Consider the following 72,089-nt stretch of genomic DNA (forward strand, 5'->3'; position numbering starts at 1 on the left):
ATTATTCATTCACTAGAGGCAGTGGGGCCTTTCGTTTTCAAAAAAGAGAAAAAATTATATTTGGCTGCAGTCTTGCGCCAATTTATTTCCTGCCTGTGAAATCAAATCACTGGTAATACAGCATGCTGAGGGGTAGGGGTAGGCCTAGAGGACGTGGACGCGGCCGAGGACGCGGAGGGCCAAGTCAGGGTGTGGGCACAGGCCGAGCTCCTGATCCAGGTGTGTCGCAGCCGACTGCTGCGCGATTAGGAGAGAGGCACGTTTCTGGCGTCCCCACATTCATCGCCCAATTAATGGGTCCACGCGGGAGACCTTTATTAGAAAATGAGCAGTGTGAGCAGGTCCTGTCCTGGATGGCAGAAAGTGCTTCGAGCAACCTATCGTCAACACGCAGTTCTGCGCCGTCCACTGCTGCAAATCCGAATCCTCTGTCTGCTGCTCCTCCTTCCTCCCAGCCTCCTCACTCCACTACAATGACACCTGCTCAGGAGCGGGAACACTCCCAGGAACTGTTCTCGGGCCCCTGCTTAGATTGGGCAGCAGCGGTTCCTCTCCCACCAGAGGAGTTTATCGTCACTGATGCCCAACCATTCGAAAGTTCCCGGGGTCCGGGGGAAGAGGCTGGGGACTTCCGCCAACTGTCTCAACAACTTTCTGTGGGTGAGGAGGACGATGATGATCAGACACAGTTGTCTTGCAGTGAGGTAGTAGTAAGGGCAGTAAGTCCGAGGGAGCAGCGCACAGAGGATTCAGAGGAAGAGCAGCAGGACGATGAGGTGACTGACCCCACCTGGTGTGCAACGCTTACTCAGGAGGACAGGTCTTCAGAGGGGGAGTCAAGGGCATCAGCAGGGCAGGTTGCAAGAGGCAGTGCGGTGGCCAGGGGTAGAGGCAGGGCCAGACCGAATAATCCACCAACTGTTTCCCAAAGCGCCCCCTCGCGCCATGCCACCCTGCAGAGGCCGAGGTGCTCTAAGGTCTGGCAGTTTTTCACAGAGACGCCTGACGACCGACGAACAGTGGTGTGCAACCTTTGTCGCGCAAAGCTCAGCCGGGGAGCCAACACCAACAGCCTCACCACCACCACCATGCGCAGACATATGATGGCCAAGCACCCCACAAGGTGGGACAAAGGCCGTTCAGCGCCTCCGGTTTGCACCCCTGCCTCTCCCCCTGTGCCCCAACCTGCCACTGAGATGCAACTCCCCTCTCAGGACACAGGCACTACCGTCTCCTGGCCTGCACCCACACCCTCACCTCCGCTGTCCTCGGCCCCATCCAGCAGTGTAGTTCAGCGCACCGTCCAGCCGTCGCTTGCGCAACTGTTGGAGCGCAAGCGCAAGTACGCCGCCACGCACCCGCACGCTCAAACGTTAACCGTCCGCATAGCAAAATTCATCAGCCTTGAGATGCTGCCGTATAGGGTTGTGGAAACGGAGTCCTTCAAAAGTATCATGGAGGCGGCGGCCCCGCGCTACTCAGTTCCCAGTCGCCACTACTTTTCCCGATGTGCCGTCCCAGCCCTGCACGACCACGTCTCCCGCAACATTGTACGTGCCCTCACCAACGCAGTTACTGCCATGGTCCACTTAACAACGGACACGTGGACAAGCACAGGCGGGCAGGGCCACTATATCTCCCTGACGGCACATTGGGTGAATTTAGTGGAGGCTGGGACAGAGTCAGAGCCTGGGACCGCTCACGTCCTACCCACCCCCAGAATTGCGGGCCCCAGCTCGGTGGTGGTATCTGCGGAGGTGTATGCTTCCTCCACTAAAGCACCCTCCTCCTCCTCCTCCTCCTCTGTCTCACAATCAAGATGTGTTAGCAGCAGCATGTCGCCAGCAGTCGGTGTCGCGCGGTGTGGCAGCACAGCGGTGGGCAAGCGTCAGCAGGCCGTGCTGAAACTACTCAGCTTAGGCGATAAGAGGCACACGGCCCACGAACTGCTGCAGGGTCTGACACAGCAGACCGATCGCTGGCTTGCGCCGCTGAGCCTCCAACCGGGCATGGTCGTGTGTGACAACGGCCATAACCTGGTGGCGGCTCTGCAGCTCGGCAGCCTCACGCACGTGCCATGCCTGGCCCACGTCTTTAATTTGGTGGTTCAGCGCTTTCTGAAAAGCTACCCACGCTTGTCAGACCTGCTCGTAAAGGCGCGCCGGCTCTGCGCACATTTCCGCAAGTCCCACACGGACGCTGCCACCCTGCGCACCCTGCAACATCACTTTAAGCTGCCAGTGCACCGACTGCTGTGCGACGTGCCCACACGGTGGAACTCTACGCTCCACATGTTGGCCAGGCTCTATGAACAGCGTAGAGCTATAGTCGAATACCAACTCCAACATGGGCGGCGCAGTGGGAGTCAGCCTTCTCAATTCCTTTCAGAAGAGTGGGCCTGGTTGGCAGACATCTGCCATGTCCTTGGTAATTTTGAGGAGTCTACCCAGGTGGTGAGCGGCGATGCTACAATCATTAGCGTCACCATTCCTCTGCTATGAATCTTGAGAAATTCCCTGCAAACCATAAAGGCAGCTGCTTTGCGCTCGGAAACGGGGGCGGGGGAAGACAGTATGGCCTGAGGAGGAGGAGGAGGAGGAGGAGAAGGATCCTGAAAGTGATCTTCCTAGTGAAGATAGCCATGTGTTGCGTACAGGTACCCTGGCACACATGGCTGACTTCATGTTAAGATGCCTTTCTCGTGACCCTCGCGTTGCACGCATTCTGGCCACGACGGATTACTGGGTGTACACACTGCTCGATCCACGGTATAAGGAGAACCTGCCCACTCTGATTCCCGAAGAGGAAAGGGGTTCGAGAGTGTTGCTATACCACAGGACCCTTGCGGACAAGCTGATGGTAAAATTCCCAGCCGACAGCGCTAGTGGCAGAAGGCGCAGTACCGAGGGCCAGGTAGCAGGGGATGTGCGTAGATCGAGCAGCATGTACATCCCAGGCAGTGCAACAGTCTTTAAGGGCCTGGCCAGCTTTATGGCTCCCCACCAAGACTGTGTCACCGCTCCCCAGTCAAGGCTGAGTCGGCGGGAGCACTGTAAAAGGATGGTGAGGGAGTACGTAGCCGATCGCACGACCATCCTCGGTGACGCCTCTGCCCCCTACAACTACTGGGTGTCGAAGCTGGACACGTGGCCTGAACTAGCGCTGTATGCCCTGGAGGTGCTTGCTTGTCCTGCGGCTAGCGTCTTGTCGGAGAGGGTGTTTAGTGCGGCTGGGGGAATCATCACAGATAAGCGTAGCCGCTTGTCAACCGACAGTGCCGACAGGCTAACACTCATCAAGATGAACAAAGGCTGGATTTCCCCAGACTTCTGTTCTCCACCAGCGGACAGCAGCGATACGTAAGCAATACGTAGGCTGCACCCGCGGATGGAAGCTACGTTCTCTCTCACCATCCAAAACGGGGACATTTCTGCTTCATCAATCTGTGTCTAATATTCCTCCTCCTCCTCCTCCTGCTCCTCCTCCTGAAACCTCACGTAATCACGCTGAACGGGCAATTTTTCTTAGGGCCACAAGGCTCACTCAAATAATTTTTCTGAACAATTTTTATAAGTTTCAATGCGCTTAAAAGCGTTGGAACTTTAACTTGAACCAATTTTTCGTTACACTGGGCTGCCTCCAGGCCTAGTTACCACTTAAGCCACATTAACCAAAGCGATTCACCTGCCATCTTGGTTGGGCTTGGCCAATTTTTACTGAGGTACATTAGTACTGTTGGTACACCAAATTTTTGGGGCCCTCACCTACAGTGTAATCATAGCAATTTGTATGTTCTTCGCCTGCACTCATGGTACAGAAAGGTGTGTGGGGTTGGCCTACACTTTAGCTACATAAATGTAACTTGGGCCTTGGCTATACTAAGGCTACTGAAATGGAACTAAGACTGCGCTCCCGCTATACTGCTGCTTCGGAATTGTTACTGGGGCCTGTCTTGAGTGCTACTATTGCTGACATGGAACAAAAAATGCGCTCCCGCTATACTGCTGCTTCGGAATTGTTACTGGGGCCTGTCTTGAGTGCTACTATTGCTGACATGGAACGAAGACTGCGCTCCCGCTATACTGCTGCTTCGGAATTGTTACTGGGGCCTGTCTTGAGTGCTACTATTGCTGACATGGAACGAAGACTGCGCTCCCGCTATAATGCTGCTAGTGATATGTTAGTGGGGCCTGTCCTAATGCTACGGCTGAAATGTTACGAATTCTGGGCTCTGCCTATACCGCTGCTAATGGTATGTCTCTGGGGTGTGGAAACAGAGGCTTCCCAAAGACATGATGGCGGCGAGGCCATTTCCCACCAACGCGGTTACTGTTAAGGTGCATATAACCACGGACACGTGGAGAGGACACGTAGTGCCTCAAAAACATCCCCCTCCTCCTCCAACAGGGAAAACATTCTTGGCAAATGCCTTTGCATTGGTTCGTCTGGTGCCAGTCCAAGAATTTCACCTTTACCGACACAACAAGAGAGCCCCCACACCATCCCCCCGCCACGGCCCACTTAATCCTGGCCGCATTCCGAAAACCAACAAAATACAACCGTGCTACTAGGTCCGCAGTCACCACCACATTACCACCAACGCGGTTACTGTTAAGGTACATATTACCACTCTGACTGGGGCATGCAGACACCTTGACAGAATGAATAGTGTGTGGCACATAGGTTCCCCATTGCTATGCCTACGTGTGCAGCTCCTGATGGCGGTGGCACAGGATTCTATTTCTCATTGCTTCTGTACAGCATTGTGGGCTATCGCCCCGCCACTTTTAAAGAGGGTCGCTGCCTAGCCATGCCAACCCTCTGCAGTGTGTGCCTGCGGTTCCTCCTCATGGCAGACGCACTTCTAAATAGACATGAGTGTGGCGTGGCATGAGGGCAGCTGAAGGCTGCGCAGGGACACTTTGGTGTGCGCTGTGGGGGGGAGGGGGGGCGGTTGGTCAGCATGTAACCCAGGAGAAGTGGCAGCGGAGTGTCATCCAGGCAGTGATTGTGCTTTGTTGTAGCTAGTGTGGTGCTTAGCAAAGGTATGCCATGCTAATGAGGGCTTTTCAGAAGTAAAAGTTGTTGGGAGGGGGGGGGCCCACTCTTGCCGGTATTGTGGCTTATAAGTGGGACCTGTGAACTTGAGATGCAGCCCAACATGTAGCCCCTCGCCTGCCCTATCCGTTTCTGTGTCATTCCCATCACTTTCTTGAATTGCCCAGATTTTCACACATGAAAACCTTAGCGAGCATCGGCGAAATACAAAAATGCTCTGGTCGCCCATTGACTTCAATGGGGTTCGTTGTTCGAAACGAACCCTCGAACATCGCGGGAAGTTCGTTCCGAATAACGAACACCCGAACATTTTGGTGTTCGCTCATCTCTAATGATGAACCATAAAGAAGAGCATCCATCTCAACTGATTGGCCGAGAGGGATTACCTGACATGTGCTACAATTCCTTTATTCAAAAAGTCAATGTCGTATGTCCTATAAGGGAATATGAATGCTAGAGAAAAATCCCCCACTTGGGGGGGATTTAAAAAAAGTCACTCCCAGTCAGGCAGAATTGAGTCTGGCATAAACTATGTTATGGGGCTCAATGGTGATGGATCGGGGTGTTCCGAAGATGTCAGTGCATGGTAGCAGCATCTCCCATTCATCTCTATAGAAGGTGCATGCTGACATCGCAGGGGTACAGCGCTGGAACGTGGCACCCAGTCAATATGAAACACAGCTTCCCAGACACTCCGTTCCACCACCTTTGAGTAGCAGTTTATGAGGGCTCTAAAGTGATAACAGTGACCCTTCAAGTCATCTAATAAATGCCCTGATTTTAAAAGAGGTCTAATCGAATTAATAAAAATGCCTAACCCTGATGCTAGCTCTCCCAAAGTCCTTCCTTCATCTATTCCTGACACTGGCTCTAACACCAGACACCGCTGTCCCCGAGTAATTCTCACATATCCCTAATGACAACCCTATCCAAAACACTGTCCCTGACAAGCAATAGGAAAACACTAGGACTGAGAGACAAGAAAACCAAACAAAGGAAAGCTGAATTATGAAACAAGGTTAGACAGATACAAATGGGGAAAGAGCAAAATGAAGGACTGGACTAGGAATAACTATAGGAACAAGCTAGTAGAACACATTTAGAAATAAATACTGGTTGTAAATGCACACTGTTTCCACAAACACCAGCAACACACTGCAGAAGCCAGAAAATACTAACAACCCAGTTCTTCCTCAACAGTGTGGATGTAAGGAGCATCTGTGGGACAGTTACAAAGAATTCCTGCTGATCATAACAAAAAGGGCATCTTTTTAGCAATTGAATCCTATTGGCATGTCTGTATTTTCCCAGCGATAAAACAAAAGATTCCATGTAAAGTTCCTAGATTAAAGTGACCCTCCAGGCCTGGAGAAACAAAGATGGACGAACCTCTTCTCTGACTACTATGTATTAGCATGTATTGGTAGTCTAAGGCAAGGGTCGCCAACTCCAGTCCTCAGGGACCCCAACAGGTCATGCTTTCAGGATATCCTATGGTAAGAACCCCTGTGGCAATGTCTGAGACACCGACAATAATTACGCACCTGTGCAACACTGAGGAAATCCTGAAAACATGACCTGTTGGGGGGGTACTACATGCTGCTGTGACTGGGCAGCACTGGTTAATCAAAGCAGGTGTAGTGTCTCAGACTGATTATGCATACTAATACACAGTGTGACTTAGGTATTCAGAGAAGCTTGTGTGGCCATCTTTGTTTTCCCAGGTCCAGAGGGTCGGTTTAAAGGCCTGTTGTATGTGGGAAGAAAAACCTATTTGTTCTTACAACTGGACTGCAGATTGGACAGCACTGATCTATGGCATATCTTTCGAAGCTTAACCCCTTAGGGCGCCTGCACATGGGCGGGATTTCCGCCGCTGGAAGCCTGCATAGGATTGCGTTAACAAACGCAATCCTATGCAGATGGCCGCGGTTTGGCCGCGCGAAATCTCACGCGGCGAACAAACCGCGGCATGTTCTATTTCAGAAACTTCACCCGCCGCCGGCTCCGGTCTGCGCATGTGTCGACAAGCCCTGCAAGCCATCATATCAAACAGCCGGAGCCACGGGCGCGGGAAAGTACACGCTGCTCTCTGCAGGCGCTCGGGTCCCACGGCGAGAATCCTCGCCGCCGGATCTGACCCGCCCATCTGCAGGCGGCCTTAGTGACCAAGCTTTTTTTTTTTGTTTTGTTTTTTCCTCCCCCTTCTAAAAAATCGTAACTTTATTTAACCATCGATCTACCTGTATGAGGGCTTTGTTTTTTGCGGAACGAGTTGTATTTTTCAATGGTGCTATTTAATGTACCATATAACGTACTGAAAAACTTTTAAAAAAATTCTAAGTGGAGAGAAATTGAAAAAAAAACCCCCACATTCTGCTAATTTTCAGTGCATCTTGTTTCTAGCACGCACAAATTGTAACGAAAATGACATGGTAACTTTATTCTATGGGACAGTACGATTACTACGATACCAAACTTGTATAGGTTTTTTCCCCACTATACAACTTTTTTTCAAAGATATTTAATTTTTTTAAATTACCGTATATACTCGAGTATTAGCCGACCCGAGTATAAGCCAAGAAAATAAGTTTCACCACAAAAAACTGGGAAAACGTATTGACTCGAGTATATACTAGGTAAAAAAAAAACCCTCCATACTCACCTCCCTGCCAGCATCTGTGTCTGTGCGACAAGCTGCTTGAATTCTCCCCGCTGTCATCCCTCGCCGTTCTCTCTGCTTGGCTCTGTCAGCGCTGTGTAAGTAAGCGCTCTGATTGGATTGAGTGCCAGCCAATCACAGCTGGCGCTCGGTCTAATTACAGTGCTTACTTACACAGCGCTGACAGAGGAGGGGGGGGGGGGGGGGATTTGAAAGCCGAGCAGGGAGATGACAGCAGGAAGAATTCTAAAGCAGCTTGAGTGTCTGTGAATGATCGAACACCGGCTATGATTGGCTGACGCTCGATCCAGTCATAGCTCTTACTTACACAGCGCTGACTGCGGGGTATGACAGAGCCGAGCAAAGAGGACGGCGGAGGATGACAGTGGAGAGAATTCAAGCAGCCTGCCGCACCGCCGCCGGAGACACAGACGCCTGCTCGGAGGTGAGTATGGAGGTTTTTGGTTTTTTTTAAAGCCTTCCCTGACTCGAGTATAAGCCGAGGGGGGCTTTTTCAGCACAAAAAAATATGCTGAAAAACTAGGCTTATACTCGAGTATATACAGTATTTTCTGCCACCATAGTTTTTTTTTTTTTTCCGTTGACATAGTTGAGCGAAGGCTCATTTTTTGCGAAACGTCCTGTAGTTTCCGTTGGTACCATTTTGGAATACATATGACTTTTTATTGCATTTTTTTGGAGACAGGGTGACCAAAAAAGCGTTTTCTAACATTCTTTATTTTTCTGACGATGTTCATCATGCGGGGTAAATAATGCGTAACTTTAATAGATCGGACTTTTACGGATGCAGTGATACCAAATATGCATTTTTGTTTTATTTAGATTTCATTATAAATATGGAAAAAGTATAAAATAATTAGTAAAACTTTATTCTTTTTACTTTTTTTTTTTTTTTTTAGTCCCCACAGGGTACAAGAACTTGCAATGCTTTGATCGCTCCTTCAGTATGATGTAATGCCACAGTATTACATCATACTGCGATCAGGCAGACACAGTCTATCAATTCCCCGACTGCCATCACGGGGGCGTCCAAGACCCCGGAACATCGTTTGGGGGATTTAAATGTTGCTGTCAGAATTGACAGCGGCATTTAAAGGGTTAACAGGTCTGATCAGCCGCGCTATTGCTGCCAGGTGTCGGCTGTAAGAAACAGCCAGCAGCCGCGATGTATGGAGGAAGATTGCCGCGTGATCCCCCTCTATACATAGACCACTGATACAGGCCGTCAAAAGGCGTATCGGCAGTTACTAAGGGGTTAAAGAGATTATTGGCTAAACCTATGGGCTCAAAGTAGCTGACACTCTTAGTTTGGGGATGTAAGGGTGGTTTCACATCTGCGCCAGGGATTCCGATTTCCTGCTACATTTGGGGGGCAGGAAAGGGGAATCCCCAGGGGCTGAATGGTTCCCTCTCTAGATGAAACCAAACAGTATCAGGCAAAAACTATTAATTATGATTCTGCCCGCTTTCCACCCAGCTTTTGGGCGTAAGAATAAGAGTGCATGCACCGATATTTTCAGCCAGAACTGTGACAGTTCCTCCGGCTGGAGGTTCCAACGCACATATGAAACCACCCTAAGTTTTAACCTTACCGTCCCTGCATGGTCAGCGCCCAAACCCACCGCTAAATGTATTGAGGATATTTAGTCGCACACATAGAATGGGAGGACTGCTTAGCACCCGCCTATGTGGTCCGTTCAATGCATTTAGGAGTGGGTCTGAGCGCTGATAACAGGCGAAGAACAGGTAAGGAGAGTATAGAACTCACAGCCCCGGACTGAAAGTAGCTGATAGATCCCCTTTAAACACCATGCAATCATTTGCTATAACTAGGGGAAGCTACTCATATACACACGGTGCGTGCGTGCGTGCGTGCGTGCGTGAATGGGGGGGGGGGGGGGGTTAGGACAGCCATATAGTGTCATAAGATATATGGAAAAGTTGTCCTAATGGCATATTCCTTTAATGTGGCCATAGGCGGGATCATTGTTGCTGAATGATCCTCTGGCCAATAGTTCCCCCAATTACATGCACATTTGGCACAATGATCACAGTAGGCAATAAGAGGCTGCCACACACTTTGGAACCACCTCTTGTTAGGGAAACTAAAGGACTGGAAGAATACCTTTTGTTGGAGCCCTAGTCCTTGCACGTTACATAGTACATTGCACGGTCTCTGGGTGGGTGAAGGTACAGTCCTCAGCGATCTGTTCTGCAGATGGTCCCTTCTTCTTGTCTTCGCTCCTGTTCACACACCAGCTTGCCTCGCACTGTGCCCCCCCTGTGCATACATTAGCATGCTTTGGTGTGTTACTACACCGCCTGAGCTCTCCAACACTCAGCATCTTGTCGCCTTCACCAATATGGCACATTGTGGCATTCCACAAATGCTTGCCAGCTTGTACAAAAACCAAGTGATGACAGGTCGTAGCGCAGCATATGTCCCCGCGCTGTGGAGCAGCCATGTTTATGAGGCAGCGCCGCTTGTTACGAGCAGAACACTAAATATATTGTACTATATACACTGCATGGAGGGTTCTGTCCCTCATTCGGAAACACAAAAGCATTTGGCATGTAAGCCCAAAATGGGCCGTCTCATCATTGTGAGGCCATTGCAGCAATAAAGCAGCAGAGTCCATTACAGCGCGTGCGTAATGTAATATACCGGTATATTTCATATTCAGGTGGCAAATTTAAGACCCCCAGAGCGAGTGCCTCTTGCAGGCTGTATTCGTGCGGTGCGGTCAAAACCACCAAGTTTTCATCACTAAGGGCTCCTTCACACCAGCAAATGCAATATGGGACCATGATTCGCAGCCAGCTATCGCCCTCGCCACCATGTCAAAGCCCCGTGGATGCGAGGCGTTTGCTGTGAAAACAGCAGTGATGTGAGGCTGATTTCACAGCAGACGATCACAAAGTTCTGCCATTGCGGTGCTGCTACCGCCGATCCAACCGAGAACAATGGGGCTGTGATGGGAGCTCTCGCTGCTCGATAGAACATCCTGTAATAGGTTTCCCACATCACATTGTGGTGCGATGCAGGAAACCATCGCTCATGTGTATGACCCCCCCATTTAAAATAATGGGGTTTATATTTGTGCACCTCCCAACACACAGCTCTCACACGATTTTCCCGCCAGTGTGAAGGCAGCCTAACATCAGAGACCATAGCAAATATGCATGTTTTTCTATATATTTTTTGACAGCACTGTGGGAATAGTCTTAGGGCTCCTTCAGACGGACGCATGCGTTTTTGCACGTATTGATGCACACAGAGCACGATCACATGGTTGCAGTAAGCCCGACCTCTTGTCCCGCTCCCCAGCAGGTTTTCATCTGTACATGGAAGAGCTCATAAGGAAGTTAACATCTGCACTTGTTAAGGGGTGGGATATATTAGGCACCGAGGACCACAGTCAGAGCATCTCCAAAACAGCAGGTCTTGTAGGTGGCGATTAGTACCTACCAAAAAATGGTCCAAGGAAAGACGACCACTGAATTTTTGACAGTGATGGATGCTCAAGGATAACTAATTTGCAAAGGTTAGCTCGGGCGGTCCAATGCTGAAACCGGTAATGCTGACTACGACAGAAAGGCCATAGGAAGAACACAATAGATTGCAACCTGCCGTGTATGGGTCAGCGTAGTCACAGAGCAGTCGGAGTACCTATTATAATGACTTTAAAAGTCTATTTGGGCAGAAGAGGACTCACATCAAAATTAGTTTGTTCTCCAAATTTCCACGCTGAGGAGCAGTACATTTATTGCCATTAAGAGAAGAGGATCCCATCAAACCTTTGGGTAAGATTTTCCAAGGTTCACTTATGGGATCTGCTCCTAGGTCTGACCGGCAATATACGGATTGTAACATGGTAGGAACACACAGCGGAGCGTACTCCGATATTACATAGTTGTTTGTCTAGTCCCCCCCGCCTCTGTCGCGGCCGGATCTTCTTTCTTCGGCTCGTCGGATGCGCAGGGCACGTCCGTTACGTGCCCCGCGCCGGCCCGAAGAAAGCCGCGACGGAGAGAAGATGAAGCCGTGGCGAAGGGAAGTTCCGGAGCAGGTGAGTAAATTCTTATTTTGGTCTCCCGCGGATCCGGACGGCTTCGATAGGCTTCAATAGAAGCCCGCGGGAGACCCGAACGAAAATGAAGCATGGTCCAGATTTTTTCATGCTCCATTTTTAAAAAAAATCACTTTTATTGACCATCCGCGGGTATTTATCTACCTGCGGGTGGTCAATGCATCCCTATGGGGTGCAGATCCGCGGGCAAAAGAATTAAAATCCGCAGCGGATTTTAACTCTTCTCCCGCCCGCGGCTCCGCACCCCATAGGGATGCATTGACCACCCGCGGGTAGATAAATACCCGCGGATGGTCAATAAAAGTGAAAAAAAAAAAATGGAGCATGTAAAAAAACGCGACATGCTCCATTTTCGTATTGGTCTCCCGCAGGCTTCTATTGAAGCCTATGGAAGCCGTCCGGATCCGCGGGAGACCTAAAATAAGAATAACTTACCCGCAGCGGGCCGGGCACGTCTTCTCTTCTCCACGGCCGGATCTTTCTTGCTTCGGCTCGGCGGAAGTGCCCGGCCCGCCGCCGACGTGCTGAGTTCATTCTGCCCCGGAGTCCGCGCGGATTGTCAACATTGCTATCACATTGATAGCAATGTGTGCAGATATCTGCATGCAAAAAAATACCATTTAAAGCAAATCCGCGGCAGAGGATGGAGCATGCCGCGTTTTTTCTCCCGCGCGTGAAAAACGCAGTTCTTTTAAAATGCCATCCACGGGTGCAAAAATCAATTTAATGGACCTGCGGATGGCCAATGATTCCCTATGGGCAAAATCCGCTGCGGATTCCGCAATTCCATTTAGCTAGTGGACATGAGGCCTAAGGTCCAATGTCCACTGGCACACACAGATTTCATCTGCTGAATCCCACAGCGGAATCCAGAATACATTTTCTTACCTGTCCAAACCCAGCACGGGTCTCCTCCGTAACGGCCAGGTCTTCTTTCTTCAGCATGGCAGATGCGTCCTGACATGCCAGCCAAATGCACAGATTAACACGTATAATCGGACAGCTTCCATTAATTTCAATGGAAGCCGTCCCTGTGGGATTCGCAGAAATATGGAGCAAAGAAAAAAAAAAAAAAAGAAACACCTTTGGATGCTTTAAATTGTTTTGCTAATGCATCCCTATGGGCGGCCACGCGGGTTCCACAAATCAAATCCGCCCGTGGACATTGGGCCTTAGGCTAGGCTCACACGAATGTATTTGCATTGTATATTATGCAGTAAGTGGCATCAAAGAAAATAGTCGATTTTCATCGTTCCCCCTTGTGTAAAAAACAATGCAGCATTTTCTATTTTACTACGTATTACGCACGCAAGAGCCGGAGAGTCACTAACTCATCCAAATCCTAAATCTACTTGATGAACTACTTAAAGGAATGAAAGCAATGCAAGTCTGTGGGCACCTTGGTCAAGTGCTTTTATTTTATTTAAGTAAATCCTAATCACAAATATATAAAATAAGAAAGAAAATATACAAATAGGAAAAAAATTCATCTGTTTCTAAATACGACACAAACAAAATTATATAATGTATATGTGAGGCAGGTGTATCAAAAATCCTACCTCTAAGCAGATGTGTGCTATAAAGGGCCCAAATCTTAGAAAAACCTTACTTCAAATAGACAGTCCTTGAAAGCTATGCGGCAGCGGCCAGCATGAACTTCCCATCATGGAGCAGGTGTAAGTGCTAGTTTTTATATAAGCAGCACCCAAACAATACTGTATTTAGGGTTAGCATCTCTGTGCACAATAGACCAAACATGAATGTCCCTCTTGGTAAAAAATTCTCACTCCGCAAGAAGTCTTTTGGCTCAAAACCACCAGGCAGAACAATGCTGCTTTTATTGGGCAGTGATGATCTTTCCTTAACTTGTCCCAGAAGAGACAAAGACGTCTTAGTGAAAGTATGGAAGGAGATCGTCAGGTTGGAGGAATGCTGCTCGACCATAAAGGTAAGTGGCAGTGTCTCAGGTGAGTGAAGGAAAAATAGGAATGGCGGTAACAAAGGACGGTAGTCAGGGCAGACTCGCACAAGAGATAATCTATTCCCCTCAGTCATGATAGATGCACCAAATGTTATAATCGCTGCCAAGAAAGTCTGACGCTGCTGAACAATGGACATAGGCTGCGGTAGGGGATAACAATGGGATGCTAGAGCCAAGGCAGAAGCCAGTCTCCTAAGAAGGGGGCAGTGTGAGACTAAAAAGAAGTATATACAGAGGACGTGTCCACCACCACAGGACGAGGCGGTGTGTTCTTTCTATTGGCAGTATTTGCTCCTGGAGTCTGAGGACATCATGTACAATTCTAATGGCCGTGGTCAGATAGACTGGAGCCTGAGGAGAGAGGTTGGTGCTGTACTTTCTTCAGGTTTTGGACAATGAGCGGTACTTCGAAGACTGGTGCATTCAAATGCAGTCCATAGAGTTCTCTGGGATTGTGGTAAGTGCTCCGGACAGGCCCTTGGTAGGGACACAAGACGGGGGAAGCATCGAGTGGCAGGCAGGGTCCACGTTCTCAATGTCTTCCATCTTTGATTCGTTAGCGCTATCCCAGTTGATATGGAAGCGTGTCACACGAGGATTTGAAGCCAGGATGTTCCTCTGGAGCTGAAAGACAGAGGAGGATAACGTATTGTATGCTAGAACACAAAATGCAGCACGCTATGGCGGAAAGGACAGGCGATACAGCAGGATGGACAGGGGTGGTCAGCATGTGGGGTTCCTTTTAGCAGGCGGGAAAGAACAACTCTTCTAGAAATCACAAGGCTCGTTAGGCACAAGCAGCAAGTTTCTAGAAACAATGGAGACTGATCAAAAATGGAAGCCCTTCTCCAGCAACCCTATTCAACTTTTCATTCTCTAGCAAAGCCCTTTAGAAATGATTTGCTGTGGCCCCCGACGCCACTTCCTGTTCAGACAGTTTACAGAAGTTACTCTAATTGGCTAGTCAGCTCCTGGAGATAAAGCAACTTTAGGCTGGATTCACATGAACGTATATCGGCTCAGTTTTTACGCTGAGCCGATATGTCGTCTCTCTCTGCAAGGGGAAGGGGGACCCGGAAGAGCCAGGAGCAGTGCTGAGCTCCCGCCCCCTCTCTGCCCCTCTGCACTATTTGCAATGGGGAGAGGCGGGGCGGGGCTAATTCTCAGAACTTATCCCTACCCCTGTCCTGCCTCCTTACATTGCAAATAGTGCAGAGGGGCGGAGAGGGGGTTGAGAGGAGGCAGAGAGGGGGCGGGAGCTCAGTTCCTGCTCCTGGCTCTTCCATCCCCCCCCCCCCCCCCCTGCAGATGAGGACGACGTATATAGGCTCGCCGTGAAAACCGAGCCCATTCTATTTAACTCTGTATTTGCGCCCCATGGAAGTCTATGGGAGGTGCACAAATGCAGGATACGCTGTGCATGTATGTGGAACACCCACATCTGGACCCAATTAGGCTAAAAAGCCTTTTAAATCAGTGCAGGGTGTCACATGTACATGTGAACAGGCCCTGTATGAGCAAAAAGTGCAGTACTATGGGTCGATGTGCACACGAGTCAACCTCGTTCACTGTGCAAATACGTTGCACTGAGGCGTGTGTATTTGGGCATGCGCTCGCATGAAGCCGCTCTAACTTCTGCTTAGTGTTCAGTGGTCTGCTATTATACTTTAGCTTGTCTATATGGCTTAAGATATATGGATACTATAGAGGGAGTTCCAATTTAGTAGGGTCATCCCAAAATTGACTTATCACCTATCCCCAAGGTGGGAGATACAGATGTCACTATGTGTTAAAATGTCAAGTTAACATTTGCTACAATACTGTAAACGGAGTTATGATGATGCAGTCATGTCAACATCTGCAAGCCTGATTGGAGGGGTCTCACTGCTGAGTGGTAGTACTAACTTCACATGGATAGTTTATTTTCGTTGCATATGAACGCAGCATAATGTACTTTTTTTTTTTAAACGATAAAAAAAAAAAAAAAAAAAGCAAAGTTGAAGCCGGGCCTTTGTCCACCACGGGGTGATGGTAATTTTCATATAGGACATGCCCTTGTACAGGTCACTGGATTCGGGTCAGATGCGTTGGCTGCTTTTCTGAAATGCCAGAAAAAACAAACAAAAAAAAAACAAAACAAAACACAACACCATTAAGCCCTCTAGAACAAAACCCATCAATGACCACTATGAAAAAGGTGCATCAACAGCCACCAGCCAATAAAGGGGTTTTCGAGGCAGGGCCCACTGTCCAACGGGATAAACCCGCTGCTCTGACCCATGCGTAGTGGTCAGCACTAGTAATTGCTGGCTCGGTTCTCACCAAAATTAATGGGAGCTGCACCTGCAATTACAGTGGGTCATAAAAGCGGCTTCTGCTCCAACCCCGGTTTATCCCGGCTGTGACAGCGGACACTGCCTGTAAAATACCTTTTATGGAGATAAACTGAGTGGAAGTGCACTTACCAGTAAAAATCATTGCATATCAACACATTATTGCAGAAAAAAATAAATTACATTCCAAATATTCAATATCACAAAAGCAGCCAGGAAACTCATGGCCGCATCACGGTATGTGAATAAGTTACACACATGCATATGGGAAGCAGGCTGGAAATGTACCTGACTGAAGTCTGGTTTCAGAGGAGGATTCTCCCTCAATTCGGGGTCAGAATACTCGTTGTTGACGTAGTAGCCGACTCGGATGAACTCCTGCCCCCTGTAGGTGCAAGTGATGAGGACGACCGTTACTCCCACAGCATCGGACTCTGGGATGAGGCTTGAATTTGGAGCGTCTGCCTGCAATTTTCAACATGTAAGGTTATCACTTGAGAATCAGACAGATACCAACAACCTAAGCGGAGGACTAATTAGAAGTCACTTATCTAAAGGACCTAACTTCTGAATGGCTGAAAGTAAATTCTTGTGATTGGATGAGTATTCCCATTGGAAGTTATTCCAAAGTTTGGGGACTTCTGCAATACATTCCTGTCCTTTTCAAATGAAGGAACTTGTGGAGGATTTTAAAGTTGTTGAAATTTTAACTACATGACCAAGAAAAACCAAACCACCTTATCCATGAGCGATATTTCGGCCTGTGTAAATAATGCTCCCAACAATTCGTTCAGCGAATGGGAAAGTAAATCGCACTGCGCCAGAGCACACGGCGCTCGTATGTTTTAAGGTTCTTTTAGACGGACCGATCATTAAAAAAAAAAAAAAAAAAAAAAGTTTATGTGAAAGTGAACAATATTCTTTCAGAATAAATGTGCCTTAACGACCAGATGACAAACGATATCCAGTATAAAAATAATCGCTGGCTCGTTCAATTATGGCTCGGTTTAACCAGCGCTCAATTATCCCTCTCAGTCACTTATACAGTGAATGTGAAAGACTGAACGATTCTCATTTGGAAGAGCCAAACAGTCGGCATTAGAGCGAAGGGCGCCCTCACTTCCTTGTTCAAATGATAAAAAAGACCCTTGGCAACTACTTGGAGCAACTACGCAGATGCTAGTAGTCCAGCGGATCTGGCCTGTCTGTACTACATGGAAGTGACCAGAAATTAACCACTTCTCCATGCGCTCCTTACTTGCAGACATGTAAATAATGGAGCACGTGACGCGATAGCAAGAGGCAGCAGGAGGGGGGGGGGGGGGGGAATTAGACTTGGCTATCACTAACAGCAAAGGGAGCTGCCAGGAGATAAGCTGTTCAGTTCCCAGCACTTAGCGCTCAATAGGAACAGGAAATTCTGTGATGTGGAATGATTTTCCCAGCAGGAGGCATCTCCCGGCGTGGAGAAGTACATCAGACCCAACGCATATACAGACTCAACCCAACAGGAGCCCATTAAGTCAGCCAATGCTTCTGCATTGAGTTCTGTGGCAAATAATCAATGGCAGCTGATCCTTGTATTGGACACCATGAAAGCACTCTCCCTGCAGACGGCGTTATCACATGAGGAGTCTGATCAGAGACGTTTATACGAGTTCACTGAGGTGATAAATGTGAAGATCCTAGATTTCTGTGCAACGGGAGAAACCCCAACTATCCGGGTTCAGGATCCCGAAGTAGCTTAAATGAGCAGGTCTCCATGATAGAAGCGCTGTGTAGACAGAAATCACGCAGTAATTGCTAGTCGCTGCATTTTAGTACACCGAAACAAAAAGACTAAGGCCTCATGTCCACGGGGAAAATCAGATCCGCTGCAGATTCTCCATGGAGAATCTGCAGCGGGTCCCTCCTGCCCCGCAGACATGAGCGCTGAAAATAACAATAAATAAGAATAAACTCACCTCCCATCCGCTCCGTTTCTTCTCTTCGCTGCAGCGTCATCTTCTCTCGTCGCGGCCGGATCTTCTTTCTTCGGCTCAGCGGATGTGCATGATGACGTCGGTGACGTGCCCCGCGCATGCGCCGGGCCGAAGCAAAATGATCCGGCCGCGACTGAGAGAAGATGGCGCCGCGCCGAAGAGAAGAACCGGAGCGTGTGAGTAAAATATGATTTGTCTCCCGCGGATCCGGACGGCTTCCATAGGCTTCAATAGAAGCCCGCGGGAGCCGTCCCCGCGGGAGACCCGCACGAAAATGGAGCATGGTCCAGATTTTTTCATGCTCCATTTTTTTTTAAAATCCCTTTTATTGACCATCCGCGGGTATTTATCTACCCCGCGGGTGGTCAATGCATCCCTATGGGGTGCGGATCCGCGCGCGGGAGAAGAGTTAAAATCCGCTGCGGATTTTAATTCTTATTTTCCCCGTGGACATGAGGCCTAACAAGTGACTTATCGCTCTGTGTAAACAGGCTGCTGTTCATGTGCCAATATCCCCGTCTGCCTCTCCGCTTCCTCCCAAGGCCCATCCCAGATTACCATGCTAAAACGCCTTGTATCACTTCTGTGAGATTGCGATCCTCAGGCGGTGCTTCACGTGTGCTAGAGGATCACAGTCTAGAGAACATGAATTATCCCTCTTAACTCTTCCTTAGTCAGACCTCATCTAGAATACTGTATTCAGTTCTGGGCACCACACTTAAAAAAAACACACAAACTGGAGCAAGTTCAGAAAAGTTACCAGGATGGTGAGCGGTCTGCAAACCATGTCCTATGAGGAATGGTTAAAGGATCTGGGAATGTTTAGCTTGCAAAAAAGAAAACTGAGAGGAGACTTAGTAGATATCTACAAATATCTGAAGGGCTGTCACAGTGCAGAGGGATCAGCCCTATTCTCATTTGTACAAGGAAAGACTAGAAGCAATGGGATGAAACTGAAAGGGAGGAGACACAGATTAGATATTAGACAGTTAGGGTGATCAATGAGTGGAACAGGTTACCACAGGAGGTGGTGAGTTTTCCTTCCATGGAAGTGTTCAAACAGAGGCTGGACAGACATCTGTCTGGGATGATATAGTGAATCCTGCATTGAGCAAGGGGTTGGACCCGATGACCCTGCAGGTCCCTTCCAACTCTACCATTCTATGATACTACTACAACTTGTTACCGATTATCCTTCCCTCTACTAAACTTTCTCCTCTCCAACCAATCCTGAATGCAGCAGCCAGGCTTATCTTTTTGTCAAGCTGCTACCCCGGCGCCTCCACCCTGCGACAGTCGTTATTCTGGCTGCCTGCCAAATATAGAACACAACTTAAACCCATCGCTATTATTCGAGATGTGAACCAGTTTATTACTGGATTACTTGTTTCTACAGCGTACACACTGCAACAAAAATGACATAATATTCTATGGCTCAGTGCAATTACTACGACACCAAATTCATCCTTTTTTTGCTGTACTTTTTTCCTCCAGAGACATTTCATTTTTTATAAATTTCTGCCGCCATGGCTGCGCGAGAGCTCATTTTTTGCAAGACGTCCTGTAGTTTCTATCAGTACCATTTTGGAGTACGTATGACTTTTTGATCATTCTGACAGGCGATCTATTAAGCCACATCACAGGCATGGCTTGATAGGAACTCTGCCAATGGCAGCCCTGGGGGCTTTCCGAAGGCCCCCAGCTGCCTTGAGAACCATACACTACCCCCAAACATCGGTTGGAGCTTTTAAATGGTTAACAGCTCTGTTAAAGGGGTTGTCCCGCGAAAGCAAGTGGGGTTCAGCACTTCTGTATGGCCATATTAATGCACTTTGTAATGTACATCGTGCATTAAATATGAGCCATACAGAAGTTATTCACTTACCTGTTCCGTTGCTAGCGTCCTCGTCTCCATGGTGCCGTCTAATTTCAGCGTTTAATCTCCTGATTAGACGCGCTTGCGCAGTCCGGTCTTCTCCCTTTTGAATGGGGCCGCTCGTGCCAGAGAGCTGCTCCTCGTAGCTCCGCTTTGTCACGTGTGCCGATTCCAGCCAATCAGGAGGCTGGAATCGGCAATGGAACGCACAGAGCCCACGGTGCACCATGGGAGAAAACCTGCGGTCCACCATGGGTGAAGATCCCGGCGGCCATCTTCGCAAGGTAAGTAAGAAGTCACCGGAGCTCGGGGATTCGGGTAAGTACTATCCGTTTTTGTTTTTTTTTTTAAACCCCTGCATCGGGTTTGTCTCGCGACGAACGGGGGGGCTATTGAAAAAAAAAAAAACCCGTTTCGGCGCGGGACAACCCCTTTAAGCTGAGCCATTTATTGAAGCTGTTGTGGGTGGGTGCCGGCTGTAAGAAACAGCCGGCAGCTGCATTGTATTGAGCTGGATCGACCTGTGATCCCTCTGCATACATACCCCGAACCTCCAGGACATAATGCTACGTCCTGTGTCGTTAAGGGGTTAAAAATATTCATCCCTCTGTCTCATATTATATATAAAATAAAAGTATTTTTAAGGCACAACTCAAAACCCACTTCAGAAAGTGCTCGTTACCCGACTGAGCATAGTGAAAGACTAAGGAGTTAAAACCTAGAATTTCTCATTGAACATTCCGACTGCAGGTGGCAGCAATTACAAACAAGTCTGCTTCATCTGCTTCACCCACTGTCAGCGCTGGCGGCAATGCCAACAATCATTCATTACCACAAAAAAAATAAGACAAACCCAGCAGGAAAGAAAAACAAAACCAACCCTTTTTGATGGGAAGTAAACTTTTTGCGCAGAACAATTACCCAAAAATCGCTTGAGTGAAAATGAACAATAATCCTTCAGTGTAAACACGGCCGACGATCGAGCGATAAGCTCACTTGTTCATTCCATGCAAGCTTTAAAGGCATCAGCTCGTTCGCAAATTTTTAGGTTTAAACATCGATCGCTCAGCCGCTCTTTCACTTACACAGCGATTGTGAACAAGTGAATGATTTAGGCCGGGCGCACACGAACGATCTAGATTCCGCATTCCGGGTTCCCGCAGCGGAATCAGGCTGTGATCCTGTGTACGTTCAACCCCCCCCCCCCCCCCCCCCTTACTGCGGATTTGTGAACGGGCTGCGGGGGGACTTCAATGGAGGCCATCTGTGCAGAGGCCGCAGCAAAATAGAGCAGGCTGTGATTTTTCCTCCGCTTGCAGAAATTGCAATTAGTTTATACAAGCGTGAACAGAAAAAAAAAAAAGGTGGGGGAGAGAGGGGATTTTTACATAACATTCAATGCTTGCCATTTGTTGTGGATCCTCCATGCGGACAGACCATGGATTCCGCAAGTCAAATCTGCCTGTGTGAGACCGGCCTTTATGAGTTAGCTGGCTGCACGAGTGAACAAAAAACAGACATCATTCCCTCGACCGATAGAGGATTTGGTGTAAAAGCACCTTTACATGGAGCAACTATCGTTCAGATAGGTGCAGAGAAAGGTCACTGAAGGGTATAATGAAAAGTTGTTGGAAAGCTTTTACACAGCGCAGATCATTCATTAGTTGTTTGAGTTTACACCAAGCGACTTTTGATCTGGCAGCGACTATTTTTTAGGCAAGCTGAAACTGAATGATGAGCAACTAGGGAGCAAATTGTCACTCCGCACCATTTGTGGCCGTGTTTTTACAGAATAACTGTTTGCATTTGCTTTTTCAAGACATTTGGCCAATGGTCGTCCTGTGTAAAGCCACCCAAGGGCTCTTTGTCATGGCCGCATGCGTAGCTCAGGCCGTCGGAGCCAGCTATCAGAGTATGACAGTGAATGGGTGTATGACACTATCTCACGCACGCTGTCATGCAGCGAGACTTTTCCTGTCTCATAGCGGTGTTGCCGATGGAAAGCAGCACATATGCAATGTATTGTGTATGTACAGCGTTGAATATGCAACCCATAGAGAATAAGGCTGTACGCGGCGAAATAGACGCCGCACTCTTTTTCAAGCGCTTATTACACGGAAGTGTATATACGCTAATGTGAATGAATCAACGTTCCTTCATTGACTCCATTCAATGAATATTCCGCACGTGTAACGGTGAAATCACGCTCGTGGGAATGAGCCCTAAATCTTTGCCTCCACGCAGGGGATGCACATATACCACAAGGACCTTCTATTTGCACCACTGAAGTACCCAATGGACGGTTAGGGTGCCCATACAAGATCTGTGGTGATCGAACGTTGTTGTGCATGAAACGAAGCAGTTTCAGAGCAAAAACAGGTAAAGTAATAAACATAATGTACTTCATTCACCTGTTATCACAAATCCACAGCAATTTGGGGTAAACCACATGTAGTTTTTGACCACACAGCAATTACCACAGCTCGGTCGCATTGTGTACGGACAACTCTGAAGGCCCCTTTACATGGGCCGTTTATCACTCTGGTTGTTCAGGCTCCTGCAGGCTATTGAATGATAATCCTCCCGTGTAAAAGCATGCAGAAACTGAATGACTGGATGAGAAAAGTCCAGTTTTAAGCAGCTTAAAATCCTGAACTACCATCGTACCGTGTAAACAGCAGCCAGTCAGTATTGAACGGCCGCTGCTTACCGTAAATGGAGAGGAGCGGGTAAGAGCGAGGAGTGAAATCTCCTCCAGCCACTGCGCCTCCCTGCCGTGCTGTGAGCGATCCACCAATAGTCGCTCCTGTGTAACCGTACGGGAGAGAGGACACACGGGGAGGAGTGTTGGGCATCGTTTGGCCGACACTCGTCCCGTGTAAAAGAACATTTAAATTGTGTTTTACAAAAGTATCTAAATACATACAATAGAGTTGAATAAAAGCTAACCCTTTGGAATTACCCAGACTTTTGAACTAATTACGAAAGGCCCTTTTACACGGGAGGATTATCATTCGGTTTATCACTGGATTGCGGTAATATGGATAATTGTTCAGTGTAAATGCTGCCAGCGACTGGACGATGAACGATAAAAGTTCATTATTCAGTTTAGGCAGGCATAAAAACCAAATCACAATCGGCCCAATAAACAGGCAGACGTTCATCTATAAACGACTGCCTGTCTACTGTGAATTGAGGCGGGTGTCTAGAAGAGATCTCTGGCTCGTTCTGCCTCCATTCACTGAGTGATCATTGCTCCTGTGTATGGAGGTGGGTGTCTGGAAGAGATCTCTGGCTCGTTCTGCCTCCATTCACTGAGTGATCATCGCTCCTGTGTGAAATCACAGGAGTGAATGACTGTCAGGCTCTCCAGTGCCCAGAAATAGTCTTGTGTTAAAGGGCCCTAATAAAATGTGGTCTGATTGCCTAGAATCGTGACTTAGACAATTCACAAATCTTTTGAGCACGCCGACTAATCATCCGCAGTGCAGAAGAGAAAGTGAACACTTGTATTTAATAACCTGCAACGCCTCTTTAGCAGTAATCGCCTCCACCAAATATTTCCTGTAGCTGCAAATAAGATCGGCACAAGGTGGAAGCAGGAGTTTTGGACCATTGCTCTTACAAAGCAAGTTTGAGCAAGAGTACATCATTAGATGTATCCTTTAGGCCATTAGCTTTTATGGTACAGTGATTCGTACAGGTTAGAACAGAGCAATAAATTGTCACCAAGTTCAAGAGAATGTAAAGGGGTATTCCCATCTCAGGAATCCTATTTCAAGGTGTTCAAAAATTGCAAAACTACATACTCGCCCATTAGATATTAATTTCTAAAATGCTCTGTTCTTCAGATAGCGATTCCTCTCTGGTTGTTTGCCGCATGTTGCCAGGAAAAAATGGATTATACCTACCTGATAATCAGGTTTCCAGTAGTCTCCACGACAGCACCAATTGAGATGTCCTATCAGGAGGAGGCAATCTCAATTGGTGCTGTCGTGGAGACTACTGGAAACCTGATCATCAGGTGGGTATAATCCATTTTTTCCCCCAGTCGTCTCCACGACAGCACCAATTGAGACGTACCAACTAAAGTTTCCCTAGGGTGGGATTGCTGCCGAGAGGACTTTGCGGCCGAAGGCCATGTCCTCATCCTGCTGCACTTTTACCCTATAGTGTTTAATGAACGTGTGGGGTTTCTTCCAGACTGCGGCTTTGCATATCTGCTCGACCGAGGCTGAGCTATGTTCGGCCCATGAGGATGCTACTGCCCTTGTGGAATGGGCTTTAAGAGCTAAGGGGATTTCCTTCCTGAGGGCCTTATAGGACTCTATGATGGCTAGGCGGATCCACCTGGCTATGGAGCTTTTCGCTGCTTGTTTCCTTTATTTGGGCCACTGAACTGGACGAACAAGTTGTCGTCCCGCCTCCAGTGGCTCGTTGTATCTATGTAGGTTAGGACTGCTCTCCTAACGTCCAGGCAGCTTAGGGATTTTTCTTCCTCGTTTTTAGGTTTACTAAAAAAATGAGGGGATTATTATGTCTTGGGACCTATGAAAATGTGATCCTACTTTTGGCATGAAGGCAGGGTCCGTTTTAAATACTAATTTGGTGTCCGAGGTTTTCAGGAACGGGTGGCGAATGGACAAGGCCTGCAGCTTGCTAACCCGTCTTGCGGAGGTGATGGCTACTAAGAAAATGGTCTTGATAGTAAGCATTTTTATGGGTAGTGCTTCGATCGGCTCGAATGGTACCACTATCATGGCCCTTAGGGCCCAATTAAGGTTCCAGTCTGGAAAAAGATTTATGGGTCTAGGCCGTAATCTAGTTGCTGCTGCTAGGAACCTGTTGACCCATCTGTTGTCTGCGAACTTTGTGTCACATATGGCGCTAAGGGCTGCGACCTGGACCTTCAGGGTGCTTGGAGAGAGGCCCATCTCTAGGCCCTCCTGCAAGAACTCTAAGATTAGAGGGATGTCCGGGATAGAATCCCCACGATCCCTTCCCTGTCTCCATGAGGAAAACCTTCTCCAAACTTTCTGGTAGATAAGGTGGGTAGTCTTTTTTCTGCTGGACATTAACGTTTCTACTCCTCTCTCTGAGAATCCCTTCTCTTTTAGTGAGGATTCCTCAAGAGCCATGCTGTTAAGTGGAGCTTGTCTAGGCTCGGATGGCTCAGTGGCCCCTGCGATAGAAGATCTGTCCAGGTAGGGAAGATGACTGGGTCCTGGACGCTCAATGTTGCTACGAGACCGAACCAGCTTCTTTTGGGCCAGAAGGGGGTCACCAGGATTAGTGTGCATACCTGGGTTCTGAAATGTTGTAAGACTGGGGATCAATGGTATAGGAGGAAAGGCGTACACCAGCCCCTCTCCCCAGTCTTGGCCTAGGGCGTCTACTGCTGTCGGACGATCTCCTGGCCAGAGGGAGAAGAAATTGCTTACTTTGGCATTTTCCCTGGTGTCGAACAGGTCCAATTGTGGGGTCCCCCACTGGTTGGTCAGGATTCTGAATGCCTTCAGGAAAAGAGACCATTCTCCTGGGTCTATTTGCCTCCTGCTGAGAAAGCCCGATTTTTGGTTTAGCGTCCCCTTCAAATGGGTTGCCGTGAGCGAGAGGACCGGCCCTCTGCCCAGTGGAAAATTTTCTGTGCGATGTTTTGCAGAGCGGGAGATCTTGTGCCCCCCTGGTGTCGTATATGGGCGACCGCGGTGATATTGTCTGACAGTATCTTTATATGCTGGTCCCGTAGCGAGTTCCCTAACTGCTGTAGGACCTGCCATACGGCCTGTAGTTCCCTGTAATTTGAGGACTGTTCTTTTGTCCTTTGAGGCCATGGGCCCTGAAAGAACTGGTTCCCCACATGCGCTCCCCATCCCCAGGCGCTTGCATCCGTTGTGATGTGAGTGGCTGGGTTTTGTAGCCAATGAACCCCTCTCCGCAGATTCTCTGGGGATGTCCACCAACGCGGGGATGTTTTCACCATGCTTGGGATGTACATTCTTGTCCCTAGGGAGGACTGCCTTTTGTCCCACGTGGATAGGACTGAGGCTTGCAGGGCTCTGGTGTGAGCCTGGGCCCATGCCACTCCTGGAATGCATGACATCAAGCTTCTCAGGAGAGACATGGCTTCCCAACTGTGCATAATCGTCTCCGTAAAAAGGTTTTGACTAGCCGTCGGATTTTTTGTATTTTCTCCTCGGGTAGGCAGGAGCATTGCGATTATACCCGAGTCGAGCGTTATACCCAGAAACGTTTTCTGTTTGTCGGGATCTAGGCTGGATTTTTCCCAGTTTATGATCCATCCTAAGGATTGGAGAAGTTCTAGCACTATCCCCAGGTGTTCCGTTAGGAGTTCTCTGGACTCTGCTATTATTAAAATATCGTCCAGGTAGGCTATTATTCGGACCGACTTCTTCCTCAGGTAGGCGGCTACCTCTGCCATAATTTTGGTGAAGATTCTGGGTGCTGAGGAGATCCTGAAGGGCAGGCATCTGAATTGATGGTGCTCTATTCCTTTGCCTATATCCACTGTGAACCTTCGGTATTTCCGGGACCCCTTGTGGATCGGTACGTGGAAATAAGCATCCTTTAAATCAGTGTTCCCCAACTCCAGTCCTCAGGGACCACCAACAGGTCATGTTTTCAGGATTTCCTCAGTGTTGCACAGGTGATGTAATTATTCTCAGTGCCTTGGACGTTGCCACAGGTGTTCTTACCATAGGATATCCTGAAAACATGACCTGTTGGTGGTCCCTGAGGACTGGAGTTGGGGACCCCTGCTTTAAATCGATGGATGCCATGTAGGCTCCTTTGGGAATCAACTTTATCGTTGAGGAGATGGACTCCATCTTGAATTTTCTGTATCTGATGCGGGTGTTCAGAGGTTTCAGGTTTACTATCATCCGCTGTTTCCCGCAGGGTTTCCTTACTAGGAAGAGCCTGGAATAATGGCCCTGGGTTTCCTCGTTTTGCGGTACGGGGGATATTGCATTTAGTTGTTGCAGGTCCCCAACGCTTTGCCTTAGTAGGTGTAACTGTTGTTTGGAGCCTCCCGTGATAATGAATTTTCTTCTGGGGAGGGACACCAGCTCTATCCGGTATCCCTGCTGTAAGATCTTTGGGATCCATGGGCCTTCGGAAATCGCGGCCCCTTGATCCACAAAGCCCCCCAGCCTTGCCCCTACGGGGATGGCATCAGGGTCTCTGCTTTGGCTCCCCCTGGTGGGGGTTAAAGAGGATGTTCCTTCCTCTGCCCCCCTTGGGGTAACTCCAGCGGCCTGTCTTACCCTTGCCTCGGTAGGCCTCTGGCTGTTGCCTTGGGGCCCGGAAGAAGGTCTTCCCTCTCTGTGGCTTTTCTTCCGGGAATCCCTTCTTTTTGTCGGCCGCCTTCTCTAGAATCTTGTCAAGGTCCGGTCCGAACAAAAACTGGCCGTAGAACGGGAGGGCGCATAGCTTATTTTTTGAGGCTAGGTCGCCTGACCACGATTTCAGCCATAACACTCTTCTGGCTGAGTTAGACCGGGCTGTAGCGGTCGCTGAGAGTTTGACAGTTTCGGCCACGGCGTCCGCTAGGAAATTTGTTGCCATACGCAGGATCAGAAGGGAATTTAGGATCTGTTCCCTCGGCATCTTATTGGTTAGGTGTAGCTGTTCTAGCCATACCCCCAGGGTTCGCGCCACACAAGTGGCTGCGATCCCTGGCCTAAGTATGTTTGCCGCTGCCTCCCCTGATTTCTTAAGGCGGCTCTCAGCTTTGCGATCCATGGGATCTTTTAACTGTGCGGCGTCCTCAAAGGGCAGGGTCGTTTTCCTGGCTACTTTGGCCACTGGGACGTCTACCTTACTCTTTCTGGATTATTTTGGTGATATTCTTGTGGACAGGGAAGGTATGCTTGCGCCTCTCCCCTAGTCCCCCAAATATCTCATCTTGTAGGGTACGTGGTTCTCTGGGCTCTTCCATTTTTAGTGTAGCCCTGACTGACTTAATCAATTCCATTAAATCGTCCTGATGGAATAAGTATTTTTTGTAGTCCTCCTAATCTGAGGACTCCTCGGCCGCCTGTTCCTCTTGCTCTGACCCGATAGAACTCTCGGAGTCGGAAGGCTCGTCAGGAACATACGCCCTTTTCTGGCGTTTCGCTGGCAGCGCCAGCTGTGACGTTAGGGCTGATCTAACCTCTTCTTTCTCCAGCTTTCTAACGTCCTCCCGATTCCTCTTTAACTAGCCTAGCTACGCATGCCTTGCATAGAGGCCGCTGGTACGTAGCTGGCAGTTTTATCCCGCCTTCCACGCATTTTCTGAGTTTTGTTCTGAGAGGGGGGGGGGGGGGTGTGTCTTTTTAACCCCCTGACAAATAAAGCATTTTTGCGTGTAAATATGCAATTTTTCCATATACAATACATTGGATTTTGCATTTTGTATTTTTTGCCGCACTGGCTACTTACGGCCGCTGAGGCTGAGGTTTCAGCTGTCTCTGGGGCTGGAGCACTCATTACTATACCGGTGCTGCAGACACCCTGCGACCTGTAGTGGTTTGTTCTGGCTTCTCTCAGGTTCCTATTTTTTTTTAAATTTTCTCGCTAAGCCCCGCCCCCTCCGCTCCTGATGCAGACGTGATGACGTCATCGCGCTGGACACGTGACGCGGCGCCCTGCCGTCGAAGGGCTTCCTGGAGCACCGCGCTCTAACTTCTGCAGGGAGGACGAGGGGGACTGAGACTCCCGCTTTGTACCCCCCATGGGCCGCCGCGGGAGGAACCTGGCCCGGGGGTTACCACCCCATGTGGCGTCCCGGGAGTCGTCTGGCTGGGAAGGGAGGACAGGCTGACTCACTGCCCTCCGATCCGCCCGTGAGTAGGCTTCCGGCTGGCTTCTCCACCAGCCCCTCTCAGAGATCCTGCCTCCTGGCAGGACAGGAAGACACTGAGGAAAGTGGGGAAGGGGGGGGAGCTTTTAACCTCTCAGTGTGTTCCTGTCCTATCAGGAGGAGGCAATCTCAATTGGTGCTGCCGTGGAGACGACTGGGGGAAAAACAGACCACCTCTGCTACGGAAAGTGATAAAAGTGTGCAAGCACCGACCTATCTATATCTGTGGCGGGGATCTCAGGAGCACATGCGCACTAGCTTTTGGCCTAGGCAGCGTTGTCCTCTACATTTTTACACAGAACAGGTGGTCTGTTTCCTTTGCAACAAGTAGAAACCAAAAGGAATCAATCTCTGGAGAATGGAGCATTATGGAAATAACATCTTATGGGTGAAAACATTGCAATTTTGAACAAAAAAATAATAATTTTAAAATAGCAATAATAACCCTTTCTCAGAATTTGTTTTTTTTTAGAGGAATAACCCTCTAATACATCTGCATTTACTAAAGTGAAAGACAGTAATGGAAGTCACTGAAATATTAGAAGTGGCAGTTTGCTTCCATCACACAGAAGACTAGTGATATACGGAGCGAAGAGAGAAACAGACACGTGCATCATTTCACCCGACCCGTCCACCGATTGAATAGATTTGTCCATTGTAGTCTCTCACTGAATGTCAAAATACAAAAACCCAGTATTTTTAGAAAACGTATCAAAGAGATCTCTTTTCTGACTTACATGTTTTGATCGAGATTAATACATTAGGTGCTCTTTTTAAGACCTCAGCGAGTGCCCCATAAAGGATCTCTGCATTGGATAACCCCTACTTTGTAGGAAGGATCCCCAGAAAATATGATCAACATAAAGTGCCCTGATATCTGGAACCTGCAGAGATCAGCGGTCATATGTGAAGAAACCACCCGATTTGTAATATACTGCGGAATAGGTAGGCGCTATATAAGCTTATTATTTAACCTGACGGAAAGTGTGTAATTTCCCTGTAGCACTACATAGTACTCATTCATATCAATGTGAGGTCTATGTAATGTAGGACAGAACAGGCCCTCCAGAGCAAGAGATAGAGATAGAGATGCTCTTTGGAGCTGCTCACCAATCTGGACAAGTGATGAGAATCCAGAAAGAGAGGATCTCCCCCCCCCCCCCCTGCATGTATATAGCTTGTCCGCTATATCGGGCTACTGGCTTAGTAACTGCAGGGACCCTTAAGGTGTTTAAAATGACAAAGGCACTGTTAGGACATATTCACATGCAGCAGTTTTGTTGCATAAGTTTAATACTGTCCCATTCATCTGGATGGGGATTGCAAAATCCTTGTGCTTGCTGATCAACTCACCCCATTAAGATTAACTGATTTTCAGTGGCAGAACCTGCTACAACAAGTGCGGCCTGCATGAATATAATACTAGATGCACTGATGACAAACGCCCTTTACATAGTGTATGACTAAATCAGATGACTCGTTTCCATCTTCCTTTACACGAGACATGTTCTTACCTGAAAAACAAACATGTGACGCCCCGCAGGGACCGGACCCACCAACACCGAATCCAGAACCTGGTCATATTCTTCACTTTCGGCTGAGCCCACATATATTATTTTCCACTCCAGATCTGTGGAAACAAAAGGCAGCTCGTTAGTGACAGGAAACAAAGAATTATACACTTCAGGGATGACAATAATAGCCTTCCCCCCATTTTGATGAGGATTTTCACTGACCGCAGACACCAAGTAGTTTTCATATTATATAGTCCTGTTCGCACAGATCACCTGTCTCTTGTTGGCAGATTCAGCAGGCTGCTCCGCAAATTTGCATCCCTCCATGGATGACATCTAGTACGTCATCCACATCACAGCAGCAAAGATGGGCGGGTTGATGGGAAACGCTGCAGCCAGCGTAGAGCGTCTGCCCTCCATCATTTGCATGCGACACAGGAAGCTTATAGGGTGCGTTCACACGAGTGTTTTTGTGCGTACATACGTGCGCACCTAGATACGAGCAAAAACACACGTGAACATAGCTGCGTGCTTGTCGTCAATGGAGCCGCAGCTGCTGCTCCATTGAAAACAATGCTCTGCCAGCCCCCTGCATTCTTTTTCAAGGAAGGGCTTTATATAAGCCCTTCCCTGAAAAAAAACATTTTAGTGCAAAAAAAAAAAAAACCAAACAAACTTACCTTTCCGCCACTGCCATGATGCCCGCGGGCGTGAAGAACACATCTGCCGCATGCGGCAGATGTTTTCTTCACCCTCGCTAGTTAAAAGAATTCCCTGCTGCTACATCTGTGGCAAATGCTGCAGGGGAATTCTTTAATTCTCAACTGCAGCTGTCACACATGACAGCTGCGGTAGAGAAGCCTGCTGCCGGCATCCCGTCTATGGCTTTTCAGGGAAGGGCTTCATAAGCCCTTCCCTGAAAAGCCATTTTAAAAAAATGAAGGGGAAAAAAAAACAAAAAAACAAATCTCCACCTCCCTTGGTTCAGCAGCGACTTCTGCCGCTGTCCCCGACTCTTAGTTCTGAGCTATCAGCAGACGGGAATTTAAAATCCCCGCTGCGGGTAGCTCTGATTGTGATTGGCTGAGCGCTACAGAGCTGGGGACAGCGGCAGAAGTCGCTGCTGAGCCCTGGCAGCTGTTAATGGCTTTTCAGGGAAGGGCTCCATTGAAAACAATGCGTGCATTCCCAATGGTGCACGCATCTCCTATCTTTGCAGGCATGCACCTGCAAGTACGGACATGTGAACACACCATAGGGAATGCATTGTTGCAAATAGAAGTGTGTTATTGTGTGTGCGTATGTATGCAAAAAAACACACTCGTGTGAACGCACCCATAAACATGATTTCTTCAGGTACGCCTTCATAAGAGGCTATGGAAAAAAAACTAAAGTATCTACGCTCTAAGCCACTATATAGAAAGGGATGGGGAGTGGTATGGGGTGGTGTGATGCTGCCCAAGCAGAGGTAGGTTACACGTGCACCAGTAAGGAGTCTTCTGTTGGCAGCATTTAATCAGAAAACTTATTTTAGAAGGAAACTAGAACTTTGTTTTAAGAGAAAAGTCAACATTTTATTTTCTGTTTTTCTTGTTAAAAAAAAAACAAAAAACAAGATAACGGACCTTTAACCCCTTAAGGACACAGCCCATTTTTGCCATGAGGATGCAACGATTTTTGGGGGGTTTTCATCTCTATTTTCCGCTGACATGGCCGTGTGAGGGCTTATCTGTGTGGTGAGCTGTAGTTTTTGTTTGTATCGTTTTTGTGTACATATAATTGTGTACTTTTTTTTTAGAGCAGGGAGAGAAAACACATCAACTCTGCATTTTTTTTACAGTATTAATCATCCTGCATAACTGACTGGATATAAATATAATTTTTTTAGGTTTTTTAACAATACCCCCCCCCCCCCTTTTTTTAAATAGTATTTTTTACATTGCTGCATTCAAAGTCCCATAACTTTATTTTTCCATGCTCGAAGCTCTGTGAGGGCTTGATTTTTGCGTGTACCTGTAGTTTTAATTTGTGCCATTTTGGGGTACATAAAGCTTTTTCCCTTTGTTTTGCCTCCAGGAAAAAAATAAAATGAAAATAATCTTTTTGCCCCTTTTTAGGGTTGTATCTTTAATGATTTTTGCCGCTCCCTCCTGGTCCCCGGCAGAGCATTGCTTTTTTGGACGCGGGGCTTGAAATCCTCGCCTCCAGAAAGCTAATACTGTGATTGGCTAACACACGCCGTCAGCCAATCACAGCCATTCAATGACATCATTGAATGGCTGAAGGCGCACGTGTGTTAGCCAATCACAGCCATTCAATGATGTCATTGAATGGCTGTGATTGGCTGAAGGCATGTGTGTTAGCTAATCACAGTATTAGCTTTCTGGAGGCGGGGATTTCAAGCCCCGCATCCAGAAAGCAATGCTCTGCCGGGGACCAGGAGGGAGCGACATCCTGCAGCAGCGCCACAGAACGCCGGGGGAGGTGAGTAATGATTTTTTTTTTTGCTCCGCTGTATTCCCGGCGTATAAGGTGACAGTTTGGGGGGGGGGGGGGGTCGTCTTATATGCCCCGCCGCCTTATACGCCGGAATATACGGTATACCAAATGTGAGATTTTTTTTAAAATGCTTTTTATACAAATAGGGGTAAATGCGCAAAAAAGGGGATTTTTGCAATTTTTTTTTTTCCATGTGTATTTTTTTTTTATATACCTGCAGTGGACTTGAACCATGACAGCTATGATAATGCATTGCAGGACTCCAGTACTGCTATGCATTATCACTTACAATACAGACGATGGCAAGCTAATGGCGTCCCGTTGCCATGGCAACTCGCCAGCCCCCCCCGCGATGTATGTATGACATCACAGATAATCTACATACATTGCAGCGTGTAGAAGGGTTAACAGTGGGAATCGCTGTTCTTATGTAACCCTGCTGTTGCAGCGAGGGGCCAGCTACCGGTAACAGATGACTCCCGCTGCGGGCTCAGCTTCTGAAATGTGCGCCGTATAGATTACGCCATGGACTCCCATTCACAGCTCATAAGTTTAGTTTACGTCGCTCATAGGACATATCAGGTTCCCTTTAATGCTATTTGGTTAGGCAGAAATTAGATGTTTTCAATCAGCAACATAGCCCCTGTTTACGTCAAGGGCTCCAATGGGAGCTTCAGATACGGCGGCAGAAGCTAATGGACCACATTGTAAGTCAATAAGGCCCATAAGCATACAGTGATGTGCGGAGCAGAGAACACAAACACTCACCATCCGGCAGATCTTCTATGCATTCAAAAGTGATCTCAAACTGGAAAGGATTGCGGAAGGGGCACGGGTTATCCAGCACCACCATGTTCAGTATCTGGACCTTCGCCATGATGCCGACCAGATTCTTCACACGCTACCTAGAGAGACTGGCGGAAACGGAACAGAATCAGAAAAGTGCCGCAACACATTTCTATCTAGGCGACTCCTCGCCAAGAGGAGGATAAGCTGTGGACCGAGGAACCCTCATCAGTCATGTAGTTCGGTTCTCATCCACCTTGCTGTCAGGCTACCCTTGCAAGCGCTTCCTGTTAATTTCAATGAGAAATATCACGGCATGAGAGGTCTTAACCCTTTCCAATCCAATGTCGGGCCTGCCCCGACATAATTTCCCTCCACAGCTCCGTTGTCGGGGCAGGCCCGACACTGCAGTACAGGAGTGCATCTGCACCCGATCGGCAGACACATCGGGTGCAGATACACTCCTGCACTGATCCTCATCGAGGACCCCTGAGGAGAAGGCAGAAAGGGTTTTTAACCCTTTCTGCCCTCTCCTTTACACATTACATAGCACTCAATTAGCGCTATGTAATGCACGGAGATTCCGGCTGGCGATCATGTGACTGCCGGTGTCACCTGACCCCCAGTGGTCACATGAACGCTGAGCCTGGAGCCTACACCGTGGGAGGGCCTGCTTACCTGTCCGGCGTCTTCCGCATTCTCCCTTCTGTCTCCTGGCTCAGCGATCATGTGACCGCTGGGTGCCACCTGACCCCAGCGGTCACATGATCGCCGAGCCGGGAGGCAGAAGGGAGAATACGGAAGACACCGGACAGGTAAGCAAATCCCTCCACGGTGCAGTGAGCACCTGTACCCTCCTGAACTCGGTCAGTTCAGGAGGGTGCAGGGAAATGTATTTTTTCTCATCCATTCTCACCAGCTACAATTCATTTGGAGCTGGGGAGAATGGCTGAGAAAAAAATAATTGGATTGGAAAGGGTTAAAGGTCCATAAGCTTTAAAGGGGTTGTCTGGTTACTGGCCACTGTGATCGAACAAAAAAAAAAGCAGTCATTACCAGTCCTCTGGCACCACGATCCAGACCCATTGTGGCAGCTGTTCTTACCGGAAGTCACCTGACCACTGCAGCCAATCAGCGGCGTCACCATTCCAAATTCCTGGCACCGTGGCGCCCAGGATGTGAGTGCTGACAACAGGAGAATGGGTGGTGCCGCTGCAGGGGTCACGTGACATCTGCCACAACATACAGTGATGATAGCAGGGCTGCGGCGCTGGATCACGGCGGCAGGAGACGGGCAAGGACAGCTCCTTTAGTTGTTCCAGTAGAGGGCGCTCTAAGGGGGATAAGCAGACAATACGTTTATTAAGTTTAGCTAGAAAAGTTACAGTAAGTTCTGTTCACCCCTGTGCTTAGGATTTCTCCAAGTGCCAAGATCTGTCGGATCGCGGACACGAACAGCGCCCGGCAGACCCCATGATGGAAGTTCTGCCACGCTGCACTACTTTGGATTGAAAACAGAGGCGACAAGCAAAGATGTGAACAGACGTAGGACGTCACATCCACATGGAGCCTCTGTAACACCTCTGGGCAGTACAGCGCTGAACGGACACCGCGACAAAAACCTCATTATAGACAGTGGAGTCCATTGGGCGCCGTTCACGCCCGTCGCGTCAGATCCTGCGCTCCCGCCATTTTCATCGTCCTATAAAGCAGCAGAACAGAATTGACGAACAAAGAGGGGTCGTTCCATCCACCACGGAAAACGGCCCGGTGAACGCCCCCTCTAAAATCCACCTCTTTTTGACCTCGTTTCCGCCTCTAGAAGGGACTCGCTTCTTTATATAGTTTCCGCATCGAAATTCTGCACACGGATTATGAGCAATGCAGATTCGGCATGCGGATCTGCGCAAGAGAAATAAAAGGAGGCGGACTTTAGAAGCGGAACTCAGGTGAAGTTTCTCCACGGTGAACCCCGCCATGTGCCCATTGGCACGGATCCACAGCCGATTCCATCCTTTCAATAGAAGAGCGTGATATGAGCTGCAGGTTTGGACACTGAAAGGATACATATTTTCTATGTGGCAACAGACCCTTAAAGGGGTGGTCTCGCGAAAGCAAGTGGGTCTATACACTTCTGTATGGCCATATTAATGCACTTTGTAATATACATCGTGCATTAAATATGAGCCATACAGAAGTTATTCACTTACCTGCTCCGTTGCTAGCGTCCCCGTTGCCATGGTTCCGTCTAACTTCGGTGTCTTCTTGCCTTTTTAGACGCGCTTGCGCAGATCCGTCTTCTCCCTTCTTCTCCCTTCGGCTCCGCTCGGCAGCATCGGCATTTTGGCTCCGCCCCCTTGTACGCATCATCGCGTAGCTCCGCCCCATGACGTGTGCCGGTTCCAGCCTCCTGATTGGCTGGAATCGGCACATGACGGGGGCGGAGCTACGCGATGACGCGAAAAGGGGGCGGAGCCAAAACTCCGATGCTTCCAAGACCAGCCGAAGGGAGAAGATGCATCTGCGCAAGCGCGTCTAAAAAAGCAAGAAGACACCGAAGTTAGACGGAACCATGGCAACGGGGACGCTAGCAACGGAGCAGGTAAGTGAATAACTTCTGTATGGCTCATATTTAATGCACGATGTATATTACAAAGTGCATTAATATGGCCATACAGAAGTGTATAGACCCACTTGCTTTCGCGAGACCACCCCTTTAATGGGATATTCCAGCCAGTTTTCCCTTGTGGTGTGATAGATCAGCCGCAGGGGGCTTCGGACCCCCATTCTTGCAATGGCCGATCTATCAGTTTACATCAATCCAGTGAAAACATAGACAAATCAGCTAAATACCCAACAGCTCCTGGGGAACTACAACTCCCAGCATGCACAGCCACTGTACGCTTGTTGAGGCATGCTGGGAGTTGTAGTTCCCCAGCGGCTGGAGGGATACAGGTCAGTGCTATCAGGGTCCAGCAGCCCTCATCACCTCACTGAGGCACACACATCCCTCCAGGCGTGGACTATCACACGGTACACCGGCGCTAGTCCTCACAGCAGCTCCCGCCAACTACTTCAACCTGCTCTGACCACACAGGACAATGGGGAAGAGGGGGCGGGGACATTACCGGGATAACGGTCCTTCGTTTTGCTCTGCCGGTGATTCCTTCCGCCGCTCCGTCCCCCAGCTCCGGCGCGCTCTCTTTCCCGCCCTCCGTTTGTCTCCCGCGCACAAACCTCTTCCTCCTGCGCCAACCTTACCTCACACAGCCCGGCCCCGCCCACTGTCCCAGCACTGCGTCATCAACCCCACCCCTCACCCACCGGCAGCGTCAAAAGTGCCGCCAGCACGTGATACAGTCACTCCCCGCCCCCAAACCACGCCCACTTTCTCCGAGCGGCAAACGAAGAAAAACTGATCCTCCCACATAACGCCGCTCAGCGGTTACGTCATGCTGTCAGCTGCCTTCTCCCGACCAATCACGTGTGGAAGCTTGTCCTTCTAGGCAGAATGGTATTAGGTGAACAGGTTGATTGTTGCTGCGAAATAGCCGATGAGGAGTGAAATGCCCAGATCAAAAATGGCTGCCAATGCCTCTGTGAAATAGAACGCAGGTGACGGTTTTTTTTCTTCCCGCGCTGAAGTTGGCAAGACAGACGTGTGGAGTGTGACCTTTATGTAACGTGCTCTGCGATTGGATGGGAAAAGTGACTCATGCATGGGTGCCGGCAGACATGTGTTTGGTGGGCTATATTTTTTGGCGGTTATTTTTTTTTTTGACCCAAACGACTTGTGTGGTAATAGCGCCTGTGTGTCGGGCTGTGGAGGGGCTCGCTGACGGCTACAGCCTGGCCCACTGTGAGGTGTCATGGAGGACAGCCTAATAACCTGCTTAGGCTTTTCTATAGAACTAACAATTCACCTTGGTAAGCACTATGGACGCCATTACACCTCCTAGCAGCTCCACTCTAGATACAACCTCCACATTGTAGCAGCCATTCAAGTCATCCTTTGGTTTCAGGACAAAATTATTTCCCAGGGGGTTTAATGACCTGCAGTTGTTCTTCTCTGCCGCCTGTTAGTTCGTTCAGCTGATATTACGCCCCATTTCCAGATATCCCAGATGGCCGGCACAATGCCCGCACTGTATTAGTACTGTTAGACCACCTGATTGGCCAGGGCAGCTCATGTGATCAGCGGTGGCCAATCAGAGCGAGGACAGTGCACATTAGGTGGTTAAAATATTGCTGCGGCCGTTTTTTAATCCCCGGCCAGAAGATGATCCGGGCCGGGACCCCACACACAGCGCGGGAGAGGTGATGGATACTCCCCCCCCCCCCCCCCTCAGTTACAGCTTATTTTCGGGGTAGGGCTTATATTTCAAGTTGTCAACGAAGCCGAACTTACACATTTATTTTCTTGTCGTTGTACTTTTAACCCTTTCCAATCCACTGTCTGACCTCTGAAGACATTATGATTTAAGGCTGTACAGCTCCGATGTTGGAAGTCGTCCGTTGGGGTTCTCTTACTGTATATTGCCAGCCTCTCTGCTGTCGGAGCCTATCCAATGTGTCACCTCATGCAGTACTGGCTTTAGCCAGCAGATGGCGCCGTTGTATAACGGCAGAAAAAGAGTAAGCCCCCCAGGAAAACCTGGATACAAATTGGATTGGAAAGGGTTAAAAGCCGAAATATCTTCAAAAACAACTATATCTGCTGACCGCTATAATGGTTTTCTCTTCCCAGCCATGCAGTTCGGTTAGAGCCGGCCGACCTGTGGCTTCTGTCAGTCCCGGCTTTCTTGAAGGTGGGGTGACCAAAAAGCGTAATTCTGACATTGTGTCTTTCCTGGGGACCTTCAGAAGACCTCTGCTACCATGACACCTGGATGGCCCCTTGTGATGTCATTGCAGGGGGCTCAGCGGGACCTCCGATCAGGTCACTGACAATGTTGCTGTCACAATTGATAGCGGCACTTAAGGGGGTCTTCTGGTTCTTAGTGGGGATTACAAGTTTTCATCCAAGACGGGTGAAAACTGATAGAACGGTGGGGGTGAGCGCTGGGACTCTCACTGACCTCGAAAATGGGGGACTTGTGTTTCCTTATTTCACAATGCAGGATCCCTTTATCGCTCTGCGTGGCTGTAAGCTCTATTGAAATAAATGGCGCCACGGCCGCACTCCATTCACTCTTCCACTACGGAAATACGGCGAAGGGATCCTGCATTGTGAAATATGGGTCCTCTGTTTTCAGGATTGGTGGGGGTCCCAGCGGTCGGGCCCCATAGATCTATCAGTTTTCAGGGCAGATTGACTTTTTTTTTAAAATTAATGTGAATGTGTCGAAACAGTAAAAGCAGCCATTTGTTCACCCCCTCCCCCCACGTTTGACGGCTGCGGCCTCTGATTGGCTGCAGCCGTCAAGGGGAGCTGCAGCGTCCAATCGCCGTGGGAACTAAAGGCTGATTGCAGCTGGTTTGATTGTTTTAACGCATTTGCAGTAATTTTTTTTTATTGTTGTGTACCCGGACAGTCCCTTTAAGTCTTAACCCTTTCCAATCCACTTTTAGATTCAGGGTTTCCTAAAAAGCTTTCTCTTTTTGCTGTTATACAACGGTGCCATCTGCTGGCTAAAGCCAGTGTGTGCGACAGTGAGGCTCCGGCAGCAGAGTGGCTGGCAATAGATGGTAAGAATACCCTGTCGGACGTCTTCTGACATTGGAGCTGTACAAGCTTCAATGAGAATGTAGGAAGATGTCAGATAGTGGATTGGAAAGGGTTAAAAAGTCTGAAATGCGAGAATTCAATGAATTTGAACATAATCAGTCATTCTGCATTGAACCTAGTTGCTATTCCTTTAAAAATGTAAAAAAAAACCTGTCAATGAAAAAATAAAAAAAAAAGTTATGGGACTTTGAATGCAATGATGTGGAAAAAAAAGAGTTAAAAAAAAGGCTTTTATTGTGCGAAAGCAGGCAAACCTAAAAAAAAAAAGAATAATTTTGGTATCGTCATATCCGCAGGAAAAAAAAAGGGTCCTGTGGCTTCTGGTGTTTGATGATAACCCCGTAAAAAATGATGTGTTTTCTCTCTCTGTTCTCAAACAAATATTTATGAAAAGCTTTACAATATATTACATGTAGACAGAAATGGAAACCAACACAACCTCCAGTCCGCACGCACGAAAACCAGGCCCCCACATGGCCATGATGAAGAATTAACCATAAACAGGTGTGGCCTCTCAAAAAGGGGAGAGGAAAATTCCCCAAAAATCGTTGCGTCCTTATGGCCAAAATCGGCCGTGACTTTAAAGGGTTAAATTCACAATTTGCAGCAATCTTTTCCATTACCGTTTATATAACGCAAAACAAAGGTAAGACCCCCAACAGGGGAGTCAGGGGGTAACAAGGGGAGAACACAAGAAACCGGAGAAGGAGTAGGATTGCAGCCAGCAGGCACAGGTACACAGTTCAGCCGGCAGCGGTTGGGAGGACACTTCTACCGCTGCTGCAGGACAGTTCATCCAACGACCCCAGATATTGTCAAACTTTACAAGGCAACCCCTGGCCAAACAGGTAAGTTTATACAGGGGTAGTAGGCTATTAACCCCCAGGATCCTGGCAGCTCCAGTCAGCCTATTAAAGGGGTTGTCCCGCGCCGAAACGGGTTTTTTTTTTTTCAATAGCCCCCCCGTTCGGCGCGAGACAAACCCGATGCAGGGGTTTAAAAAAAAAAAAACGGATAGTACTTACCCGAATCCCCGCGCTCCGGTGACTTCTTACTTACCTTGCGAGGATGGCCGCCGGGATCTTCACCCACGGTGGACCGCAGGTCTTCTCCCATGGTGCACCGTGGGCTCTGTGCGTTCCATTGCCGATTCCAGCCTCCTGATTGGCTGGAATCGGCACACGTGACGGGGCGGAGCTACGAGGAGCAGCTCTCCGGCACGAGCGGCCCCATTCAGAAGGGAGAAGACCGAACTGCGCAAGCGCGTCTAATCGGGAGATTAGACGCTGAAATTAGACGGCACCATGGAGACGAGGACGCTAGCAACGGAACAGGTAAGTGAATAACTTCTGTATGGCTCATAATTAATGCACAATGTACATTACAAAGTGCATTAATATGGCCATACAGAAGTGTATAGACCCAACTTTGTTTCGCGGGACAACCCCTTTAAGGCTGGGTTAGACACAACGATTATCGCTTAAAGAATCTTTTTCGAGCGATAATCTTTGGGTTCTTTTTAAGCGCAAGGTGAGCCCTCAAACGTTGAGCTCTGAGTGAAGGATGCAGGAGACAAGCGGGCCACTTGTCTTCTGCATCCAGCTGTTCTCTGCTCGGAGCGCCTGGCTGTTATACAGCCGAGGGCTCCGTGCCGGGTATGGAGAACACAGCTGGACCGTTCTATTCATCATACCCCGCCTGTCATCAGGGAGCGGGATACAGCTGAAACAATAGTATCAGCTGTATCCCGCTGTGAATCTCTGATAACTGATCGCTGATCTTTCAGCATGCTGAAAGATCAGCGACGGCTTAACGAAAACTGCACAATGTCAGTGCAGTTACACCCAACGATTATCGCTTAAAAGATGGCTTTGATAGATTTTTGAGCGAAAATCGTTGCGTCTAAAAGGGCCTTTAGGGGGCTTCCAATTCCAGTAAGCAGGTCTTGAAAAGACCTCTAATCAGGACCCTCCACTCTACACTCCAAGCCCACTACAAGATTATAGTCAGACGAGGGTAACCACCAGCTGGCTTACACCCATTGACTAGCTAAATAGTAATAATACAAATGGGGCAAGGCCAGCTCTTCCCAATTCAGTGGAAGACAAAGGGTCTCTAATGTAATTATAGGAGGGGAGGCTCTCCATAATATATGGAGTACAATCTTACTCAGAGCGCTGAAAAATCTCTTAGGAACCCAAACGGGAGAGTTATGGGAAATATAGAATTTATGCAGTAATTACATTTTCAACAGGTTAGTTCTACCCAGCAAAGAAGGAAGAGAGACCCAGCGTGTTGCCAGCTCCCCGGCCCAACCCAGGAGGGGCACCAGAGTGGTGTCAGGACCCAAAAGCAGAGACCTGTCTAGATACTCATATACCAAGATATGGTCTATCCAGCTCAACGGGACATGCAGGGGAAGCAGAGCCGCCACAAAGTCCACCGCCAGGAGATGGGTCTTCCTCCAATTAACCTTAATGACACAGTATAGACTGAATAAGTCAAAAATGGAGAGAACAGAAGTAAGGCCTCATGTCCACGGGGAAAATCAGGTCTGCTACGGATTCTACATGTAGAATCTGCAGCGGGTCCCTCCTGCCCCGCGGACATGAGCGCTTAAAATAGCAATTTAAAAGAATTAACTCACCCACAGCGGGCCGGGAAGGTCTTCTCTTCCTCACGGCCGGATCTTCTTTTTCGGCCAGTGGATGAACTCATCACGCCGGCGGCACGTCGCCGACGTGCCACACGCATGCGCCGGGCACATCCGCCGAAGCAAGAAAGATCCGGCCGTGAGGAAGAGAAGACCTTCCCGGCCCGCTGCGGGGGAGTTAATTCTTTTAAATTCCTATTTTAAGCGCTCATGTCTGCGGGGCAGGAGGAACCCGCTGCGGGATTTTAGGTCTCCTGCGGATCCGGACGGCTTCCATAGGCTTCAATAGAAGCCCGCGGGAGACCCGCATGAAAATGGAGCATGGTCCAGATTTTTTCATGCTCCATTTTTTTAAAATCCCTTTTATTGACGATCCGCGGGTATTTATCTACCCGCGGGTGGTCAATGCATCCCTATGGGGTGCGGATCCGCGGGCGGGAGAAGAGTTAAAATCCGCTGCGGATCTTCTTTTGCCCGTGGACATGAGGCCTAAGAGAGGACTTTACATCTTACAGGAAAAGATGAGCGTCACCAGTATATAATGCAATGTGCTCTTCATTACACAGTGTAATCCCAATCACTGCTGGAGACGCACGCACTTGAATCACAATAAGCTCAATAGCTAGGGCAAATGAGACAGCAGAGGGGCAGCTCAGGGAGAACCGCGCAGAGATACGGATATTAGTTTGGAAGCTGGCTACAGGGGAATTATACAAAATTTGCACCTATTGGTCCAAACCGGGCGATCACCACCCACAAGTACCTCCATTCTACCGAGCCAACAGCTTTAGCCTGGTCAATGAATAGAAGCGTTTACTTCCCACAAGTGAGATGGGTGAAGAGTCTCCTAAGGCCGGCTTCATACGCAGTGAATTGAACCTATTGCTGTGAATGAGCTCGGTCACACCCGCATACTTGACTTGTGCAAAGAAAGATAGACTATGCTTTATTCTTCTGCATATTTGCGCAGCAAAGATCCCTATAGAAGTCAATGGGGGGGGGTGGGGTTGCGCAAATGTGCGTGCAATAAGCAAGGAGATGCAGTTTTTACAGCGTTTTTTACCGCTGCTTACTATTCCACCGGGAGTTAGTCCAATTGCAAAAGAATCTGTACAGCAGCACACACTCCGACCACAGAGGTTTAAGTGGGGAGCATCGCACGCTCCTTCGGATCCCGACCACGGATCCTCTTCACAATAGCCACCAAATAAATAAACAGGAGCAGCAAACCACGGTGCATAAAGAGCTTCACGTCCTCCTGTAGCAGCGGATGGCTTTATGTTCAATCCAATTTCCACATAACATGAGTTACGTTTTGGCTGAGTCCCCAGCCTTTGTCAAACTCCCCCGGGGGGTAGTGACATCATCAGCTCGCTTTGCCTGCCTTGTTACTGCGCAAAATATGTAGTAAAAACGCAGGCAAAAGTTCACAAAAACACTGAAAAATGCCCGAACGCTGTAAAACGCTGCGTGAAAAAATGCAGCGTTCTTAGAAATGCTTGCTTTTTACCGCACCTCATCACCCATCACAATGATGGGGTGCGTTAAAAACCGCTGTTGGACGAAGTAACCTGCATCCGAAAATGGCGGGTAAAATCGCAGCGTCTTGAGAGTGGCCTAAGAGTGTCCTAACGCCACAGGATGTAAGTTTACGTCATAGCTGGAGGGTATTTAACGCAGCAGTACATAAGCTTACGTCCTGTGAATGAAGCGGGCTCGGAAGTGAGCCCTCGCCATACTGCAGCGGGGAGCCGGCTGTAAATGATAGCCGGCTTCTCACAGCAAGAGCGGGCATTGATATTCTCATTTATCTCTTAACCCTTTCCGATCCACTGTCTGACATCTGAAGACATTCTGATTGAAGGCTGTACAGCTCCGATGTCAAAAGACGTCCGGCACGGTATTCTTACTGTATATTACTGGCTGCTCTGTTGTCAGAGGCCTCTCCAGTATGTCCATACCGCAGTACTGGCTCTAGCCAGCAGATGGCGCCATTGTATAATGGCAGAAAGAGAAAACCCCATAGGAAACCTTGAATCCAAAGTTGGATTGCAAGGGGTTAAACCCCTTACATGCTGCAATCAGTGGACATCGTGGCATGTAAAGGGCTCACAGAGGGAGCACGAAGGGCCGATGGGTGTCCGGGCCTGCCACAGTCTATTATCGCTGTTGTGAGCGATAATACATTGCAGTACAGAATCCCCCTGCTAGGTCATAAAAATGTTAAAAAAGAAACTTTTTTTGCTCACTTTCCCATTTGTATAAAAAAAATTTTAAAAGTTTAAAAAAAACCAAACACACGTGGTATCATTTTATCCATAACGATCTGTACAATAAATGGAACACACATTTTATCCTGCTTAGCAAAAAACGTAAAATAAAAACCAGAAGCAAAATGTATATTTTGTTCATTTTGCCTCCCAATAAAATGCAATAAGAGCGATCATAAACGCCGTATGTAACCCAAAAATGTTACCAATAAAAACTACAGCTCGTCACGCAAAAAAACAAGCCTCCCACAAAGCTGCATCCATGGAAAAATAAAGTTATGGGACTTTGGAGGAACAATGTAAAAAAAAAAAAAAAATTCCCCCAAAAAGGGTTTTTATTGTCCCAAAGTGGAAAACCCTGAAAAAAAATAATTTTGGTCCCATCGCAATAGCCAGCAGAAAAAAATGTATCAGGTTACTTATGTTGCGCGAACCAATAATGTGTTTTCACTCCCTGCCCTCTAAAAAAAAATTGATAAAAGTTTTACAATACATTATGTGTACCCGAAAATGAGACTAACTACAATTCGCCGTGCAGAAAACAAGCCCTCATACGGCCATGTCGACGGAAAAATAAAAAAAATAATGACTTTTGAAAAGTTGAGATGAAAATACCCCCAAAAAATCACTGCGTCCTCAACGCCAAAATAGGCCATGTCCTTAAGGGGTTAAATTGGTTTTCCTTTAGAGAAATAATGTCCAGAGGATATGAAAGTTTTAGCATAGTGACCTCTACGGTCCAGCGCCGTCACTCATTGTGCACGGCGGTAGGATGTTTGTATGTATGTGAGACCGCCACAGCCAAAGTCGTGCCAGATACTGCTTGAAAGGGACGTCAGCAGTGATGTCCCATATGGAGTGCTAAGAGTATCTGCCTCTAGCCCTATGTATGAGACCTCACTGGGCCAAGAGTGACATCAAAGGTCACATGACCCAATGTCCGTAAGGAAGAAGATGAGCATCGTTGGGCAGGTAAGTATATGGACTGTGGGGAGTGGAAAACCCCCTTAAGTGCATCACAATCTTACCAATTTATGAGAAGCGAAATCTAGATATTGAGAAGCGTTTTTTTTCTTCTCCAATCCTCCACCTCATGAAAAAACTAAGTACACTCTTTTTGAATTGTATGGTTTTATCTATCAGGCATAATAAAGAAACATCTGATCCTTAAAAGGTCAAATTAGGTAAATACAACCTCAAATGAAGAACGGCACATGGCAAATTACACAGTGTCATTATTTAACACATACTAGGCCAAAATGTAGAAGCAGTGTGTGAAAAAGTAACTGCAGCTCATGAATCAATAGCTTGTGGAACCACCTTTAGCAGCAGTAACTTTAGTAATTTTCTGCATAACTTTATCAGTCTCTCACATTGTTCTTTAGCTTTGTTGACATGTTGTTTTTATAAAAAAAAAGAGGCTTTCTCCTGGCAACCCTTCCAAAAATGTCATACTTGTTCAGTCTTTTTCTAATTAAACTGCCACGAACGTGAACATTTAACTAAGGCCTTTACAGTCTGAGATGTAGCTCTTGGGATTTTTGCCGGCATTGCGAGGTCTGACTTTGGGGTGAATTTGCTGGGACATCCACTCCTGGGAAGATTGTCAACTGATGAACTCTGAATTGGTTGTAGATTGCCTTATAACCCTTCCCAGATTAATGGACAGGAGCGATTGCGTCTTTAAGATCACTGCTGATATTTTTTCTCCTTGCCATTGTGTTAACACACGCCTGAATGCTCCAGACCAGCAAACTGCCAAAATTCTGCTTTTATAGAGGTGGTCACACTTGCTGATGATCAATTAATCTAGGGTATTTGATTAGCAGCTGCTACTTACCCTTTTAATTCCTAGGGAAGCAGTAAAGTACTTAATTTTTCACAGACTGCTTCTGCATTTGGGCCTAGGATTTGTTAAAAAATTGACAGTGTCAATTTGCCATTATTGCTGTTCATCTGAGGTTGTATTTACCTAGTTTTGAGACCTTCTAAGGACCAAATGGTTTTTTTTATGATGTCCTAATAGGGAAAACCAGTGCAAAGAAGATGTGCTTAGATTTTTCATGTCTCTATTAACATTGTGAACACCGCCAACCAAAGGCAATCACAAGTAAGTAGTGCATTCGGCACACTTAAAGGGGTTTTCTAGTGAAGTACTATTGATGATCTATCATCAGGATAGGTCATCCATAGTTGATCAGCTGGGGTCCGTCGCTCAGGACCACGACTGATAAGCTGAGTGGGCGCATGTTGTCAGCGCTGCAATAACACAGACGTTGGAGCAGAAGCCTCTGCGCCGACCTTCATGTAGTATCTGCCGCTTGTAACTGCAAGCACGGTTCTCATTGAAATTAATGGAAGCCGTGTCTGCAGTTACAAGTGACGGCCACTACATGGGAGGTCGGCACAGAGACTTCTGCTCCAAATACACAGAGGTCGGAGCGGAAGTCTCTGCGATGACCTCCTTATAGTTACCGGTGCTTGTAACTGCAGGCACGGCTCCCACTGAAATCAATGAGAGTCATGCCTGCAGTTACAAGTGCTGGCCATTACACGGAGGTCGGAGCTGAGGCTTCTGCTCCGACCTCTGTATTTTTGCGGCTCTGACAACATGCGCCCGCTCAGCTGATCGGTCGGGGTCTACTGCAGGGCAATTATGTTCATATGTAGCAAAGTTTGTAACGCAAACGTTCGCAAGTAGGGAGCCATCTGTATACGGCGGTATGGAAAGCTGCTTCAATTTCTGTGTTCCCGGCGGCGGTGTGGCAAGCTGTTTGAATTCTCCCCGCCGTCCTCTCTGCTCAGCTTTCAAATCCCCCGCTGTCAGTGCTGTGATTGGATCGAGCGCCAGCCAATTACAGCCGGTGCTTGATCCAATCACAGCGCTACGGCTGGGGATGACAGAGCCGAGCAGAGAGGACGGTGAGGGATGACAGCGGGGAGAATTCAAGCAGCTTGCTGCACCGCCGCCGGGAACACAGAAATTGAAGCAGCTTTCCGAACTCCTGCCGGGGACACAGACGCCGGCTGGGAGGTGAGTATGGAGGTTTTTACTTTTTTACCCAGTATATAATGGAGTATAGCTCGGCTTATACTCAAGTCAATAAGTTTTACCAGTTTTTTGTGGTCACACTTATTGACTCGGCTTATACTCGGGTATATACGGTATATGTTTATTTTATTTTGGTAAGGAAAAAAGGAGTTTTTTTGAACTTTTAATGGGTTTTCTGTCTATATATTTTAAAGAGTAAACTTTTTTTTAATTCCCCAAGTGTGACTTGAAAGTGCAATGTCTTGATTCTTGTACAATCCACCGTAATACTTCTGTCATTCTGTTCTCACTGAAGCATTGGTAGATTCGCCCCAAGCTGAACGGCCAGAACTTCCTGTCTTCTAGTTCTTTTAATCTTTCGAGGAGTTTGAGCTTCTAGATGTGAGTCATGGCTGTGGAGCCATCATATTAGAAACTATACATCAAACTGTGTCATACTTCTTGCAGTATGTGCTTCCATTATACACCTGTGCGCTGCTCTCTCTGAGCTTTGGAGAATATACTGCAGTTTTTCTAGACTTTTTTTCTTTTAGTTTTTAACCCCTTAGTGATCAAACAAACGGCTTTTTACAGCTCCAACTACTGAGCTTTCTTCTGACGCAAGCACCTTTTTACAAGCACCTCATCAGAAGCCTGATATAAGTGTTGTGTGCCAGGAGTGGGAACTTGGCTGTCTTATGACCGCTGGGCCCCAGCTCTAATGGCCAGGATCAGAGTTAGCTGCAGTCCTGGCTGTTTAACGCCTTAGATGCTGTGGTCAATGTGATTGTGACATCTAAGGGGCTGATGAAGGGGCCTCCAACTGTCACCCATCGGTCCCATATGAAGTGATCCTGGGGTAACATTTGGAGGCTCCTTCATCAGCCTCTTAGATGTCAGAATAACAATAGGTTGCTATGACACCTAGAGGACTAACAATGGCTGACTGGTCAGCTGTCTAGAGTGGCTTATTAAGCCCTGCCAGAGACAAGGCCTAATAGGTTTTTACAATATACAGCAGTGCTGAAAATGGCCTTGTATTCTATGAACTATCCAGGAGAAGGAAGTTCAAGTTCCCCTACTGAGACAAAAATGAAAAGTATAAGAAAGGTCAATAAAATGTTAAAAAATAGGCTATACCCCTTCTTACTATGCAAACGGACCACAAAAAAGCTTTAACCCCTTAGTGACCAAGGCTGATCAGATGCCACTTCATGGATCAGTCATGCTATTATTTTGGGTTTTCTTGTTCCGTGATGCAACACAAAAGTGAACCGAGCCTCAGTCTTCTGTGCAGCATGTTTGGCCACTAGATGGCACTGCATTTTAAAAATTCAATATTTCATAATCTGTTTTTTTTCCCCAGTAATTATGGGGCATCAGTGACTAACCTGAGTATATTAATGGCCGACATGCAGACACTACTACAATACAATTCCTTATTTTCTGTATTGTTGGGTGAAAGTTTTTAGTAGTATAAAAGTTACCCTTCTAACATCAGGCTCGTCAAAAAGGGACTAGATCAACAATTTTTTTTAATTAATTAAAAACAGAGAAACCCATTTCATTTTTCTAATTTACTTTTATTTTCTGATTGTAGAATTTTTTTACTCTGCTGTCTGTACATGACTGGGGGGGGGGGGGGGGGAGGGGCATCTTGCCTGAGCTACGTTTAACAGCATTTAGAGAGATGCTTTACAGCAGTCTCATGGGCTGTTCATAGAATGGACAGGAGGGGACCCACTGACTTGTATGGAGACTAGACATGTACTAGACATGTCCTGTGACCTGTGCAGGGGTCATTGAGCAGGGAGGGAGTAGATAGTCACAGCTGGTCACCTATTGGGAATGGTGGATCCTGTGTTACCTACATATAGGTGTTACCTCTCAGTGTAATACCGGCCCGTGATGTTAGTGAAATGATGGCAGCAAAGCTTCTTTTACAGATCAGGAAGTATTGGGTTTAGTGGGCAGTTTGAAAAATGCAAGATTTTGGCCTCATGTCCACGGGGAAAATAAGAATTAAAATCCGCAGCAGATCACCCGCACGCGGATCCGCGCCCCATAGAAATGCATGGACCACCCGCGGGTAGATAAATAACCGCGGATGGTCAATAAAAGCGAATTTAAAAAATTCTGGAGCATGAAAAAAAATGGACATGCTCCATTTTTAGTGCGGATCACGCGTGCGGGAGCTCATAGAGCACATAGCTCAATTGCTCTCCCGCATGAAAAATAAAAGAGAATTACAGTGCATCCGCAGCCCAAATCCGCGTTACAAATCCGCAGCGGATCTGATTTTCCCCGTGGACATGAGGCCTTAAGGATTTTTTTTTATATAGATAGTGACTGAAAATGTTAAAACAAATCCACCAAAATTAAAAAAAATATATGTTTAACACAAAAATGTGATTTCTATAACAGGTCATTATCTAATGACACATTCCCTTTAATTAATGTATTCAGCAGCATAAAGGGAACCTGTAACAATAAAAATGCTGTCAAAACTGCAGGCATGATGTTATAATTAATGCCATTCCCTGCATCTCCCTATTTATTTAATTTTTTTAAACTCAGACATCACATTTAAAGGGAACCTGTGATCAGGTACATGCTGCCCAAGCCACTGACTGGATGAACCTGGGACAGGTATGCAAGCTGTGCGCCCGTATGTAGTAGTATTAAATGTTGCAACATTTCAGAATACGTTTAGGCCTCATGTCTGGAATACCCAAAATTGGGATTATTTACCCTGGAAAAAAAACAGTTAAGGGGTGACTAAATAACTATGTATAAATACATTAGAGGACGATACAAGGATCTCTCCCATGATCTGTTTATACCCAGGACTGCATCGGTAACAAGATGGCATCCTTTACGTCTAGAAGAAAGCAGGTTTCATCACCAACACGGAAGGGGGTTCTTTACTGTAAGAGCAGTTAGACTGTGGAACTCTCTGCCTGAGGACGTGGTGATGGCAAAATCCATAGAGGAGTTTAAGAGGGGACTAGATGTCTTTCCAGAGTGCTATATTACAGGATATAAACATTAGGTGATCAGCGGGTTGTTGATCTTAAATGTTGATCTGGGGATTACTCGGGCTGACATTATGGAGTCTGGAAGGAATTGCCTCCCTCTGGACCAACTAGAGGGTGGAAACAGGCTGAACTAGATGGACATTGTCTTCATTCAGCCTTACATACTATGTTACTATGTCCGCGGGAACACATGGATTCTGAATGTGGAATCCCGCAGCGGTTTTTTACTTGTGCCCGCAGCCATGAGGCCTAAAAAGACATTTTCACACCTGTCCAACGTCGCGGCCGGATCTTCTTACTTCTGCACGGCGGATGTACTCGGTGCATTAGCCGACGTGCCACGTGCATGCGTCGTGCTTTTCAAAAAAAATAAATCTCTTGCTTTCCCGCAGATCTACGGCACATCCGCAGTGTCAGCTACAGGTTGGACGGCTTCCATTGACTTCAATGGAAGTCGTCCCTGCAGGATCCGCAGAAAACTGGAGCATGCTGCGTTCTTTTCCTGCACGTGTGATCTGCACGCCAGAGATAAAATGACATCCACCGGTATTTAAATACCTGTGGATGCCCAGTGATAGTCTATGGGCATACTGAACTGCGGAGACGCGCGGATTCTGCAATTCAATTATGCCCGTGGACATGAGGCCTTACTTTGAAGATTCACCCCAGAGCTCAGAGCTCCACTCTACTAACGCACTCAGACTTAACACCCTTCTAATATAAACCTCACATGCCAGCCTCCTTCTCTAGAGCAGCACTGATCCTCTGGAACACTCTACCCCAAAACATCTGGCCAATCCCCGATGCGCGGAACTTCAGATGCGCCTTAAAGACGCACCTCTTCAAAGAAGCCACCCAAATCTCCTGATCTACACAACATGTCCCCTGCCCCTCCCTATGGCTTTCCACGTTTGCCTATCATGTACACTTCCTGCCCCGTACCTCCTGTACTACCCCCACCCACCAAACTGTATACCACGTTATCGTGGCATTGCTGTGTTCCCCCTTACTCCACAGTGATGTCAGTTTTATCACAACCCACAGAAAACAGGGTGCGCAATAAGCCCCCTTCCCCAGTGAACACGGATGCTATGGCTTGTTTGCTGATTTTTTTCTTCTTTAAGGACGCATAGATTTTAATGGGCAATTTTGGTCCTCAAATACAGTAAAATAGGACAAAGCTGCAAATTTTATTTTTTACAACATTGGTCCATGTAAAAACCGCATGTCTGAATACGGCAAGTTAATTTGCTATTCAGATCTAGTGGACCTGCATATTCTACCACCAGGGGTCACTGTGATCATAGATGATCATATCCTGATACGTAGTCACTTCTACTGGGGGGGATACTAGTTTGGAGGTCATTATTACTTCCACAGGAATGATGTATAGAAGAAGAGTGTCTGATGCTTTAGTCTTCTCCGTTTCCCTGAATGATGGCTATAGAGAGATGGAACGACAGCGTCAATGCCCTATTAATGAGAAGGAGCATTTATCATAGGGATCAGTCAACCATATCATCACACAACCAGATAGGTCCCTGATTTTAACGATTTTAGCAATGTAGGACAAGTAAGTTATTTGTTCAGTGTGCCTTGTGACTACTGGATGGGTGTTCTAGAATGTTGGCAGCTGTTTAGTACATAGTTATAGGACAGGGGCCTAAAGCGTAAAGAGCCTGAGTGACGTCTGCAACATACAATATGCTTTAATATCTCTCTCCTCTATGGTTAATAGCCATGCGATATACCCCTTTTATTAGTAGTCTTAGAAAATGGTGCAGCTTCTTAAAATATATGCCACACACACGCCCGACTCTGTTCAGGAGACACTGCGGTTACGCTAGTTTTAAAGGTGAATTCTTATCTTAGAATATTACAGCATAGTGATGGGATGCGATATATCATTCCGATTGGGGTGGTCCAGCCTCTGGGACCCCTACAGTCCCAATGACAAGGGGACCTCAGTTCCTTCTACTACACAGGAGGGCTCCTGTCTGCCTGCTGTGCTCACTACCTGCCACGGCTCACCAGCTGTGAATGATGGTCAGGAGCGGGGTGACATCAGGGCGTCCTCATGCCAGCGCATGTTCACTGCCATTTCAAGGCCGACGGACCCATTTCTCTGCTGGTCTATGGACTGATTGGTTTGCTGGGAAATGGGCATTCCGGCTGGCCAATCAGCCTTATTTTGTGTATATTTATTCCGGCTCCTCCGGGACACTGGTTAAACCTTGAACATATTTCTGGCCCTGATCTGTGACTCAGCTCAGATAGGTCTGCTGGTTGTCCTTTTCTTTATCTGGGCTGTTTGAACATCTGGTTTCCTGTACCTTTGTACTTTATGATTGCTGGTATGAGATCTGCTTTTGCCACCGTTCCCTGTGCCCATCTAGGGAAAGTCAGGGTCACCCTCATCAGGACAGACGCCCTACTGGTAGGTAGGGTTTTCCCTCATACTAAGGTTTAGGGTTGACTTTCCCATCCTCTCCGTTTTGTGTTTCCTTTTGACATTTTGTTTCAGTTTATACTATGTGCGTACCTATCCGTCCTTTTAGGATGCAACTGATACGTCCGGGTTGGACATAACGCCCCCATTTTTCATGGACGCTATGCCACTTTTCAAATGGAGCAGGTTATAATAAATAAAACTAGCAATATTGCATTACCCAAAAAGCCCCAATATGCATGTTTGCAGTTACCTAATGATTATAGGCAGCATTTTGGCCCAATTTTCTATGGTCTTTTATTACTGCAGAAGTGATGGAGTGTTTGCAAAATTGTTAGCTCCCTTTCAAACCCCAACTGGAAGCGTTAACATTTGTAATACAACTGTTCGCCTCTTTAATTATTCACTAGCTACTGGTTCATGTTCCCGAATGAATCAGTTTTCAGCTGTGCTGTTTGCTGCACCGTGAGCCGAATGAGTTTGGAGCTATTGCTTAAAGGGGTTTACAGAAGTCGACTATTATAACTACAGTATCCACAAGAGAGAGGATAAAAGTCTGATCGGTGGGGGTCTCTCCTCTGAGACCCTCGTCCTGTGTCCACGTCCTCCTCACTGCAGGCCTACTGCTCCCCCTTGCCGTGAGGAGGAGATTGAATAGAGAGGCGGTTGAGCGTGCGCGGCGCTGCTGCATTCATCTTCAGTGGGACTGACGGAGGTAGCCAAGTGCTGTTTTCGTTAATACCATTGAAAATGAATGGAATGGCGCATGCGCGACCGCCTCCCAATTCAATCTCCCACCCCACAGTAAGAAGAGAGGGACACGGGACCCATTTTGGGATTGGTGGGGCTTGTACTGGCGAGACCCCCACCAATCAGACTTTTATAACCCATGCTATGGATGACAACCCAGCTGTAAAAATCTGGTGTTGCTAGTTTACATAAAAGCTTGGACCCGGTGCCGAGTCCACCACTGCAGAATGGGTAAGACTTTTCCATGCTTACAATGCAAAGGTGGGGTAGTCAAGGGGTTCGCTGTTACTGATGCCTAAGGGCCCAAATATACGCCTGTAGCCACACTTGGCTAAAACATTGAACATTTTTGACGTTATTGCATTGCTGCAGCCGTGGAGGCTCCTGAGAATAAGGAGACGGTGATCAGAATATTTCCCATTTTGTTGGTGTTGACCATTCACTGTTGTTTCATTGTACATCCCACCTCAATGTCCGCAAACCTGACGTTGGGATACAGAACTTTTTCTTTGTTTTTTTAAGTCTTTCTTTCTCTTTTTTTAAAATTTTTTTTTTCTTAAGTGAGGAGATGAACATCTCCAAGTATTTAATAAGCAGTGAGATTCTTTTTTTTATTGAAATTAATCATTTCTTGAATCAATTAAACTTTGATACTGAAAAAGACACTACTGCAAAAACACATTTTTCCATGCACTGCAGCCCCCTCACCTGATTGCTTGTTATACTCTGGAGGTCTCCGGTACTTCCATGCACTGCAGCCCCCTCACGTGATTGCTTGTTATACTCTGGAGGTCTCCTCTATATATACCGGCCACTTCCATGAACTGCGGCCCCCTCACCTGATTGCTTGTTATACTCTGGAGGTCTCCGGCACTTCCATGCACTGCAGCCCCCTCACCTGATTGCTTGTTATACTTTAATGGTCTCCTCTATATATACCAGGCACTTCCATGCACTGCGGCCCCCTCACCTGACTGCTTGTTATACTCTGGAGGTCTCCGGCACTTCCATGCACTGCAGCCCCCTCACCTGATTGCTTGTTATACTCTGGAGGTCTCCGGCACTTCCATGCACTGCAGCCCCCTCACCTGATTGCTTGTTATACTCTGGAGGTCTCCGGCACTTCCATGCACTGCAGCCCCCTCACCTGATTGCTTGTTATACTTTAATGGTCTCCTCTATATATACCAGGCACTTCCATGCACTGCGGCCCCCTCACCTGACTGCTTGTTATACTCTGGAGGTCTCCGGCACTTCCATGCACTGCAGCCCCCTCACCTGATTGCTTGTTATACTCTGGAGGTCTCCGACACTTCCATGCACTGCAGCCCCCTCACCTGACTGCTTGTTATACTCTGGAGGTCTCCTCTATATATACCAGGCACTTCCATGCACTGCAGTCCCCTCACCTGACTGCTTGTTATAATCTGGAGGTGTCCTCGATATATACTAGCCACTTTCATGCACTGCGGCCCTCTCACCTGACTGCTTGTTATACTCTGGAGGTCTCCGGCACTTCTATGCACTGCAGCCCCCTCACCTGACTGCTTGTTATACTCTGGAGGTATCCTCTATATATACCAGGCACTTCCATGCACTGCGGCCCCCTCCCCTGATTGCTTGTTATACTCTGGAGGTCTCTGGCACTTCCATGCACTGCAGCCCCCTCACCTGACTGCTTGTTATACTCTGGAGGTCTCCTCTATATATACCAGTCACTTCCATGCACTGCAGCCCCCTCACCTGACTGCTTGTTATACTCTGGAGGTCTCCTCTATATATACTAGCCACTTCCATGCACTGCAGTCCCCTCACCTGACTGCTTGTTATACTCTGGAGGTCTCCTCTATATATACCAGTCACTTCCATGTACTGCAGCCCCCTCACCTGACTGCTTGTTATACTCTGGAGGTCTCCTCTATATATACTAGCCACTTCCATGCACTGCAGTCCCCTCACCTGATTGCTTGTTATACTCTGAAGGTCTCCTCTATATATACCAGTTATACTTCCATGCACTGCGGCCCCTTCACCTAACTGCTTGTTATACTCTGGAGGTCTCTGGCACTTCCATGCACTGCAGCCTCCTCACCTGACTGCTTGTTATACCCTGGAGGTCTCCGGCACTTCCATGCACTGTAGCCCTCTCACTTGATTGCTTGTTATACTCTGGAGGTCTCGTCTATATATACCAGGCACTTCCATGCACTGCAGTCCCCTTACCTGATTTCTTGTTATACTCTGGAGGTCTCCTCTATATATACCAGTTACTTCCATGCACTGCGGCCCCCTCACCTGACTGCTTGTTATACTCTGGAGGTATCCTCTATATATACCAGGCACTTCCATGCACTGCAGCCACCTCACCTGATTGCTTGTTATACTCTGGAGGTCTCTGGCACTTCCATGCACTGCAGCCCCCTCACCTGATTGCTTGTTATACTCTGGAGGTCTCCTCTATATATACCAGTTACTTCCATGGACTGCGGCCCCCTCACCTGATTGCTTGTTATACTCTGGAGGTCTCCTCTATATATACCAGTTACTTCCATGCACTGCGGCCCCCTCACCTGACTGCTTGTTATACTCTGGAGGTCTCTTCTATATATGCAGGCACTTCCATGCACTGCAGCCCCCTCACTTGATTGCTTGTTATACTCTGGAGGTCTCCTCTGTATATACCAGGCACTTCCATGCACTGCGGCCCTCTGTCAGACATCATCTTGAGCGTTACATTTTTTACTTTGTTTCACAACTATCCCATGATGCAATCAGCCCAGCATTAGTTAGGTTATACCATTCTACCTGCAGGTGTGTGTGTGTGTGTGTGTGTGTGTGTGGATGTTGTATTATTATTACCTTCTACATTCACCTAAATATGCGATAGACCATAAGTATACAGTCAGGAGGATTAGTCGTGATCTCCTCTATTATAACCGTATGACAGGAGTGGTGTGATCATCATCAGTAGTTGTGATAGGACTGTGGTAGATCCATGCATCAGCATCATATAGGCTGTGAAACTGATAGAAAATTGATCTATAACCCACAAGTAGATCTGAGCTGATCAGAACTGAGATCACATGACAATTTGAGGAAATTGTTTCAGACAGAAAGAAATAACTAACCAACTTACTTATATATACTGGGGGAAACCTACATAATGAATGGATTTTTAAAAAATCTCCGGAGTGGCCCTTTAACATCCTCTTTCTATTAGAGATCTCATTCAAATATATTATCAGTCCCTCATTTTGCAGCTTCCTACGTTCTAAGTGTCTGAGCAGCTGAAAATCCAATTCATTTTGTTTCTAACGCGTCTTTAACTATTTCTTTGCTTATTTATTTAAAAGCAATATCCAGGTTACAAAATCTGACTATTCCTGCCTTTGTCCCCCTAGGGGTGCGTTCACACGAAACGGACTGTTTTTCAGGTGATTTTAATGCAATCTTTTTATGCATTTGTTTTGCATTTTTTCGATTTCCTCAAATTTTGTGTGCGTAATACGCAGTGAATAAAACCCGTTGATTTCAATAGGTTCATTCACATAGGCATATTTTTTCACGCGATGTACCACCTCACTGGGAGGGTTATGCACCTCCACATCATAGCCATGGCCTAGTAGTTATGCTATTAGAATTCTTTTTTGCTCAATACATTTTTTTCTCTACCTTTTGTGCATGTTAAAGTATTTTGTGACTGAAGCCAACCCATTTAAAGGGACCCTGTCACCTCTCTACAGCATCATAAACTAAGTTATGGTGCTGTTAGGGAAAGTGGCGGAGGTCCGGGTGATGTGGGTTTTTTTTTTAATACTCACCTTGTTTCTGCCATGTCGCCCGCCAAATTGAATTTTGACTCTCTTCACAGTGCCGTGACAATCTGAGAAGAGTGAGATGTCCATGTGTCTGCAATCTTGGGTAGGAAATAGGGGGAGTATAAAAAAAATACATCCCCAGCTCCCTGTTACCTCCACTAACAGCACCATAACTTAGTTTAGGGTGTTGTAGAGAGGTGACTGACTCCTTTTAAATATGTCCTATTGGGGCATATGAATGTCATGTAGGGGGGTTCCCCACTCAGAAACCTCCTCCATAAGTCGTATATAAATATGTTAGAGGGGTTCCCAATCTAGTGAACGTTACATGTCCAAGTATAACATGGAAGGTCAGTATAGCAAGTAAGAACTGTGCACTCAGTCCTACTGCTAAGGACTCCACATACCCCCAGATATGTGTGATGGACTCCACATACCTCCCAAATGTGTGTGATGGACTCCACATACCCCCCAAATGTGTGTGATGCTTAGAACTGAACAAGAGGCCTTTCTCCAATATATTGTTCTATAGGATCGGAGTATAATAGGCATTGCAATCTGTGTGCCACCTTGGCGCAGATAATATGGCAATGTGATGGAGGTTTTCTGTTGGCAAGAGCCTTAGACTCAAAATGAGGTTTTTAATGACTATTTCCCAAGTTACTGTAGTTGGTTCTTGCACTTTCCAGGTATTTGACAAGTTTGCTTAAACATCGACTCTGCGTGGAAAATCACACATTAAGGGCTCCTGCACACTGCCAATCCTTCTGAAAACCCCTGGATGCGAGGCGTTTTCACATGGAAACAGCCTCGCATCCCTGTGGGGACTCCCTTCATCCCTGCCGCGGCTGTGACAGCCACAGAAGGAGATGACAATGTTGTCCCATCGTTTTCAGTAAAGCCGGCGGTGCTGCCTCCAGCCCCATTGCAAACAATGGGTGATATTGCAAAAAAATGGAAAAATGCTGCCGCCGGCCCCATTGAAAGCATGTGGAAACCACTGGATGTGACAGTTTCACATCCCTGCGGGGCTGAAGGAATCCCCCACCACAGCTGTCACAGCCACGGCAGGGGATCGCGATGTTGTCCCATTGTTTTCAGTGGGGTGCCGGCCCAATTGAAAACAATGGTCAATATCGCAAAAAGAAAGGAGATGCTGCGGTTTCTTTTTCATGTGCATCGCAAAAGTGAAAACATCGCAAATGAGAAAAACTATTAAAAACCATTTTCACTCAGTCTCACATCGCGAGAATATCTCGCACTTTTCTCACCACTGTGAAGGCCTCCTAAAGCTGCTGTATAAGACTAGAATTAAGCACCACGCCAGTCCATAGGCTAAGACTGGTATTGTAACTCATGCCCGTTCTAGACACGGAATGGAGAGAGAGATCACATTCTACATACCAAGCTTGAGGTTCATATGGGTGGAACTTTCCGTGGAGCGTCCACAGCACAAGATCCACAAGACCCAGTGGATTTTCTGTGTGGAGAAAATGGAGGGCAAATCCGTTGCAAATCTGGCCCATGTGAACATGGCCTAACCGATAACTCCAAACAGATTGCAACATGGGTGAGTTAGTCCACGCTGAAGTCACCATTAAATCATTATTCAATTAGCATTAGAGTATTGAAAGCAGCGACTAGCGATACTCTCTTCATGTGTGTAATTAGTGCCAGCAGAAAAGTCTAACCTTTGGCATCAATTGGTGGTCAATGCCTGGGGGCATACAATTTTTCATGTGATGTCGCACAAGAGCAATGGAAACATAAGTGTGTTAAATAATGAGCCGTGGCAGATCCATCTGAAAATACTGGTAGAAAAAGCCCTTCGTGCAGCGCTTTATCTTCCATCCAAAAGTCGGGCAGCTGGGTGGAAACCAGGCGGACCCCATTATAGTCAAGGAAGTCCGACTGGCACTGTTTGGGTTCTGCCCGGAGATAGGGCTGTTTGGCCACAGGGGTTTCCCTTTGCAGCTGCCCGAACAAAGCATGAAAGAGGAATCCCCAGCGCAGATGTCAAACCTCCCTAACATCCACAGTGCAGGGATTAAACATAGGTGAACTATAGAAGGCTCTACAAACTGCAAAAACCTCTGTTTGTGTCCACTGTTGGAAAAAGCACAAAGAAAGTCACTGCCGTACAAAAAAACTAAACATTGTGGCCCATCTTAAGCTTGCAGGAGACCACCTTGATGTTCTACAATGCTTCTGGGAAAATTTTCTACGGACAGTTGAGACAAATGTGGAACTTTTAACGCAATTCTTTGTTTGGAGGAAATCGAACACTGCACATCAACACCACAACATCATCCAATTGTGAAGCATGGTGGACGCAGCATCATGGTTTGGGGCTGCTCTGCTGCTTGGGGCCTGGATGTCTTATGATCAATGAGGGAACAATGAATTCTAAGGTTTATCAAAACATGTTAAAGGAGAATGTAAGGGGAGCTGGCCATGGCCTCAAGCTGAAGAGACATTGGGTGATGCAACTAGACAATGACCCAACGCACACAACTAATGAAGGGTTAAAAAAGAAGATTTGTATTTTGGAATAACCATGTCAAAGTCCTGACCTTAACTGTATCGAGATGCTATATCGTGAGCTGAAGAAGCCTGTGCATGCAAGGCGTCCCAGAAGCACTGATGAATTGAAACACATCCACCTCTAATTCTCAGTTTTCCCTGAGCTGGTGGGTGGAGCCTAGCTGCTGAGATGTCCTCCAGGCACTGCGCAAACAAGGAAGCAGGATATCTTGTCCATGTCTCTGCTGTCCAATGTCTCACACTCATAACGTTAGACATTATATTTACTGTACCTCCCAACATTTGAATTAAGGTACAAGTCTTGTGGCACATTTTTCCCTACTGCCCCCTGCCAGTCACCTGCCTCAGTGTTGATACTGCCAGGGATTGGCTGCAGTGATCATGTGCCAGCACTATCCAGAAGTGGAGGAGGCCATAGCAGACAGTGTGGATCACTGTGAAGTGGAAGGGGTGAGTATAAGCCGATTTTTAATACTCCATTACTGGTGCCCCTGCGGAACATGTCTTGTGTCTCTTGAGAAGACAGGTCAGTCCCCAAAATCCAGGACCTTTGGGAGACATGTATTATACAGCAGTACTGAGCAGTGTAGATGGGAATTCAGCAACGGGGTGAGATAAAACACTTATGCCAGTTTCATACCAGTGTGTGTGAAGCTCTATGTAGCTCCATATCTTCATATACAACAGACGTTATGTGCGCAATGTAGCTTCCCGTTATGCTCATAACTCGTAGCCCCTATACAGAGTTAAAAGGGTTTTTACCACAAAAGATATTTATCCCTTATCAACAGGATAGAAGATACTGCTGGGACTCCCTGTGATCCTAAGAACAGTGCCCCTAAATGCCCCATATGAGTGGAGAGCGGTCGTACGCGTGTGTGACCACTGCTCCATTCACTTCTATAGGACAGAGGGAGATTGTCATGCACATTGATCTCTGCCTGTTCCATAGAAGTGACTGGAGCAGTGGTTAAGCATGTGCCTCGCAGCTTCATTCACATAGGGCATTCATGGCCACTAGAGATGAGCGAACGTACTCGTTACGAGTACTTACGCACCCGAGCACCGCCATTTTCGAGTACAGCAGTACTCGCGCGTAAAGATTCGGGGGGCGCCGTGGCGGCACGGGGGGTAGCAGTGGGGAGTGGGGGGGAGAGGGAGAGAGAGAGGGCTCCCCCCTGTTCCCCGCTGCTACCCCCCGCACCGCCGCGCCTCTCCCCGCCCCCCGGCGCCCCCCGAATCTTTACGCCCGAGTACTGAAGTACTCGAAAATGGCGGTACTCGGGTGCGTAAGTACTCATTACGAGTACGTTCGCTCATCTCTAATGGCCACCATTCTCGGGTTTGTTCGGGGCCCCAACAGTTAGACCTCCGATGACCAAACTTGTAGCACCTATACTGTGGATGGGCATAAATGACTTTTGTGGTAAAACTCTTTAACTCTGTGCCAAGCCTACGAGTTACCATAATGGTGAGCATCTTTTCCGACACACCGTCTGCTGTACAGGAAGATACGGAGTTACTGTATGCTATCTTTAAAATGCTTTTGCTTGGCACATTTCAATACTGCAGACGACTTTCTGGACGGTACATTACAGCAATAACATCTATTGTGTTTGGATTTCACAAAACTATTTACTGGCTTAGAACACGTCTTTAGAGTTCCACGGGGATCCGTTGCCACACAAAGTTCTTGGTCTCTGTCATTTCCAGTTCCTCTCCCGGACATAAATCTAGCATTCTTTATATTAAAACAGCCGTGTACTCAATAAAAGACGACCATCCAGAAATCAAAATGTTTTTATTGGTGTGTTTCTTTCACTCCACAAGTTGCGATATTTAATTATTATTTTTTTTTAAACTTTTTTCAGCATTATTTTTTTCTGCCTTTTTTTGTTTCATTTTTCTATGTACGATATCATGTTCAGTCTTTCGTACAATAAGTTTTTTTTTTTTCTTATTTTTGTTCGCTTGTAGAATGGCGTTCGACCCATTTCTGGTTTTGGCATATGAAAAAGAAAATGAAGGAAGGAGAGAGAGAGAGGAGAGGAGGGGGCGGAGAGGTATTTTACCCTTTGTTCGTCAGACTCAGGGGTGGGGGTGGGGGAATTGGGATTGGCAGCAAAACACATCAGGACGAAGCGGAAAGTGACATACGTGTGCACAGAACATAAATGTGTGCCACTGATGTTGTGTGTAAAATGGACTCAAGACCACCTCTCTCGAAAAGTAGGACATAATCTATTAATTAAAAGACTACCTCCATCATGTGGCGCCTGTCTCCTTGAAAGACCATCACCACTGATGGGGTACATACTCTAGCAGTCCTCTGAACTTCCCCTAATGGGAAGGTCTTCTAAGTGTTTTCTATAAGAATCTATAATGGTATTTTACACCCGTTTCTTCGTGGGCTTCTCATATATATCATTTCTATAATCATATTTGTCTGAAATATAACAATGACAAAAATATTCTTTGTAAGTGCTGTGTTCTGCTCGGGGAAAACATGCAGATTCTTGATAGTCAGTGGAACTTCCTTTTCTGTATAGAGTAGAGCTCAGTTGACTCCGAAGGTTCGAGGAGCGACTCCCCACGTCGTGAGCTCGGAAATACGTTTTTCTAGTGGTTGATAGGACAACCAAGGACATATCATCAGATGCTTAACTTGCCTACATATAATACCATTTATCCTGGTGTGCCAAAATTACATTTTGCGTCCCTCTGCTCTTAGCACGCTGGATTTTTCACGGTAGGGGGTACCATGTCTAGGTTTACACAAGAAAATGCACCGAGCTTCTACCATTATTAACACAGAGGAAAAGACCACCATCGTAATTAGTAAGACAATTCCACGGAGTCTACACCATGGGACCTGCATCTCGGTACCGAAAACCCTTAAATATGGATATATTAACATTTCATATATCTCTTTGTAAATATATAAAGATCTATAAATTTAGAAACATATAGATCTGGACAGGGAAACATAAAGCAGATATATGATCGGATATAGGTTTTGGCAATAGCTGTGTGCAGTAACCATCGAAATGACAACAGCGCCTCGTCTTAACACCTTTCGTAAGAATATAAGGACCAACATCGCGGTTCACTTCAGGTCGAGGCATTGTAGGGACTGGTCAAATGATCGTTCTAACGTGCCCCCGAAGGTCATGCCTTATTGCACCATTCCCTATACGTCATGGCCTACATGTAGCAGCTGATGGCTGTAAGATGTATAGGTTTAGAATTACTTTCATAGTATTACCATCCATTACATCGTTTTTTGGGGGGTCATGCCAACCTCAGACCTTGCTAGGGTTCACATTGTATACTTTGTTACTCAAAATGATGGTAATCACCATTTTGATTATCACCGGAGAAAAAAAAAATTTGCTTTTTTTTCTCAGGCAAGTAAATGACCAAATATGAGAAGAACCTGTAAAATTCGACATGCAACGTAAACATAAATTAAGACAGAGATGCCGAAAAGAAATGAATAAAGGTAGCTGGAGACACAAGGTGGAATCTTTGGGACTGACGAAGAAGATCATCCATGATCCGGTGGCAAGAAAGGACAGATAGTACGGCAATGTGCCCAAACCAGATACAAAGAAACATTGCAGAAGGCAAACACACATAAATTAAAAAAAAGCCCCCTACTGACCATTTCCGCACCTCAGATATAAGTTTGGGAAGAAGGGTGTAGGCATCTCCCCTCATCTCTCCCTTCCCCCTTTTAGAAGTTCGTTATTTACAGCAGTCGGAAAGGACACTCGCTTCCCCCTTTGTAAAAGTTCCAATGTTCCTCTGTCATAGAGGCAGGGGGTGTTTTGTGCTTAAATAAAGGATATGCAGGGCAGTTGTTAAGTTCATTTTTACCCCAACTTTCAATTGTTGTCGTTTCCAAATTCCATGTGATGGTTTCTCGATAAGTTTGTCATTCTTTCCACATGAACCGCAATCCATTCTTGTCTGATTGGATATAAAAAAAAATCTCTTACCCTGTCTTTGGGGCAGACATAGGGGTTTGGGTGAGTAGAGAAGTTGGAGGTGACGGCCACTGTTTTTGAAAAGCCCAAGAACAAAGTTATTGAAGGAAAAGTGGCTTTTTCTCGTCTTCGAATTTCCATGTTCTGCCCCTGTTTTACTATGGGAATGCAAATTATAAGCTGTGACCTTTCAAAAATAAAAATGTAAATTTCACAATCTTAGGCAATTTCTGTCCTCTACTTTCTCATTACTCAGCAAGCCCCATAGGCTGTTTGGCACCACTTATCGAGCGCTAGTGATTAATTCCTTACCAGGTAGTCTCATTGTTTGCATCACTTGAAGACATCTGGTGTTTCTAACACAAATGGGCTGCCTACAATTATTACAGGCTAAACACTACACCTGTCTGTCTCTTCTCATTATTTCTTGAAATTGGCTTTTAACAATACTGCAAATTCCAGCACCGAAACTGTTTTTGCATCAATAAGCATTTGTAGGTCTTTGGGCAAACAATTGTGTTTTCAGAAGCATATTTTTGACACCCAAACCCCTACCTGTTAGTGGCCTTGCATTTAACAATTACTAACAGACACTGGCAACCAAAAGGAAATCCAGGTAGACCGAGCCCACATCAAAACCCATTGTCTATTAGCCCAGGCAGTGTCTTGGCCTCACCCCTGTCCCACCAAAATAGCCCCTGTTGAAATACCCCTTCTTTCCATCTGACCCTGCTTTCTTCTGAAATGGAAAGGGAAGGCAGTATCTTTTTTTTTTCTTTTTAGAGGGGAGTAACGAGGTTGGTGTCAGGGGTGGTTGAGTAAGTTCAGAGGCTGGTGATGAGCTGCATCTGCCCGTCACCCTCGGGCACTGACCCTTCGAGACCCAGAAACCCCTGTGGCATCTGGTAGAAGGCCTGCAACTGCCCTCTGGGCACTGAACCCAGCCGGCCAGGGAAGTACATGGCATCTACCCCCGAAGGTGGGGGCACCCCTTGGTGGCACGGCAGCATTTCCCCGGATGATGGCAGGCCCGGTTCAGGGCTACTATCAGGGTATGGAGAGTCTCTGAGGTTGGTCATGCTAGTGTATAGTGAATCGCGATTGGGTGAGTCGCGAGGGGCAGCTTCAGCTTCAGACTCCTCCAGATCGCTCTGGTAGAGGATTGACTGAGCTCTTTGTAAGAGGAGGGGCTCCTCCAAAGCTTTATACATGCGCTCCATCTCTAATGTAGGAACCTCTCCACCTTCTGCTATCGCCCCAGATGTCACCTCCTCATCTCCTGTGTCTGTTGTCCCTGCATGAGATTTGCCTCGGAGGTTGCTGTGTACGAGTTCGGAGATGATCATCTTTTCAAAGGCTGCTGCATCCGTAATATTACGACGTCCACCACCTTCTCCCATTTTGGAAGGATCGGGAGGGAAGTCTCCAGCTCTTAGAGAGTAACTGTTATTGAAGTTGCCATTAAGAGGAAGAGGCGGGAGTGGATCCTTACCACAGGGATCTCTGCTTAAAGTATGTTCTGTAGGGTAAGAAAATATCAATAATCAGTGAGGAGCAAACATCTTTTTGTAGCTCAAACCCCATAGTAGACCTTCTGAGAGCTGGAGTCTGGTTGCTGTGGTCAACTGCTGCACTAATTGTAATCTGTTGTCTAAAGAAGCTGCCACCTTCCTGTTTTTATTTGCGCACATGGTTTATAAAGAAATGTGATTTTTTTTTTAGTATTTACAAAGACAAAACCCCACTCGGGTCTCTGGCGATCAGCTCTTCTCTTGTCCACTATCAGTGCAGAAAGCCGCTTAGATTGGCACTACAGGCACAGCTTCCACTGAATTCAATGAGAGCTGTGCCTGCAGTACCAACCCAGGCCACTGCAATATGGACAGTGCTGTCTGTTTCTAGTGCTGTACACACTCACGACGGCCAGCTGATCATCAGGGATCCCGACTGGTAGACCCCGCGAACCCTTAGGAAGTTCCGGACAACCCTTTTAATATCCCAACAAGGTTTTAAAGGCAGATTTTGCCTATTTTTTGCTATTTTCATGCCTTCACTAAGTGGGAGCACACTATAGAGGAAGCTTGACATGTAACATTTACTTCTTTAGAGCCTGTCCAGTGTTAAAGGGGTTGTTTAATTTTGAAAAACAATTGTCATAGCAGGGATCCTCTGTTGAGAACCCTCATCTCTTGGCCAGAGTTGAGTGGGATTACAAAGAGCGTCTGGGTAAAGCTTACCCCCTGCTCTACAGCCTTGTAAAGAGTCATGTTTTTAATATTCTTTCCCTTGTCCATGCGCCACGCTTAACATTGTAGCTTAAGGGGGTTGGCTGCTTTCTTGTCAGCTTTATGTTCTGCTCTAGACAAGTGTGTTTTACTACAAGGGACTCTATAGATCCTAAGTGCTTACCGCACTTGTTATCTCACGGCTCCCTGCTGCCAGTGAAAATATTGGACGTGGTGGTCTCCCATCCATATAAAGGAGGGTGGCAGTGATCATGTGATTTAACCACATGACCACTTTCTTGGCTCCTCTCCCGGGCAGCCAGGAGGGAGCCTTGAGATAATGAGTGCGGTAAGCATCAAGGATCTACAGTATAGAGTCCCAATAAAACACACTTGTTTAGAGCAGAATACAAATTGTACGAGAAAATGGCCAACCCCTTCAGTCTGTGCGGCAATGCGAGATACGGCGCACGGACGAGAGTGATGCGGTTTGAGGGAAAAGGAAAAAGACGTTTTCAGCTTCTAATCTTAAACAAGTACTTCAAGACTGGAACCTTTTCCCTGTCAATGGTCATCACAGTTTTTTAAATTTTTTTTTTTAGTACATATGGGTGTGAAATCTTACATTTGTTTTTTTTTCATTTGGTTATTCATATAATTTTTTTACGTTTTATAGCATAAAGTGTCAATAAAAAACATTATTAAATGACAGGTTCCCTTTAAATGGTATCCTCCTTTCTGCTATGGTCTTTTGTATATAGATGTTATAGTGTTTTGGGTCATAGAAACTATGGTTTGGGATAGTGGTGGCATTCTTTGTTTTATTTTCTTTTGTTTAATGCTTTTTTTCTACTTATTTAACACATTGTGCCGCCTTGCCCTCATAAAGTCATATAAGACCTTTGGGAGGTATTTTCACATTTTTCCATTTAATGGCTGATCTTTCCTATAAGTGGGGCTCACATTTTAGCCCTAGTTTATAGGGGACATATAACATCCTAAGAGCAGGATCTGCTAATACCCACCGGTCCCTGCAGCTACCCCGGCACCACTGCAACAATCAGCTGCTTACTAAACGGTACACATTGCTCAGCAAGCGCCCTGCATACAGTAATCAATCAGAAAGGCAAAGATGGCAATAAATAGTCTCTGCCTTCCTGACGGAGAATTCGGCTGTCACTGACAGCCGGCTTTCCTCCCCTGCAGCTGCACGATTTCTTTTCAAGGTACAGACTCTGCAGAGATGTTTAGAAACGTCTCAGCAGAGTTATATGTGGGCTGGCCTGACATTTAAGACGTTTGGCAGTCCCATATACCATATAGAGGAATTCTGAATTGGTAGGGGGTCTATGTTCAGGACCCTCATCTCCCCCAAAGACAGCAGCACTATGATTATCATTTAGATGAGAGCGATGCAATACTTACTGGGATCTCTGAAACTTCCTATTGTTGCAGAGGGAGAAAAAGAAAAGAGGGCAAAAAAGAAGTTATTAGATAGATGTGAGGGCTCAGTCAGACAAGCTTTTTTTCATGGATGTACAGGTTCATGAAAATGAAATGCAAAACGCACGTATACAAAACATGTGACCGAAGTGGCTGACACATTTTTTATTCACACTTGTTGTGCAGTAATACAATGGTAAAATTCGCTATCCCCTGCTGAGGCTGTGACAGCTGCAGCAGGGGATTCCTTGAATGTGAAACCCCTGGATGCTGTTACATCCAGGGGCTTCACATTGTTGTCAATGGGGTCGGCGGCAGCAGTGCCAGCCCCACTGAAAACATGGGGAGAAGATCACGGTCCTCTGCTGCAGCTGTGGCATCAGGCAGGGAATTCCCTCATCCCCGCGAGAAGTCCCCTCATCACTGAACACTGTGACAGCACTGTCACAGTGTTCACTGAGGAGGAGACTCCTCACAGGAATGAAGAAATCCTCTGCAACAGCTGTCCTATTGGATGCGATGAGGTAAAGGCAACCCCTGCAGCGATGCTTTTCGGGAAGAAGGGGCAGGGGGAAATCATCCCTAGCTGCTGAAAAAAGTTAATAAATGTTAACTCACCTAGAAGCGCTGTCCAGCTCTTTTTCTCGGTCCCCAGCATTCCTCTTCTGTATATCTGATGGCTGGGGATTGAAAAATCTCAGTCTCCAGAAAGCGCTGCCTCTGACTAGCTGAGCGCTCTGATCAATCAGAGGCAGTGCTTTCTAGAGGTGGGGATTTTTCAATCCCCAGCCATTAGAAATACAGAAGAAGATTGTCGGGGACCAGGGAGAAGAGCCAGACTGCACTTCTAGGTGAGTGAAGATTTATTTATTTTTTTCTGCAACTAGGGATGATTTTCAGGGTAGGGCTTATATGCAGTGGTTGCCTTCATCCCATTGCTTTCAATGGGGCGGCAGCTGCGACAGCCCCATCGAAAGCAATGGGACAGCATTGCGGTCCTCTGCCACAGGGATTCACAGTGTTCAGTGATGAGGGGACTCCCCATGGGGACGAAGGAATCCCTTGCCACAGCTGTGACAGCTGTGGCAGAGGACCACAATCTTCTCCCCATGTTTTCAATGGGGTCGGCACTGCTGCCACCCCGTTGACAACAAGGTGAAGCCCCTGGATGTGACAGCATCCAGGGGTTTCACATCCAAGGAATCCCATGCTGCAGCTGTCACAGCAGCAGCAGGGGATAGTGATTCTCTCCCATTGCTTTCAATGGGGCCGCACTATATGTGCGAATTTTAGGATCGTGTTACCGCAGAACAAGTGCGAATTGCAAAACGCTGTGCTATTTTTTTCCTGAGCAAATTTTATTCGCTTGTAAAAAACAGACATGTGACCGCTTTCATTGGAAAGCATTGGTTTTAATAGAGTTTTTTTAGAGTTTTTAATAGAGTTTAGGTTTTTTTCGCATCTATAGATGCGGGGGAAAAATGCTCGTCTGACTGAGCCCTGAAGGAGAAATCTGCTGGCAGAGAAAACCACAGCCTTGATATTGCCATGTGATTCTGCAGATGAACTATTTTCACTCAAACTATAGAGTAACTTTCATTAAAAATAAGAGTTCCCATCCTTCCTAAGGCAACTATAGATGTGGTGCAGCCAGAAATAGTGTTTGTAACCTGCAGATTTTGAGTCTATTTCTTCCCTCTGCATTATTTCTGTAAATTTTCTTTTGCTTTCATTATTAGTCACTGGCATGCCACCTATAGTATCAGACCACATGGTTGGTATGGGTGTCCATGGGGCAGGGAGTCACGGGGCTAAATGACCCTGCCACTTTGTCTCACTACCAAGTCAATAGGCCCCCCATTCTTGATAGTCCACACTACTGCCCATCTGGAGTTTGCACCGCTTCATGTAGAACCCTGCTCCTGCTCTCCAACTGTATTGAGAGCAGGAGACAGAGGAGGAGTCAGGCTCTGCACTGAGCCACGCAGTTTTTAATAAGCAGTAGTCTGATTTATCAAGATGGTTCTGCTACCGCTGGCTGGAGTTTCATGGGGGCAGTGGACTGCAGGGAGAACTATTACTTTTTGGGACCACAGAGAGGGCATTTTAACTTTCAGGGCACAGAGGCAGCACTATTACTGAGAGGGGGCACAATAGATGCATTATTACTCTGTGGGGCCAAAAGGGCATACTATTACTTTGTCGCACACAGAAGTAGCACTACTACTGTGTGTATGGGGGGTTAGTGTACTGAGAAGTTCATCGAGGCTAGAGGCAGGATCGGGACTCTGTATTCAAAGATTAGTCGTGGCTAAAAGAAGTCTTTATGGCGATCTGGGCCCAGATAGAGAAGAAAAACAAAAACTGTGATTACTGGAAGTAACCGTACTGTAATCACTATCAATGTGTAGATCAGGTATCTGATTACCACAGTATTTCATGACAGGTATACTGGAGTGGAGCTGCTGTATCTGAGCCTGCCATGTTATCAAAGTTGTCTGATAGGAATGCTGTTTCTAATATACACTGAACCATCACTGCATTAGGAACTGCACCTATTCAATAATGGGCTGGTCCACCCTTTTGGATGGTGATGGCTTTCACACGTCAGGGAACAAATTCCACAAGCTGGTGAACATCCTTCATACTCAACTTGACATATGCCCGCTGTAGCAGCTCCTTCACATTTTTCGGGAGCAGATGTCACAGACCTTTTTGGCACATCCCAAACATGTTCAAAGGGGTTACAGTCCAGTGAGTTTGGGGACCATGGCAGTGTGGAGAATTCATTGTTCTGTTCCTCCAACCACTCCCTATTCATCCCATCTCAATGACCGGGAGTGTTGTCTTGTTGAAAGATTGCATTGTGGTTTGGGAAGACTTCTTGAAGATCTGGATGGAGATGATAAGCTAACGGGATGCCTGAAGCATTAATCAATCAAGGATTTCATGGGGTCATCGGTGACACCCTTGTCTGTCTTCGGCTATTGAACCCCAGTCGAAGCAAGTTACGCTTCATGGTCATTATGGAAATTTGTCTAACTTCCTCACTGTTGTACTATTGTATCCACTGTGGCATGTCAACGTGCCATCCGACTCATGCCTCTAGGATCAACCACTTGTGGTCTGCCAATGTGTGACCTTCTGTTGCACATCTGCCCACGTTTCAACCAGCCTTGGTACGCTCGTGATATCATGATTTGGTAACAGCCAGCAAGTGTGACTGTTTCGGAAATATTGGAACCAACTTTGCACCAACAGTATGCCTGCAGAGCCATTATTGGTTGATCCCTCTGTCTCTCACACAGCTGATTGATGGTGGGGATGATACTGATCCCACCTCTTAGTCATATATATGTCTGTTACAGCTGGGCACTACATCTACAACTCCAAGTACTCCTGAGGACACCAGGAGTCTGGCAAAACATGTCGGAGGGGGGGGGGGGGGGGGGCTCTAGTGCTATCTTAGTTTTAGATCTATGCTGTAGGCATTTATCTCCTCACTACTGATTATGGTGCTTTCAGTATATTAGTACCACTAATACCAGTCAGTGACTAGTGTCATATATGCACCAGTTCACATGATCATATTGGTTTCTATGGCTCAATATGCATAAGCCATCGTGCTGGAGTCAGTGGAGTGAGCGCTAATAAAGTATACATACATCTAATGTATTTAGTGAGGCAGGTCGGTTATATGTCCAGACTCTTTGAGTCTGTATAATCATTTTTTCTTGCTGTTTTATATTTCTTTCAGGTGAAATTTCATATGTGATTAATAAAAGTTTATTTTTAAGGAGATCTACACTGGGTTGTTGCTTTTGCCTGCAACCAACGCCACTCAAGTCACCACGTATGGTTTCTCCTTAGGGAGAGCATCTAGAAGGTGCGAGAAGACTTATAGGGCCATCCTTGCTCCTCTGGAAAATATGCAAATGAAAAGATGGAACAATACCTCTGCAGCGCCACCTATTGGAAGGCAGCATTCCTGCAAGTCGATGTTAGACGTTTTAAACAAGTTTTGTAAGAATGACTGGGAATTGTGAGCCAAAACCAGAATAACCATACACAGACAGCTGTTTCAGGCTGATTGCTCCTCATCAGTGTGCAGCAGGTTTCTGGCTTGGCTAGTGAGAGGCCTATAGACACGGGTAAGAAAGGGTATTGTTTCTCCTTAGGGAGAGCACCTAGAAGGTGTGTCAGGAGACTTAAAAGGCCATCCTCCAAGATGTCACACCCCAGCTCTTCCAAATGCAGTGAGTGATCATTCAGTGTGTGTAATATATATATATATATATATATTTTTTTTTTTTGAGTGGTGCTGGTGGGAGCTGGTGTGGATTTTCCACTGCGTAAATTGTGCTAAAATTCCGCTACGAGTGAATATACCCTGAAAGTAGAACTTACAGGCCGCTGGACGGTGGTGAAGATACAGATATGTCACACAATCTCAGGTCCTCACATGTACAAGTGAGTTACTGT

At 47.0% G+C, this 72,089-nt stretch overlaps 2 protein-coding genes across 2 annotated transcripts in view; both read right to left on the bottom strand.

Annotated features, from left to right (window-relative positions):
- Positions 1-13,228: 13,228 nt before the first annotated feature.
- LOC136612687 (histone chaperone asf1b) lies at positions 13,229-36,945 on the bottom strand. The gene is made up of 5 exons (XM_066593210.1): positions 36,798-36,945; positions 33,652-33,797; positions 30,385-30,500; positions 16,435-16,611; positions 13,229-14,437 (listed from the first exon to the last, which is right to left on the bottom strand). Exons 2-5 carry the CDS (start codon positions 33,758-33,760, stop codon positions 14,237-14,239), a joined length of 603 nt encoding a protein of 200 aa, XP_066449307.1. The 5' UTR covers positions 33,761-33,797; positions 36,798-36,945; the 3' UTR covers positions 13,229-14,236.
- Positions 36,946-61,734: 24,789 nt separating this feature from the next.
- The window catches only part of ADGRL1 (adhesion G protein-coupled receptor L1), a 469,522-nt gene continuing 459,167 nt past the window's right edge, over positions 61,735-72,089 (bottom strand). Inside the window, exons 23-24 of the mRNA XM_066593211.1 lie at positions 67,590-67,607; positions 61,735-65,458 (exon numbers count right to left, since the gene is read on the bottom strand). Of these exons, the coding sequence (XP_066449308.1) occupies positions 64,764-65,458; positions 67,590-67,607 (713 nt within the window). The 3' untranslated portion in view covers positions 61,735-64,763. The remainder of the gene's footprint in view (positions 65,459-67,589; positions 67,608-72,089) is intronic.

This window comes from Eleutherodactylus coqui, chromosome 2 (genome assembly GCF_035609145.1).
Source record: "Eleutherodactylus coqui strain aEleCoq1 chromosome 2, aEleCoq1.hap1, whole genome shotgun sequence".
In the NCBI taxonomy this organism is placed as follows: Eukaryota; Metazoa; Chordata; class Amphibia; order Anura; family Eleutherodactylidae; genus Eleutherodactylus; species Eleutherodactylus coqui.

Bases quoted from the DNA above. Each gene is read 5' to 3' on its own strand.
- LOC136612687 (XM_066593210.1), bottom strand. From the start codon at position 33,760: ATGGCGAAGGTCCAGATACTGAACATGGTGGTGCTGGATAACCCGTGC. The intron at 30,501-33,651 runs GTGAGTGTTTGT...TTGTTTCCACAG, and splicing joins CATAGAAGATCTGCCGGATG to ATCTGGAGTGGAAAATAATA. The intron at 16,612-30,384 runs GTAAGAACATGT...TGAAAATTGCAG, and splicing joins GTCACATGTTTGTTTTTCAG to GCAGACGCTCCAAATTCAAG.